Here is a 57,867-nt window from a genome sequence, read left to right as displayed (position 1 = left end):
AGAACGAAATTTCTCCATTGCATAAACTATTGCAAGTAACTCTTTTTCAGTTGTGGCATAATTAATTTGTGCCTCATTTAAAACCTTACTTGCATAGTGAATAGCATGAAAAATTTTGTCCTTACGTTGACCCAAGACCGCACCAACAGCATAATCACTTGCATCACACATTAATTCAAAATTTAAATCCCAATTAGGAGCAATGATTATTGGTGCGGTGGTCAACTTTTCTTTTAAAGATTCAAATGCATCAAGACATTCATTATCAAAAACAAAAGACTTATCTTTGTTGAGCAAGTTGCTCATAGGCTTTGCAATCTTTGAGAAGTCTTTGATGAACCTCCGGTAGAAACCGGCATGACCAAGAAAACTCCGCACACCTTTGACATTTACCGGTGGAGGAAGCTTTCCTATGACATCGACCTTTGCTTGGTCTACCTCAATACCCTTAGCAGAAATCTTATGACCAAGGACAATACCCTCGGTAACCATGAAGTGACATTTCTCCCAATTGAGCACCAAGCTAGTTTCAATACACCGCTTCAGCACGGTATCCAAGCTATTCAAACACGTATCAAATGACGAACCGAAAACCGAGAAATCATCCATGAACACCTCCATGCATTTTCCAATAAGTTTGGAGAAGATTGCTTGAACACACCGTTGAAAAGTTGCGGGTGCATTACACAAGCCAAATGGCATTCTTCGATAAGCAAAAATACCAAAAGGGCAAGTGAAAGCCGTCTTCTCGTGATCATCTGGATTCATGGCGATTTGATTGTAACCGGAGTAACCATCTAGGAAGCAATAAAAGGATTGACCGGAGAGTCTTTCAAGCATTTGATCCATGAAGGGCAAGGGAAAGTGATCCTTCCTTGTTGCTTGATTGAGTCTTCTATAATCTATACACATCCTCCATCCGGTGACGGTTCTAGTTGGGATCAACTCATCTTTATCATTAGTGATCACCGTCATTCCTCCTTTCTTGGGAACTACTTGAACCGGGCTTACCCAAGCACTATCCGAGATAGGATAGATCATGCCGGCTTCAAGCAACTTCACTACTTCCTTTCGCACCACCTCTTTCATGTTTGGATTCAAGCGGCGTTGCGGTTGTGCTACCGGTTTGAAGTTTTCTTCCATCATGATCTTGTGCATACAATAAGATGGACTTATCCCTTTCAAGTCGGATAGCTTCCACCCTATTGCTTCCTTGTTGGCCTTGAGAACCTCTACCAACTTTGTTTCTTCATCGATGGACAAGGAGCTACTAATGATCACCGGTTTTGTACCATCTTTCTCAAGAAAAACATATTTCAAATTAGATGGTAAAACTTTTAATTCTACCTTGGTGTCATCAACTTTGGCTTCTTCCTTGGATTCTTCTTTCAAATCTTCAAGTATGGCTTGATTAGGAAGAACCTCCTTCAAGGAATCTAGCTCCTTCAAACACTCTTCAATGGCACTTGCTTCGTCTTCATCAATAGCATTGAGTGCGTCCACCAAAGCACTCTCAAGGGGTGTTCTATTGTGCATTTGCTTCCGAGTAGTCAAGATGACTTCTTCGGTTGCATCCATTTTGAAACATGCACCCTTGTCTTTCGAGTACTTCAAAGCTTCTCGGATGTTGAAGGTAACCTCTTCATCATTTACCTTGACCTTCATGATATTATCATCAAGATCAATCATCATCCGAGCCGTTTGCATGAAATTCCTTCCCATTAAGATAGGCACATCCTCATCTTCTTCGACATCCATAACCACAAAATCAGCCGGAAAAATAAATTTGTCCACTTTTACAAGAACATCTTCGGCCATACCTAGTGGTTTTGCAAAGGATTTGTCGGCCAATTGCAACATCATCCTAGTCCGCTTTATACAAAGGTCACCAACTCTTTTGGCCACGGACAAAGGCATGAGATTGATGCTTGATCCAAGATCAAGTAGTGCTTTACCTACATGTGTTGTGCCAATAGCTACCGGTAGAGTGACTCTTCCCGGATCTTGCTCTTTCTTTGGCATTGTTCTTTGAATAATAGCACTACAATTGGCATCGATTTGGATCGTCTCTTCATCGTTGATTCTTCTTTTCTTGGAAAGGATATCTTTCATGAACTTTGCATAGACCGGCATTTGCTCCAAGGCTTCCGAGAATGGTATATCAATTTGCAACTTCTTGAAGAGTTCAAGAAACCTTGCGTATTGCCGCTCTTTGTCTTTCTTCGATGGAGCATGTGGGTATGGTAAGCGTTGAGCCACCACTTGCTTCTCAACTACTTGTTTCTTCCCTTTATCTTCCCCCACATCTTTATTCTTCCTCTCCATCTCCACTTGTACCTCTAGATCTCTTTTTTGATTTTTTTCTTTTTCAACTAATGCTTCTTTATTCTTTATATACACTTCCTCCTCTATCTCTACACTATCCTCCTCAAACAACTTTTTGTCCTCCTCAATGACAACTTCATCATCCTTCTCTTCAACAACAATATCATCACCTACCCCTATACCTACTACTCTCCCACTCCTTGTAGCTATAGCTTTTGACTGCTATGCCTTGTTGTGCTCCTTAGGATTTGGTTGAGTGTTAGCGGTGAAAGCTCCACCTTGCGGAGGACCTTGAGCCATTTGTTGAGCTAACTGACCAACTTGCGTTTCAAGGCCTTTGATGGACGCGTCGGTGTTTTTCTGGTTAGCCATGGACACTTGCATGAATTGTTTCAAGACCTCCTCGGTGCTTTGGGAATTATTCGGTTGTTGGGGGTTATTTGGTGGTGGATTTTGGTATTGATTATTGAATGGTTGTTGGTAAGGTTGTTGGTAGTAGTTTGATGGTGGATATTGATAGTTATTATTGTACGGTGTTCTCCAAGGTCTTTGTTGGTTTTGGTTGGCCGGATACCTTCCTTGGAAGTTGGAAGTACCCGGATTTTGTTGTGAGGTTCCGGCTTGTTGTGATTGGTTAGGCCTTTGTTGGTTTCCCACATAGTTGACCTCTTCCCCTTCAAAAGAACCGGGCTCGGGACAATAGCCGGTGGGATGATCCCCCGTACAAAGTCCACAAGTATAGACTTGAGCGGTTCCTCCTTCTTGCTTGAGAGATTCAAGAATTTGTTTAGGCATAGCTTTCATCTCCTTTTGCATAGCTTCTAATTGTTGAGTGAGAAGCTTATTTTGAGCTAAGACCGCATCATTTGCTTCAAGCTCAAGAATACCGGCTTTCCTTTGATTAGGATTCCGATTGTGAGAAGATTTTCTTGTGTTGAGCGCCATTTGGTTAATGATTCTGACAGCTTCAGCTGGGTTTTTCAAAGCAATAGAACCTCCAGCACTTGCATCTAGCATCGTCTTGGACATGTCTTGAAGCCCTTGACGAAAAAGATATAGTTGCATTTGGCTATCAAAACCATGCTTTGGACAATTCCTTAGCAATGATTTATAGCGCTCCCAAGCTTCACAAAGAGTCTCACTTTGGCCTTGAGCAAAAGTTGTAATTGAAGTTTTAGCCTCAAGATGCCTATCCTCCGGAAAGAACCTTTCTTGAAATGCTTTCTCTAGCTCACCCCAATTTTCCATCAACGAAGTTGGTTGATCAAGATACCACTCCTTAGCCTTCCCGATCAAAGAATGAGGAAACAATTGCACAAACACACCCTCTTCCTCATCTTCCTTCATACCAAGTGTACCGGCGGTAACATAGAAGTTGGTAAGATGTTTATATGGATCCTCATGATCCATACCGGTAAACTGGTTATGAGTTATCAAGTTTATCAACCCAGACTTCAGCTCAAAAGATTTGGCATTACGGTTGCCAAGATTAGCTAGCCTCCTCGGACTAACCCACATAGGTAGAGCATTCTCATCTTCATTAGCCATGACTACTTCTGGATCACTCCTCGGAGATGAATGTGCAGAAGAATGTGATGAAAAATCACCTAGTGATATAGTATGCACCGAACCTGACGGAGAAGGAATAAAAAGTAAAGATTCCGGCTGAGCCACCCTGGCTAATCTCCTAGCTTCCATTGCTTGCTTTCTAAGTAACCTAGCAGTTTTCTCAATTTCAGGATCAAATTGTAGGTCTTCTTTATCAACGGTACCTCGCATAAACAAAGTTCACCAAGACTATACCAGGTGGTTAGCATAAAAAAATAATGAATGATATATGTGTATAAGTATATGCATGAAAGAATTTTGTGCAAAATTGACTTAACATGACAAAATTGTTTCAATACTTATGATAAAAATTTCCGTTACTCCCCGGCAACGGCGCCATTTTGATGTAAGATTTTTCCTACACGTCATATAACTATGTACACGTGAGCATATATAGGATCGTTTCCACAGGGAGTTACGTTTAATCATAAGCATTTACACAATCGTTCACATTAAGGGTTTGGATATAATTTGTTTGTTTGTAACACTATATCCATATTTGACACTAAAGTAAAAACGAGAGGGGATCGAACTATTTCGCTTGCGGTATAAGATAACGAGCAAGCATAACAGCAGCAATCTCTCGATCGATTAACAGACTCTAGCTTTATAACCAATATTATTACAATCATTTCTACAATATCCTTCGTGTCCAAAGCGACATCGTTATTTCTAGGTTATCGTTTAAACATTCGTGTCCAAATTCCTTAAACGATAACAAAGTCGATCGGATGACTTAATCGACCGTGTCCAGCCTGATTAAATATCCGAAAGCATTAAAATCTTGATTAAAAGTAATTATCAAAGGTTTACAAACTTGTCAAGAATGATATAACATAAGATAGATTGTTATTCTAGGTCTAGATTCAAGGGTTTGTGTCCAAATCATCTTGAATCTCTTTGAAAGCATTAAAAGCAAGAATAACAACAATATTGAATCATATAGCTAGAACCATATATATTAAAAGATCAAAAGATTACATAATAGCTTGATTGTTACCTCAATACTACAAAGAAGGTTAGTTACATATAGACATGTAAACTAATGCAAGGAAGGAAGGAAAGATGAAGATTCCATGCCAAGATCCTTGATGTCTCAATGAATCTAGGGTTGAATCTACTCCTTAATCACTTGCTTTGTGTTTCTCTCTATGAAATAGCTCTAACCTCTCTCTAGAAATGTGTAAAATGTTTCAATGGAATAGTGAATAGTCCTAGAGAGAGGGAAAACTTGTATTTAAATGGGCTGAAAACGTGTAATCTCGCTTAAGCGAGATACATCTCGCTCAAGCGAGAATCATAAATATCCAACCATGGCCAATGAGATCCTGCCACGTAGCCCTGCTCCTTGATGAAGTTGCATCTCGCTCAAGCGAGTTAGACCTCGCGTAAGCGAGGTTGCTTGAAACTTAAACCGCCTTGGAATCCTGCTTAAGCGACTTGGAAGCGAGATGGGAGCGAGATTTACAATTGTTCCCTGGAGAAATCTCGCGTAAGCGAGATGATCTCGCGTAAGCGAGATGCCAAAATCCACAAGCGACCCTGGAAGCGAGATGCAAGCGAAGGTTGAGCTTCTCCCTGGAGGAATCTCGCTTAAGCGAGATGACCTCGCGTAAGCGAGATTTGCTTGGTTCACACAACTTGAGTTTTGGTCCTTGCTTGTCATTTCCTGCATAAATTGGGTAGAATTAGGCATATAAAGCATAAATGGTATAATTACAACAATTGGTTGCTTTTCCGTAGATAACTTGCATAACAAGTCACTAAAAATGCCTCTTTTAACACATGAAATATATTACTTTTGAGCACTTATCAACAGGCTTAACTCTTTTAAATTTCTACACCTATCAAAATCAATCTTATGTGGTGCGCGGAAACAATTAAGATTGTAACATAAATTCTCAAGACTCGAGGCATCAATAGAAACATAATTTATTCTTGTAACATCAACACTCTTGAGCTTTTGTAGACCACTAATGCTCAAAGACATCATACCCCTTGGGCCACCATCAGAACTTAACACCTTACAGGAGTCCATAGTTATGTATTCAATCAAAGGACAAAAAGAGATGAGGTGGTTAATTGCACGTTCATCTCCCAAAAGTACACGCCTTAGTGACAATTCCCTCAACGAGAAAAACTTGATTGAATAATTCATGAATATTGGATCAATCTTGATATTCCCTTTCAACACCAACTTCGTAAGTGATTTGGCTTCAATGACACTTATTGGCAAGACATGGTATTGCTCCTGACCTTCCAGTACCTGTTGGGAATACTTTATTTCCTCAACACCACATTCACAAGCCAATTTCAACCAAATATCAACATCCTTTGACATGTACCTAAGTACAAAACCATTCACACTAAGCTTAAATTTTTTGATAGCCAAACTTTGGTCACGAAACATTAGCATTCTTCTCTTCACATAAGCACCAAATTCTAAGATATATCTCTTCCTCACACTATCTTTCATTGGTTTTTCTCGAGGCATTCCTGGGATTTCCCTATCCCAGAAAGACAAGATAGGAAAAGTACACCATGTGTCTAACCAAGCCTTGGACAAAACACTTGTACTAGCACGATCTTCCTTTGACAACTTTGTCAAAATGTGATGAAGAATTATTTTTGGCATACTCGATAGTCGGTCTTCCTCAAGCTCCATTTATATTCTAAAATCTACAGCATAAAAAATTGAGAATGGGCTAATTGTGTTAAATAGGTCATAATTGACATCTTGAAAGGGCTACCTGCTGCGGTGAAAGCATATAAATTGAAAAAGTAACACCTACAACAGTGAGACTAATATCACACACACAGTCTCCTTAAATATTTTAAATTGATTATTTTAAAACTCAAGAAGGATTTTCAAATGAAAATAAAAAGCAAACTTAATTGTGAATTATTAAAATAAAGGGTTTATTAAGTAAATGGTTCCTATAAATATCCATTTTTAGGGACTAAAAACACGGAAATTATTTACAAGGATTAAAAATGTTGATGAAATTTTTTCTATGGACAAAATATTGACGGAAAACAGAACCATTTTGTAGGGGTTAAAAACAAAATTCTAGATAACTATAAATAGAACCATTTTTTTTTTTTTGGTGTTCGCACCGGTTTCCGATCCACCAATGGTAGACGACTAATCCGGCTCATACGCAGAGGCATGCACACAGGCCAAGCGTTGTCCCCCGAGAATCGAAACCTTACATAATTCCATTGTTTTAATAGTCTAGGAGTAGCAAATGCAAGCAGTGATCAAAATGGTTAATCTGAAATATTAAAGAAACTCATGGTTGTATTGATTAGGCCATGCATTTGTTATCATTAACCTGCATTATCAAACATATCTATCTACATTAAATCAATTGATAAGTGATCTCAGAATATTATTTGACCCATGGAGTGTGATCCAAATGCTGCCAAATTAAATACTATTCATCCCAACATACATATAAACATTATGTACCTAATTTAGATTACCAGGAAACATCACAAAAGGTACAGTTACTACTTATTAGTCAAAGGGATTTTAAAAAGTGAACAATGGTATTTGAGTGAGATGATAGGCTTCTTGCTTGCTAAATGATATGATAGTACACAACAATGAGATCGAGCTGAAATTTTATACTGAAAGAAATAGAGAGAAGTGTAATAGCTTGATATAGAACCGGCACTTATGATCCATGGTGTGTTTTGGTGTAAAACACATGTCAATGACCGACACCAACACGATGCGACACCCACACATGTGATTATATTTGTTTACTCAATTTTCTCAAAATTATACCGGTGTCAAAGTGTAAATGATCCCTCATTGATAATGATAGAATATATGTTAGTGAAAAAAAATTCAACAAATAAATATGAAAAATTATTTTAAATCCCGAAATCAGATAACAAAGAGTTTAAAACCCAAAATCAAAATTCAAAATTATGGTAATTTTAACAGTGCAATAACCAGTATATGAAGATACAACATGAGATTATATAATATGGTTTTGGTGAAATAAATAGTTTAATTTATACAGATTCAATACTAAGAAACATGAAGGTGCACAAGTTGCAAAATAAGAATAGAAAACGAATAGAGAAAGTGATTATAAAACGAAAGCTATGAACACAAATCAACAATGATGAGAAGTGATATTGTTACCTGCTGCAATCTGTGCTGGATCTGGAAAACCCTAACTTTTCACGTTTGTGCGGTTATTGAGAAGAGAAGTGAGAAACCCTTTTTGTTTCTCTCGTACGTATGAGCTGTAGATTAGGGTTTAGGAGAGCATGTCACGTAAAAAGTGTTTACCCCATTTTAATTTACAAATACATAAAGCTATGGGTAAATAGTCTTTTTTTTCTCTCAAAAAAAAAAAAAGTCTTTTTCTTCCTTTAAGCTGACTTTTTTTTGTCTTTTTAAAGCTTCATTTTAATTTTTCTTTTACCAATTTTACGCTTCATTTTTATTATTTTATTTATTATTTTATCCGGAAACAATATTATTTAAATGTTAAGCAAAAAATTATATCCCATTGAAAAAATGATTATCTCACTATAATACGAATAATATTATTTTTTGTGGTAGTGCTACGAATAATATTATTTAATACTATATATAAAGGAGATAGGGATTTTGAGCTATATTTTTTTATTATTTCAATTATACTCTGAAACAATAACTTTCTTATATTAATGTTATATTTGTGTTATTATAAAGTGTAAAAATTATATATTATATTTGTTAAATTATTGTTACAAAAAAAAAACACACACACTTAAAGTATTAGTTTTTTGGTGTCAACTCTTTGGTTACTAGGAGAAGGACCCCTCGTAATATCCGGAGTTTACCGTAAGTTAATAATTGTTCCATCAATAAAGAAACTTGGGATCAAGAAGAAAAAAAATTATTATCAAATCCATTTCAATCATCCATGTTTACATCGACTTTGATTGCGGAGGCGATTTATCTCATCTTTTTTTGATGATATCAACGTAGAGTCATCGTAAGTTCAACTCATCACATTTTGTTTTCGATCCCAGCAGCATTTCTACAATTGATGAGGCAACTTTCCTCACCGTGTTTCCTTCTAGATCGATGTTCGATGATTCGCCAGCAGCTTGCAGCAATTTGTTGACAGCAGCAATGAAATTGCACTTAAATTTGTTGAAGTTATGATGGAGAGAACTTTCTGTTACTTTGTTCATTGGAGATACTAGCTGGTGTTGAAAATTTAACCTGACTAGTGCGTTGAAAGACTTTTTTAATGTGCCAAAACAAGAATCAACTTTGACATAAAAGTAAAAAAACATACTAGTTTTTTAGTTTGATGATCTTGGACCTTGGTTTGTAGCAATGGTATCATAGCATCATCATACACATCCCAAAATATTGAAAGAAAAACATTCATCACCTATTAACACATTCGAGCACTACCTAACAAATCTTAGGCCTAAAGACAATAACACATGACAGATGACAAAATATTACGAGCCTCATGTAATCAGCTTCACTCAACTCCACGCCTTCTTGGTGGATGGCGACCTGAAAACCATGCAAGCACTAGTATATTTAGATGCCTGCCGGGGATCATAGCCAGCTGCTGCCATCAGTAGAAGCCCAATGTAATCAGCTTCATATTCAACCTGAAAATTGTGAATAATTTTTATTGAGAACAAGCACTAGTATATGTTCTATTAAGAAGACAACATTGACTAGCAGAAAGGACCAAAGGATTAGAGGATGAAACACATTATTTTATTTCCATGCTCTAAGTAAGGCGCAATTCAAAATAAACCAAAGAAGTCATGTCAAATCACGAAGCTATAAGGAAGAACAAGTAGTACAAATTAAACGTAAGAGCACATGACATTAATTAACAATTTAAATACAAATGACTACATGGTATCAGTCAATGGCGAAGCCAGGATTATTTTAAAGCCTGGGCAAAAAAAAAATTGCAACACATTTATAGGGATTTAAAAAAGAAATTGCAAGCAAATAATAAAAAATCTAAAGAAATTGCCAAATTTATAGGGGTTTATATAAGAAATTAAGGGGAATTTACATAAGAAATTGCAAAAAATTTGGGCCGGAGCTCGGGCTCGCCGGGCCTTAGAAATTAAGGGGAATTTACATAAGAAATTGCAAAAAATTTGTTGCTTAGACCAGTAATCATATTGCTATTGTTTCACATTTAATCAGCACTCTTCAATTTGTATATTATCTACGTTTCTCCAATTCGTAGAGTTGCGATGTTTGCAGCTTCATAAGATTGGAGTGCAGCCATCCATTGCTTCTTTGAGCACCATGATGTTGCATCCTTTCCCACATCAATCAGAAAACTCTCACCTGTCTAAATTGATTGGAAACAATAGACATAAATCCTTTTTGGTGCCATTGAGCTAGCAGAATTGATCAACTGAAAAACTCGAACTGATCCTAAATTATGTCAATAACTTTTGCATAACATGTTTTAAAGCATAACATAAACATACAACATTATCATTTCTTATTTTTACGTCAATATATTCATCAACTCATTGCCAACGTCACATAGATTCTAGATTTACTACTAATGCTGCATGCTGTGTTTAATGAAAAATGATTTGTCAATCTATTTACCCGTCTTCATTAAAATTACACATTTAGTTCTAGCACCTGTAAGATTCTTTATATTATGTCATCTAAGTTAGAATAGTTTTTTTAATTATCTTATTGTCTGTTTCGTTTGAAGTTAGAGAGACAGATGGGCGTTATATATGGTTTGATTAATCTTGGACAGCACCTGACATTCAGTGATGGATTGGGGCATATCTTATTACCATATGTGAACTTCTGTTAGCGGCAGACGCCAATTTTTGAGTCACCTGTAAAATATAATTTATTTGACAAGATTATAAGATCATGTAATTATGACTCATGAGAATTCTGATTATTTCATATAATAGTTTTTCAGCTCTTTAATACAGCTCTTTGCCTTCGTGTTCAATTATTTCATATCATTGTTGGATTGGATTCTTCATGTTATCTGTTGTTGAACCGATTATGCAGGTAGCGAGACACACCGAAGAGGTGAATTTTTTAAATTGTGTGGTTATCCTTCTAACTAAGTAAGTTAAAGGATAATGGAACTTTTTTGTCTTCAGTATTTTATTAAGGAGAGGTACTTGTTGGAAGAGTTTATTTAGACTTATCTTACGATTAAAGTGTTGGGACAATCACTGCTTCCGCACTCTTAATTAAGGAATGACATTTGAGTGAAGAGAGAAAGATCCAAAACTTGGCTTAGTTGTGTTTTGGCTGCTTAATGCAGAAGATGAGATACACACACTTATCAAATACAACATAACCTCCTCACTTAATTTAGATTGTTTCCCAACCCCCAGTAAACCTAACCGTGCTAAAAGAAAACAAGGACTGAAAAAGTACACCCACTCATCTTCCTCTATTTCTTTTTTCCATTTTTCTTTCTAACACTCATCCATCATGCTCAATGGTTTGTGGTCGTGCTTGTTACTTTTTATACTATTCTGTTTTGTTTTAGCTTTGTTCCTTGTCTCTGTCTGCGACTCTGTGTATTGTTTTTGTTGCTTTATTTACTAAAAAGTCAAACTGATGTCCAACTTGCTGAACTGATTGAACCACCGATTTTCGACCAGGTTTAATGGCTCTTGTTTAAACCATTTGGCGTCCAGTTCAATTAGAGGTAGTTTACTAGTAGGTCGTAAATCAGAAGATTTAAATTGATTGGTTATAACAATTTCTATTTATTCAATCATAATTAGAGGAGCACATATCACAGAAAGGAAGAGGTGAGAAGCAAAAAATGTAGAGTGGGAGAATAGAAGAAAACTTCTTTACATACTTGCTCATAAAATATTTAATTGAAACATACTGTATCAAAAAACGAAAATAATAATTGAAACAGGTTGTGGTACAAATTAAACTTACTGGAACAAAATACTTGGGAGATAGTGCAAAATGATAGTACTAGCTCCTTTGGGCACCATTCAACATTTTTCAACAAATAAAGGATCACCACTAGAAACTCCTTTTTAAGAGGTAATTACAGACTTCTAAGTAAGCCTGTCTATCTATCTATTGATCACAACGATATTAAAATTCCAGCCTAAAGCTTATACTTTCTTGAGGTGAAAAAGTTTGTACACAAGCTTGTAACGATTCCAAAATGGTCTTAAAATCAACATTCTCATCGTTCTTCACTGTGCTCGTGACTTTCACATCCTTCAAGTCATGCCACCAACACTTTGTATAATCAGAACTGCAAAAGCAGTCATTCTCTTTTTCTCTCATTAGCGTCTCATAGAAAAACTGTAGTTATCGACGATTAATAAAATAGAGTTAGAACTTAAAAAGGAAAACATGGCAAGACAAGTTTCCTTTCCGCCTTCTGTCATATAGGACAATCACAATATGTTATGAAAGAATTTCATGGCTCAAAGCACGACTTAAAGTTTAAGGAACATGGGTGACATACCTCAATGCACTACTACAAAATTGGGAAAATATAGCGCCTCATAAATAGCGCTTTTAACACTAAAGCGCTATAAATTAAAACACGGAGGTCTTAGCTAGCGCTTTTTTGAAAAAGCGCTATCTATCATTTTAAGTATATATAGCGCTTTGTATTGAATGCGTCAATATAGGTTAAATAAAAATAATAGTTATTTAAATAAAAAACATGATTAATCGTATATGACACTTTTTATGACAAGTGCTATATATAAATCAACCTTAAATAGCGCTTATAGGTTAAAAAAAGCGCTATTGTATGCTTGAGAAAGATAGCGCTTATAGGTTAAAAAAAGCGCCATTTTATTAACTGATTTAATGTACATTAACTAACAGGTCCCCTGTTCGATCCCCTGCATAGCATATTTCAAATATTTTTTGAATTTTTATGAAAAATGGATTGCATCTTTCAAAAAAAAAATGAAAAATGGATTGCAGTAACAAAGCACACCTTTTTTTTAAAAAAAATTTTGGTACAAACCTTTTTTAATTCTTTTATCATATATATATAACAAACCTTTGTTATGTATATTATATATAACAAACTAAATCTAAACTTTTAAAAAAAAAAAAAACAAATCTAAACTTTTTCCCAAAAAACAAATCCAAACTAAAAAAACAAATCAAATGTCCTGGTCCCACTAAATCCTACTTTTCCATAAATCCTACTTTGCACGTTGCGTTTTTTGTTTTTTTATTTATATTTGAAAAAAAAAAAACGCTTTATACACTAACAACAAAGCGTAACTTCTTTTTTTTATATACTTAAAAGTAACAAAGAATCCCAATTTTAATGGAAATCCCTATTTTAATGCATCCTAAAGATAAAATAAAAACTATAACATAATTTTCATGAAGTTTGCGTTTTTTGTTTTTTATTTATATTTGAAAAAAAATGCTTTTTTTTTGTTACACAAAAAAAAAAACGCTTTATACACTAACAACAAAGCGTAACTTCTTTTTGTTATATACTCAAAAGTAACAAAGAATCTCAATTTTAATGGAAATCCCTATTTTAATGCATCCTAAAGATAAAATAAAAACTATAACATAATTTTCATTAAACGTATTTTTTAAAGCAATTAATAACATAACCCAAAACTACTTTACTCAAAACTTTCATTAGATCGTGTGCAGGAAATTCAATTCAGAGCCACCACCTCTATTGATTCATTCATTCATCACCAACCACCTATATCTATCAATTCATTCATCACCATCACTCGCTTCCTTCGATCTATTCCAAAACCATAACCGTCTCTTTCGATTCATTCCAGAACAACCACCTCTATCTCACTCTTAATTGCGGTGCATCATATCGTCGCTGCCGTCGACCGGTTACAGCTTTTTCAATACTCAATTCTTCATCTCAGGTACCATCTTCATTCTTTCCTTACCTCAATTTAACTCAAATATTCTTTAATTTTTTCATATTTTCATCTGGATATTTTAGGTTTTCAAGGTTCAAACTAAATTTAAGACTTCACTGTTAGTGATTAGGATGAATTTGACAATCGAAAATTCAAAATTTTTGTTTGATGAATAATTGTTGAAATTTGACAATTGTTTATTAAAGATTTTGGGTTTAATTAAAATCTACACAACTAGTAAGATGAATAATTTTTCTTTTGGTTCAATTTTTTTTTATATATATAAACAATAACACTTTTTGTGTGTGACTAGAATTATTTTCTAATAAACTAACTGAATGATGTGATAATATGATATACACTATGCATATGCCTTTTGTATAACCTACTAATCAATTCCATAATCATCCATCGTGACTTCTACATGGCATACCAAATAAACTAACTTATACAGTTACTTATTATTTTATTTTTTGTAGTGTCCTTGCCAGAAAATGGTATAGATTGCGGGTACTTTGTGATGAGGTTTATGAAAGATATTCTCATTTCAAAACTAAATGAGATTCCAAAGTTGGTATGTTTTTTTATATTAAAGTATAATATCTATGTATGATTAAGTTTATTAAGTAACATGGTTATTTTTAATGTTATAATATATACAGTACATTGATCGTTTCAAGTGTGTGACATACTCAAAAGATAAACTAATAGAAATCTAAGAAGAATGGTGTCGGTTCATGATCAGCCTAAAAAGTTATATGATTTTTTTTTATAATAAGGTGAGTTTAATGTTTCTAAATATATTTGCTAGAAGTGGTACGTAGTTGTTTTAATTTATAATCTTTGTAACATCCCGCCTGACAGTGTCGGTATATTACCCGTTGACCGTGTCAGATGAATTTAATTTATAGGAAGTGAGTAATTGGAATATCTTATGAGATGTCAGCTTTTTACGGGAAAAGTATCGGAGTCGTTTAAACACGCTTAAGCCAAGGGCAATATGGTAATTTCACAAGGGAAAGGATATTTATTTGCTTTTGGGCAAAAATATATCATTATCCTCATCTCTTTTTCTCTCTAAGTTGGAGAAAATTTTCCCTCTCTCTTCTCTCCTCTCTCTCACGCCTCTTTCTCTCCTCCTCTCCATCAAACTATCTCAAATCTTCTTCTTCTCTAGCAAGATTTCATGCTTTGATTTATTATGTTGTCTCAAGTTGAGAAGCTTGGGGTTTTGATTGAATCTTTCCTTTCCTCTCATCTCTTAAGCCACCTTCTCTTTCTCTCTTCACCAATCTTTTATGAAACACTAACCTCCCATGGTAAGATCTCACCTTATGTTCCTTTATGTTCTTTAAAGCTTAAGGGAAACATATATTTTGTTGATTTCTCTACTTCTTCTCTTAAGAATGGATTCAAGAAGTTAGGGTTTGTTGGTGTTGAGTGAGGGTTATGTGGAAGCTTGAGCTAGTTTATGTATGGAATTAACAAGATCAAGGATGTAGCATGAGGTTGGAATGGATGATTTCACTACTCTTTCTAACAAAGAGTTTTCTTGAGGTTAAGGTTTGATTATGTGTGATTGAGGGTGATGTTTGGAGTATGGCCTTGAACATGAAATGGTGTCTTGGTTTGCAAGATAAGGACAACAAGATAGAGGAGGTTTGGGCAAAGGAAGCAAATGGACCAAAGCTAGGGTTTTGCAAGGAATTTGATTGATGCTTCAAGATTATTGTTAGGTGAGTTCCATAGCTAGTTCTCCTACCCTTTGGGGTTCATGTTTATGCCATGATTAGTTTATTATGAAAACTATGAAAAGTCTAGGATTATGTATTGTGATAGTTGCCCTTTTTATGTCATGCATGCAAAACATGCTTATACTTGCCAAATGAATGTTTTATAAGTTTCCAATGATCAAATATGTTCCAAAACACATAGAGACACTTGGTTTGAGGTTTTTGGGTCAAAAATACCATTTTTAAGTGTTCTGGACTGTCCTAACTCGCCACGGCGAGCTATAACTCGCCACGGCGAGCTAGAACTGCGAATGGGGGGTTCTGCTCGCCCCCAACTCGCCATGGCGAGCTACCACTCGCCTCCCCAGCAAATCTACTTGCCTAGGCGAGTAAGACAGTGAGAAATCTCACTGTTTTGCTTGCTTTAGGCAGGCATGGGGATTCGCGACGCGGTTTTCTCCGTGGTGACTTTTTACGAATGTAAACCCCTCAAACCAAGGTCCCAAATGATGATCAAGGAAAGCAAGATTCTTATGTTAAAGAGGCAAGTATTAAGTATGTTAGTAAGGCATGGCATATGAGAGAAACAAGTTATGAATCGGGTAGCAAGTATCCATTAAGCAAGGGAAAAACTAGAGCCTCGACATAGTCGTCGAGAACTAGCTAGTTAGCAAGAATTCCTAGATGTTAAGATGCGAAGTTTATTATCTTCGCCCAAGAGCAATAATAAGATAACATGTATGTTAAGGTGTGGTTTGATTAGTTAATCACTCCACCATGATTAAGAATGAACAAGTAAGACTTTACCATTAATCGGATCGATCAAGGTTCCGAGGTGAACACGTATGCATGATTAGGTTTATCCTAAATGAATGTTAAGACCATGATTAATGAATGTGTAGGTGCTATGTCTCTTGTAATCCATGAAGGTATGGATTCAAGGGGTTTCCGATTGGAAACGGGGAAGGCTCCGTAAGGGGATCACATGGTACTGAGTAATTAAGGATGTAGGTGTTCGTGTCTCTTGCAATCCATGAAGGTATGGATTCAAGGGGTTTCCGATTGGAAACGGGGAAAGCTCCGTAAGGGGATCGCACGACACTGAGGGAGTCCGATGTACGTACATCGGTTATGATGGGATTGTACTCGGGGTTACTCCACCCGGGACTTTCCGTAAAATGAATCAAGATATGAATGTATGTTCAACGCTAACCTAACGAATGAACTTATGTACGTTTATGTATGTTATGATTATGATTCTATGTACGGCTATGATTATGGTCACGTAAGAATCCATGCACGTCTATGTTTAAGAATAAGAGCACTAGATGCTACATGATAAGTATAAGGCATGGAATAAGAGCAAGTAAAGAACATGTTACCGATGACGATCTTAGGTTTCCCCTAATCGTCCGGTTAGAATCGTGCCATGATTATGATATGTTTAGGCCTTGATACGTAGAGCGTATTCCTGGCAATGCGGTTCTAGGTTCCCTCTCGACCGCCATGACACGTATAGGATGTGAAACCTATAACAAGTAAGATGGAAGTATGACGGCTCTAGTATGCACTACCGTCTAATTATGCAAGTCCCCACACACGTATAATCAACTGTCAGGTTGTAATGTAGACACGTGGTAACCGTAGGTTTCCCCTGAGGTTACCTATAGCCTAGGATTTAGGGGAACTCACTGAGACATTATGTCTCATCCCAATCCTTATTTGTTTCAGATATGCAAGTCGGTATGAAAGCTTAAGCCGGATGGATGTTTCAACAAGTGATCGTTCGTACCGCAGCAGGATGACAAGGATTTCAAGGATGTATTTACTATACTTTAGGAAAAGATGAGTTGTATATCTTTGCACGAACGCATGTTGTTGTAAATAATGTTCATTCGAAAATTTATGTTGTATATTTTTAATGTATCCAGTACTAAATTCAACGCACGTGCTAGACTTTCTAGATACGTCTAGTATGGGTGTTACATTTGGTATCAGAGCAGGTCGATTCAGACCGTGCCTTGGGTCATTAAATTACAACTAAGGTAGTGGGACCATTGGGTTCCGGGTAAATGTTCTAGTTGTTGTTGTTAAATGAGCCTGATCAACTCAATTTAACATTCGACGATTAGAATGGATGCCTGAGAGCTGAATAGGACCCAGGAGGAACGAAGTATGTGATGAAGAAGTTCGATCGTGCCAGAAGGTGGCCGGGGAACAAAGCAAGTAGAAGTGTGGATCCTCCGGGAATGTAAGATATGTTAAGAAGGAACGTTCCGACAATGATGGGTAAGATGTTAGTAATACTTCATGTACCCGTAAGTGAAGAAGTAGGATATACGTATCTAACCATGACTGAAATGCTCGGTAATAGTGATTGTTGGAACGGGTTTAAGATATTCCGGAATGTCAGTACAAGGTTACAAGATAGTTAGAAGTCGACATATGTTGATGGAATCAGCAGTCTCTCAGGAATAACATTTTATGAATGAAATTAAGGATTCAAGAGAAAGTTTTATGTTATCAGGATTAAGGCATTGATTTCCGACGTGCCAAGAATTGTATCGAAAAGGTTGAAATTGCCATGCGTACGTTATAGATTGTTTTACGATGCTAGGAATGAATGATGTGCATTGGTTACTTGAGAAATAAAATAATATAGATGGAGAAACTCACCAATAGCGAACTTGGAACGAAATTTTCTGTTTTTATGAAATTTACCCGTTCGTTCCAAAGGTTTGCAATGACTATTGGGGAGATGTCTTCACAAAAATCTTTTATGACGTTAAGTAACGAATGCATATCATATCCTAAGATTTTCAAGGAAAAGACATGGGCAACCATCAACGAAATCGATACGGTTTAAGGTAGCTTTGGAGGTTAATGTGTCAAGAGTCAAGAACAAGCCAAGATCGAGAGTGTAGAAGTTTCGGCGTTTAGAAGGAAAGTCACAGATGTTTATGTATGAGGTATGAAGTAAGAAGTTAAATGTGCAAGGTTATGAGGAATCACAGGGTTCTCGGATTATATGGAATTATGATGTATCTTTTGAATCTATGTTTTGCTTAATATACTTGCTAAGGCTCGATAAGCTATTGAGTTATAAGTTAAAAGAATTTTAGAAATGATTTACGCATATGGGTGATTGAAGTTGACATTTTTAAAATTCACGAGATTTTTCTAGGAACCGGGTTGCTACGACCCTTGTAGAACGAGCTAGACTCATTAGAGTCTAGAACTGATGACACGTATGTGTTATCAACTCGATCTATGATTTTATAGCAACGGCCGAGGCCTAAACTCAATATATTTATAAAGTAGAAAATCATCAACGTCAATGACCCGTATGCTAATTTACGAAGTTTTTCTAGAAGCAAAATTAACGAGTAAGCATTAGTATGATTAAGCAAAATATAGTATGCGAGGATGTAAAGGTTAAATGATTAAGGAAGATATGTTCAAGTGTAGATGAGTTGTTAAAGGAATTCAAGCTTGATCGGAATCAAGTTCAAGTATGTTATGTATACCTCCGTAGGTAAATGCAACCAGCAATAACGTAAGGTTTGCCCCCAAGTCAAGTATTATGAGTATAAGATAAGTTATCACGAGTTTTGAAATTTACAAGACAAGTGTAAGGTTATAATGTTGGTTGCAACATGGAAGATCTCAAGAAGTAAGTATTCAAGTGATAAGCAGAAATGTGAAGTCTTAATTGCTCTAACGGATTGGAGTAATGGTTTAAGCCAACCGGTGGGAATCAGAGTAGCGCCATGAAAGTTAATCGGTAATCATGAAATATGGAAAGTAAGTAAGATTCAGAAGGTTTGACTTGCGACTCAATTAAAGAATCAAAGTATCAAGAATGATGACCGGTTTCCGGAAAAGGTATTAACGTTCAAGCGATAGCCGAATAAGATAATATGGAGAATCAAGTTAATGCCCAGAGGTTTAAGGATTTTCTATGGCTATCGTAGTGTAATACGAATAAGTATATCGATTAAAAAGAGAATAACCCATCTTTGAAGTTAAGTATGTTATCATGAGAAAGAAGCAACTTTTGAGTGTTGTGCAATGAACTTCATGCCCTTGTATGCGATACTTGTTAAATGAAGACGATACTTGTTAAGAAATGTTATAGCATGATTTACAACTTTTAGGTTAAGATTGGTATCAAGGAACTTGGGAACAATGCATATTTTAAACCTGAAACTTTTCATTGTCAAAACTGAGGAAGTACGTCGCAAGCAAGTAAGTTTACATAAGACGAGCTGTGAAACCTTTTTCAAAATATAAAGACTCGTCTTGTGGTTAAGTAGTACCAGTATAGACTCAGTTTTGAAATGATAATTCTTTTTAGTCGAGTATTTATTCGTTCCAAGAATCCGCATACCAAAATTTAAGAAATTATATTAAGTAAGATGCTAGAACACATATCGTTATCATTTAACAAGAAGTGGCACTCAAGAGTATGTACATGTGGTGGATTTGTTATGAATGTTTGATGTATGTGCAAGTGGATTTGCTAGAAAGTTTCGAGAACATGTAAGCTACAAGATGGATTGATGAATGACATATGTATCGATATAGTTAATTTCACTTCTCCACGACGAATTATATGTTTACCCAATAAGATTATGCATGCATAAAAAGGTGTTTTAATGTTGCAAGTAAGCACTGCAGGGCAAACCTGGTCTCCGTAGGATCCCAGTTAAAAGGCAAATCCTGAGTGTTCATGTTATGATAAGAAACTTTTATGAATGATTTATGTTAAGCGGGTAAAGTACGAATACGAGACAATAAGTCTATGAGTAACAAGGAATGTTCTAAGTCCTGATGTAACCAGTTAATTCTAAATTTTAAGTGCTATTAAGATTAAGGAGGCTATGTTCAGTTGCATGTGAGTTAAGAAACAAGACGAAACACCAGCAATGATGAACTTCTTGAAAAATCTGTGTTCGAATATGTATGGCTTCGACCAAAGATGGTAGGATTTTGTCATGATGATCGGTATGTAATCTCTAAATTTCGAGGACGAAATTTTTTTTAAGGGGGGTAGAATGTAATATCCCGCCTGACAGTGTCGGTATATTACCCGTTGACCGTGTCAGATGAATTTAATTTATAGGAAGTGAGTAATTGGAATATCTTATGAGATGTCAGCTTTTTACGGGAAAAGTATCGGAGTCGTTTAAACACGCTTAAGCCAAGGGCAATATGGTAATTTCACAAGGGAAAGGATATTTATTTGCTTTTGGGCAAAAATATCTCATTATCCTCATCTCTTTTTCTCTCTAAGTTGGAGAAAATTTTCCCTCTCTCTTCTCTCCTCTCTCTCACGCCTCTTTCTCTCCTCCTCTCCATCAAACTATCTCAAATCTTCTTCTTCTCTAGCAAGATTTCATGCTTTGATTTATTATGTTGTCTCAAGTTGAGAAGCTTGGGGTTTTGATTGAATCTTTCCTTTCCTCTCATCTCTTAAGCCACCTTCTCTTTCTCTCTTCACCAATCTTTTATGAAACACTAACCTCCCATGGTAAGATCTCACCTTATGTTCCTTTATGTTCTTTAAAGCTTAAGGGAAACATATATTTTGTTGATTTCTCTACTTCTTCTCTTAAGAATGGATTCAAGAAGTTAGGGTTTGTTGGTGTTGAGTGAGGGTTATGTGGAAGCTTGAGCTAGTTTATGTATGGAATTAACAAGATCAAGGATGTAGCATGAGGTTGGAATGGATGATTTCACTACTCTTTCTAACAAAGAGTTTTCTTGAGGTTAAGGTTTGATTATGTGTGATTGAGGGTGATGTTTGGAGTATGGCCTTGAACATGAAATGGTGTCTTGGTTTGCAAGATAAGGACAACAAGATAGAGGAGGTTTGGGCAAAGGAAGCAAATGGACCAAAGCTAGGGTTTTGCAAGGAATTTGATTGATGCTTCAAGATTATTGTTAGGTGAGTTCCATAGCTAGTTCTCCTACCCTTTGGGGTTCATGTTTATGCCATGATTAGTTTATTATGAAAACTATGAAAAGTCTAGGATTATGTATTGTGATAGTTGCCCTTTTTATGTCATGCATGCAAAACATGCTTATACTTGCCAAATGAATGTTTTATAAGTTTCCAATGATCAAATATGTTCCAAAACACATAGAGACACTTGGTTTGAGGTTTTTGGGTCAAAAATACCATTTTTAAGTGTTCTGGACTGTCCTAACTCGCCACGGCGAGCTATAACTCGCCACGGCGAGCTAGAACTGCGAATGGGGGGTTCTGCTCGCCCCCAACTCGCCATGGCGAGCTACCACTCGCCTCCCCAGCAAATCTACTCGCCTAGGCGAGTAAGACAGTGAGAAATCTCACTGTTTTGCTTGCTTTAGGCAGGCATGGGGATTCGCGACGCGGTTTTCTCCGTGGTGACTTTTTACGAATGTAAACCCCTCAAACCAAGGTCCCAAATGATGATCAAGGAAAGCAAGATTCTTATGTTAAAGAGGCAAGTATTAAGTATGTTAGTAAGGCATGGCATATGAGAGAAACAAGTTATGAATCGGGTAGCAAGTATCCATTAAGCAAGGGAAAAACTAGAGCCTCGACATAGTCGTCGAGAACTAGCTAGTTAGCAAGAATTCCTAGATGTTAAGATGCGAAGTTTATTATCTTCGCCCAAGAGCAATAATAAGATAACATGTATGTTAAGGTGTGGTTTGATTAGTTAATCACTCCACCATGATTAAGAATGAACAAGTAAGACTTTACCATTAATCGGATCGATCAAGGTTCCGAGGTGAACACGTATGCATGATTAGGTTTATCCTAAATGAATGTTAAGACCATGATTAATGAATGTGTAGGTGCTATGTCTCTTGTAATCCATGAAGGTATGGATTCAAGGGGTTTCCGATTGGAAACTGGGAAGGCTCCGTAAGGGGATCACATGGTACTGAGTAATTAAGGATGTAGGTGTTCGTGTCTCTTGCAATCCATGAAGGTATGGATTCAAGGGGTTTCCGATTGGAAACGGGGAAAGCTCCGTAAGGGGATCGCACGACACTGAGGGAGTCCGATGTACGTACATCGGTTATGATGGGATTGTACTCGGGGTTACTCCACCCGGGACTTTCCGTAAAATGAATCAAGATATGAATGTATGTTCAACGCTAACCTAACGAATGAACTTATGTACGTTTATGTATGTTATGATTATGATTCTATGTACGGCTATGATTATGGTCACGTAAGAATCCATGCACGTCTATGTTTAAGAATAAGAGCACTAGATGCTACATGATAAGTATAAGGCATGGAATAAGAGCAAGTAAAGAACATGTTACCGATGACGATCTTAGGTTTCCCCTAATCGTCCGGTTAGAATCGTGCCATGATTATGATATGTTTAGGCCTTGATACGTAGAGCGTATTCCTGGCAATGCGGTTCTAGGTTCCCTCTCGACCGCCATGACACGTATAGGATGTGAAACCTATAACAAGTAAGATGGAAGTATGACGGCTCTAGTATGCACTACCGTCTAATTATGCAAGTCCCCACACACGTATAATCAACCGTCAGGTTGTAATGTAGACACGTGGTAACCGTAGGTTTCCCCTGAGGTTACCTATAGCCTAGGATTTAGGGGAACTCACTGGGACATTATGTCTCATCCCAATCCTTATTTGTTTCAGATATGCAAGTCGGTATGCAAGCTTGAAGCCGGATGGATGTTTCAACAAGTGATCGTTCGTACCGCAGCAGGATGACAAGGATTTCAAGGATGTATTTACTATACTTTAGGAAAAGATGAGTTGTATATCTTTGCACGAACGCATGTTGTTGTAAATAATGTTCATTCGAAAATTTATGTTGTATATTTTTAATGTATCCAGTACTAAATTCAACGCACGTGCTAGACTTTCTAGATACGTCTAGTATGGGTGTTACAATCTTGCTTTAATTTCTACTCATGATCAGTAGTACTTTGAATTTATCTCTAATATAATATAGCGTTATTGCTTAATGGCGTTTTCTGGTATATATTCAGGTGGAGGAGAGTGAACGAAATTTGGAAATGAATGATGATTTGCGTGCTTGTTTTGGATAAAAATGTTGAGAAGACCAAGAAGATAGATGAAGACTGCATGATACCATATAAGATTTTGATCTTTATGTCAACTAATCAGTTGTAACTCTTAGAGATATCCATGTTACCATATTAGAGGCTATACATTTCTGACTTTTATGCTATATATACATACATTTTTTATGATATGGTTATGTTTTATTCGATAAATAATAGTCTCAATTATAATGTGCCTAAATTATATACATTTCCCTTTAAATTTCAGACTTTATATATATATATATATATATATATATATATATATATATATATATATATATATATATTACTTTAAATTAATAAAAAAAACGCTATCTGGAAAAGAATTTTTTTGACAAAAATAAAATAAAATAAATGCTTTTCCTAGCGCTTTTTTTCCTTTATAAAGCGTTATCTAAACCTATTGTTACATAGCGCTTTTAAAACAAAAACGCTGTTTTTAAACTTGTCTTAGATGGCGTTTATTTTTGAAAGCGCTATCTAAGGATAACCTTTGCTAGCACTTTTTGACATAAAGCGCTATATAAACCCTGTTATAGCTAGCGCTTTATATAGAAAAAAAAGTGCTATATTACCTTTACCAGCGCCATTTACAATAGCGCTTCAAAAGCGCTACCTAAAGCCAAAAAAAAAGCGCTATATAAGCCCATTTTTGTAGTAGTGATGAATGCCTTCTTGCGCCAAAAAGAATAGAGCCTAAAAGAAATAGTTGCAGGACAGCAGCTTGAAAGTAAGATATTTACAAGAGACGAGAACAAATATTCATGATTAGGAACATCTTCTATATATGACCATGTTTTTGATGCTTGGTGGAGGAGATGAAACCTGCAAGACAACTAGGTCCAATGCATCATCCTACATAATCAAGGGCAAGTATATACAAAAAACAATAAGTAAATATGCAAATTGAATTAACCAATGAATCAAGTAGTTAATTCATACTCACCACATCTAACTCACTGTAGAATACTTTTGGTCATGAAACTTAAGCATTCTCCTTTTCACGTAATCACAAAATGCGAAGATCTTTCTCTTCTTCATTTTATCTTCCATTGGTTGTGCTAGAGACATTATTATGATTTTATCATCACAAAAAAGACAAGATGGGAAAAGTACACCATGTGTCTAACCAAGCCTTGGAATAAACACTTGTCCTGGCACGATCTTTCTCTGACAACCTTGACAAAATGTGATGAAGAATTATTTTTGGCAGGCTTGATAATCGATCTTCCTCAAGCTCCATTTATATTCTGAAACCAACAACATACAAAATTGTGTTAAATAAGTCATAATTCATATTCTCAATGTATGTGAATCAAAACGGTTTATTAAGGTTAGTTAGAAAGGGAAAAGGTGAAGCATTTTACTTTTACTTTGAAAGAATTTAGGATCGCTAAAAACTTTTCACACTTCACCACTAAGCACAAAGAGCACCAACTGAGAAACCCACTAACACATATTTAATCAAAATGGGATTGGAAACAAACATGTTTAACGAATAAACTATATTGTTTGCAGTAAAATCAATTATCAAGATAAGAAACACAAGTTTATAGTTTGAGAGAAGGGAAAATTGCATGATGAACGATAGTACTAAGAATCCCTCAAGGTTCACAAACCAAAACTTTCGACACATTGAAATAGGAAGAAAATATTGTTACCTGCAATTTGGAATGGAAGGGAATCTGCAACAAAAAAGAAAAAAGAAAAGGAAAACAAATAAAGAAAATTATTGAATTGTGAACACAAATAAAAGATCGAGAAGCGAGCAATGATGTGAAATGAAATTGTTATATGCAATGCAATCTGTGCTGGAACTCAAAAACCCTAACTTTCCAACTTCATCCCAAACGCATTTTGAATAAGGGGGTGTGAGTGTGACTCTCCCAGTTATAATCATTTTGACCATCTTAAGTAAATAAAAAAAATGTAATAAATTTCAAATTTAGAATGAGAAATTAATAATATTTTACTCCCTCCGTTTCAAAATGAGTGTCGTTTTAGGTGTTTACACACATATTAAGAAATGCAATGATTAAAAGAAAGAGAATGGTTATTTTACCAAATTATCCTTATTAACTATTGGTTAAGTTTAAAAGTAATACTTTGGAATTAGTGTGCAGAGTATTAATTGGAGGGTACAATTGAAAAGAAAAAGTTATTATTGCATTGGAAACTGAAAGTGACATTCATTTTGAAACAATTTTTTTTGGCTAAAGCGACACTCATTTTGAAACGGAGGGAGTATAAAATTGTTCTTCATTAATTATATAGGAAATATAAATTATAGATTTGAAAGAGAAAGAAAAAAAAAGAGTGAGTTAATTGGTCTGTTCAACCCATTTAATTTTTTTAGTTTATTTATTCTTTTTATTCAATTTGATATACTACCTTTGTCGTTATATATATATAAGACCATTTAGCCACAATCATGAGAATAAAGAAAATTGATATTTGTTTTAAAGTTGTTTGTAATTACTATTGTTGTTACAATTTTATCTTTTAAGAGATAATTAACATGTTAGTTATTGCTGATCTAAGAAAAAGATGTATAACAAATAGGGATATGAATGTAAATAAATAATTAATGTAGTTAAAAATAGTAAAGGAGTCTTATAAAATAGACAAAAATTCTCAAAATGGTCTTATAATTAAGGACGGAGGTAATATTAATTTTTTAGTTCTGGCCATTTTTACCAATTTACATATATTATATTATCATTATTATTATTATTAGGTAAATGCTAACAAGTACCACAAGACACCTGATAAGAAGTTTAAAGTTGAATTACATTTTAGAATGTGTGTATTTAACACATTGAAACATCAAAATACAATTTTTTCATATGAAAGTTATCAACTGTTTCTATTTTTAAATCTTTAACAATGTGGAACCAAACATACCATAAGTCTTCTCAAATTCACGGCAAAATACGACATTTTCAATGGCTAGTTTAATTGAAAACTTATAATGTTATATTTTATACATAAAAGATTAATTACACATGAATACGATATTTGTTCTGGACCGGCTAGATCGTCAATCCCTTACAGACACGTGGACAAAAAACTCCATATCAAGATACATTGTCTTGAGTGAGCATGCTAGTTCTGGTGCACACCACCGCACTAGAATGCGCCCCTACACTTCCTGCACCGTACACGTGGCATCCAACGTCCTCTTGATGATGCGCCGCATTTCACGGAAGTCGTTAGCGCCTCCTTCTCTTTTATAAGGGTGACTTAGCATCACCATCAATGTATGATTCACTTTACACACACTTAGACATATGCAATCTCATTCTCTCTACTAACTTGGGCGTTTGAGTGCTAACAAGTTCACATGCACCATTCGCTCCACCGCACAGATCTCTCCGCCGCAGCACCGAAGCACTGTACAACGTCGTTGCCTGTATTTGATTACTACCAGACAAATCAACATTGAAATACAGTTTTAAGGCTTTTGTGATTTTCAAACGTGGAACCAAAACAGGATTATTGTATCAGCTAGCAGCAACTCTAATGAGTAAGTTCCATTTTTATTCATCTTTGTTCACTTGACCCTCTAGAAAATAAAACTCTCTTTTAGTGTGTTTACTTACACTCCTTCCATGTGCCTATGGACTTTGTCAAATTTGTTGTTGATTTGTTATCAATCACCATCTACATTTGATCAACATTCTTCAAGTTGTATATCATTTAAAAGTGCTACACAAGCCCTAATGAGTAGAAATGTTCTCAGCTTCATAAGATGAGAGTGCAACCACCAGTTACCCTTCAAATTGTATACTTTTGCATATAATATGTTTTAAAGTGTAGCAACAACATACTTATTTATATACTAAGTTGTGCAATTGTTTGGAAAATTGCATATAATATGTTTTAAAGTGTAGCATATAATATGTTTAATTGGTTGGCACTAAGTTGTAGGCTTTATTTATATACTTTAACACATAACCGATTAAGTTCTAACATAAGATAAATACTAACTAACAATATGAAGTACTACAAAATGCAACAAAAAATACTTGTGCAATTGTTTGGAAAATTTCTGAAATTGGTTTCGAATACCGCTCATTTTAAATATTGAATTGATGAATGTTTACTCTCTAATTTCTCTCATTAACTAGTTGTTTAAAAGTGAACATTATTGGAATTTAGCTAAGTTAATTTCTATGTTGCTGTATCAAATTCACAATTGCAAAACTGACAACGTTTACAAAATGGAGAGAAAGTAAAAATAAAGATTATACATTGAAGATGAAAAAGAGAAACCAACTACAAATTAGTCACATGCACGTAATGGAAAAAGGATGTATCAAACATCCAAATTCTATTGATCACAACAACATTAAAATTCTATCATAAAGCTTATACTTTCTTGAGGTGCAAGAATTGGCAACGATTCTAGAATAGTCTTAAAATCAGCATTCTCATCAATCTTCAAAGAACTTGTGACTTTCACATCCTTCAAGTTATGCCACCAACACTTAGTATCATTAGAGCTGCAAAAGCATCCGCCCTCGTTTCTTCTCATTAACGTCTCATAGAAAAACTGTAGTTTTAGATGATTAACAAAATCGAGTTAGAACTTAGAAGCTTCGCATAACATTTATATTGATAATTGTATACACATTTTAAGCATTAATGGAATGTGTTTGACATAAAAGGAAAACATGGCAAGACAAGTTTTTTTTTTCGTTCTTCCTTTTGTCATACAATATGTAATGCAAGAATTTAACTTATCAAAGTACCACTTGAAATTTAAGGAATATGGGAGACAATGCCACACCTTAGTGAATGGTTTGCCGCAAAGAACATAATGGAACCTCAAAGAAATAGTTTCAGGACAGCAACTTGAAAGTATGATGTTTACAAGAGAAGAGAACAAATATTCTTTCAGAGGAACATAGTTTATGACCAAGTGTTTGATGCGAGGTGGAGAGGATGAAACCTGCAAGGCAATTAAGTCCAGTGCTTCCTGCATAATCCCTCAAACAATAATAAAATAAATATACAAACTGAGACGTTAACCAATCAAATAACTAAATCATACTCACCACATTTGACCGACGACCGATGGATACAGACAGTGAAGTCAAAACATTGTTAGGTTGTATGTTTTGCACGAATTCCCTCAAGTTGCAAAGATCCTCATAATCAAACACAATACGAATATTGACTTCCAATTGAGTAGAATTTCTCAAAAAAGATATAGTAGGTTTTGAAACACCAATACCATAATATCCAAAGCACAATAGATTTGGAGCATCAATATTAACCTCCTTCAAGTTAAAGCAACGCGAAAAATCCAACCTCTTAAGTCGAACACTTGAAATATCAATCCTCTCAGGAATTTCACAATTGTTTAATTTCAAACTCTCAAGAAAAGGGAATTTCGGAAACAATTCAAGAAACCACTTGTCTGTCAAAAAAGTACTCTCCACAGACCGCAAGTATAAATCTTTCAAATTTATGCACCTATCAAAATCAATTTTATTCTCAGGAGAATAACATAAATTCTCAAGACTCGAGGCATCAATAGAAACATATTTTGTTTCTGAAACATCAACGCTCTTGAGCTTTTGTAGACCACTAATTCTTATAGGCTTCATCAACTCCTGCATGCAACCACCAAAGCTTAACACATAACATGATTCCAAAGTTATATATTCAAGCAAAGGACAAAGAGAAATGAGGTGGTTAATTGCACGTTCATCTCCCAAAACTACACGCCTTAGTGACAATACCCTCAATGAGAGACACTTGATTGAATAATTCATGAATATTGGATCAATCTTGATAAACCCATCCAACACCAATTTTGTAAGTGATTTTGCTTCAATAATGACACTTATTGGCAAGACATGGTATTTCTTCTGACCTACCAGTACCTGTTGAGAATACTCTATTACCTCAACACCACATTCACAAGCCAATTTCAACCAAATATCAATATCCTTTGACATGTAGCTAAGTACAAAACTGTTCACATTGAGCTTAAATTTTTTGATAGCCAAACTTTGGTCACGAAACATTAGTATTCTTCTCTTCATATAATCACCAAATTCTAAGATATATCTCTTCCTTTCCATTGGTTGTGGAGACATTACTATAATTTCATTACCACTGAAAGACAATATAGGAAAAGTATACCATGTGTCAGACCAAGCCTTTGACAGAACACTTGTCCTAGCACCATCTTTCTCCGGCAACTTTGACAAAATGTGATGAAGAATTATTTTTGGCAGACTTGATAGTCGATCTTCCTCAAGCTCCATTAATATTCTAAAATCAACAACAATTTATTAATGAATAGGGTATAATTAATATGTTAATTGTGTTAGTGAGAAAGAGCTAATTGTGTCAAATAGGTCATACATAATTATAACATCTTGAATGTCTATGAATCAAAATGGTTTATTTGGGTTATTAAGAAAGGGTTAACTGCTGAGGTGAATGTTTTTACTTTTAAACGAGGTGAAAGCATTTATGAGACTATGATCACAATAAACCGACCAATATCACACACACAGTCTTCTTAAATATTTTAAACTGAACTTTTAAAACTCAAGAAGGATTTTCAAAGGAAAATAAAAAGCAAACTTCAATGTGAAGTATTAAAATAAAGAGTTAATTAAGAAAATGACTCCTATAAATTTTCAAAAATTTGTTGTTAATCCCTAAAAAGATCGTTTTTTTAGTTACAACAACATATTCCTTTGCATTCCGAAATTATTTACAAAGACTTAAAATGCTGATGGAAGATTTTATAGGGACTGAAAAGTGCGATTTTTTTTAGGGACTAAAATGCTGATGGAAAATCTTACGGGGATTAAAACTGTTGACGGAAAATCTTACCGAGACTAAAAAGTGCTATTTTTTTGTAGGGGCTAAAAACAAAATTCTATATAATTATAGACCATTTACTAATTAACCCTAAAATAAATCCATTGCTTTAATAGGCTAGAAGTAGCAAATGCAAGTAGTGATCAATGTTGTTAATCTGAAGTATTAATTAAAAGAAACTCATTGCTGTATTGACTGTAACGTGTTTGATAAGTAACTTTTAAAAGAGAGTAGCATATGCAGTACATGATCTCACAATATTATTTGACCCCATGGAATCTGATCCAAATTAAATACCATGCATCCCAACATGTAACCAATTTTAGATTACCAGGAAACATCACAAAAGATACAGTTATTACTTATTAGTCAAAGGGATTTTAAAAAGTGAACAACGATATTTGAGTGAGATGAAAGGCTTCTTGCTTGCTAAATGATATGAAAGGTACACAACAATGAGATCCAGCTGCAATTTTAAACTGAAAGAAATATGGTTTTGGTGAAATAAATAGTTTAATGAAGATACAACATGACATTATCTAATATGGTTTAAAATCAGATAACAAAGTTTAAAACCCAAAATCAAAATTCATGTTGTATATGAAGATACAACATGATATTATCTAATATGGTTTTGGTGAAATAAATAGTTTAATTTATACAGATTCAATACTAAAATATATTTTTCTTGAAGAAAAAAAAAGAAAAGATATCGCTATGTGTAATCTAGAATGGAAGTGAACATGCAAAATAAATCTGGAAAACAAATAGAGAAAATGATTAAAAAACGAAAGCTATGAACACAAATTAACAATGATGAGAAGTGATATTGTTACCTGCAATCTGTGCTGAAGCTGAAAACCCTAACTTTTCACTTTTGTGCGGTGATTGAGAAGAAAAGTGAGAAAACCGTTTTTGCTTCTCTCGTACAAGCGGGAGATTAGAGTTTAGGAGAGCATGCCACGTTGAAAGAGTGTACTTTAGAGCTTGTTATAGTTTTTTTTTTTTAAATCATCTTTTTTTTAAAAATAATCAATTTTAAAAGAGTGATGCTATATCTCGCGACAGAGATTATAGCGAAAATTTCACGAGAATTTTTTTAATACTCTTCTTAAAAATCTCAACCGCTTCCCTATACAAAATAATCAACCGCTTGTCAATAAAAAAAAATAAGAAACCTTTCTTAGTGATCAAACCTCTACCAATTTATTGTGCTCCAACCTCCACCGATTCACCACTCACTCTGTTTGTAGTTTTAATTTTGCTTTCTTAGAGTTTTCGAGACATGTTATAAAGGATTATGAATCAGATTGTGGAGCTTTGAAATTTGGATTTTTCGGCTATTGAGAACGTTGCTGGTGCCGGTAGTAATCTAAACTGGCGGGGACGGAGAACAGGAGGATGAAAGCTCTTCCCAAACAGAATAAGTTTCAAAACTGTTGAATGTGCTTTTTGTGCGGTGGGTAAGAACCCATTCGAAATCTCGGCGTGGAATTCAGAGATAACATGTAAGGAAGCTTCGGTAGCTAGTTTCCAGTAATGATTTTTTGAAATGTTACACAAGTTGAAGGTGTTATTGAATGTGGAGTTAGGTGAAACACGATGACGGCGTCAATTCAATGGACATTTGGGGGAGAAGAATTACGGATTGGATGTTTTTGAATTGGGAAAGATTTGATTAACTGATAACAAGATGCAGAGTTGTCTTTGTTGATGGGTGTTTTTCTTTGAGGTGGAAGAGGAAAGCAGATGTGAGAGAAGAGAGAAATTGAATTAAAAGCGGGAGACATAGCATTTTCCATTTTAAAAATATTGCATTTGCTTGTTACAACTTTTTAACAAAATCAGAATCTAAAAAAAAATGTAAAAACAGTTTAAAATGAGAAGCTATTACGAGAAGCTTCGAGAAAATATGGATCTAAGGATTGAACTAATTTTGTAACAAAAAATCGCATTTATATAGCTGATTCCAAACAAACCAAATTATTTTTTCAAATAAAATGATTTTTATTACGGTAAACAAACGCAAAATAGATTCTGATTTCTCATAAAATTTATACTATATATAAAGAAAACAAACCTTTCAACTCTTTTGGACTGACTTTCCCTCAAAAAAAAAAAAAAACTCTTTTGGACTGACTTTTTCTCTTTTCAAATTTGCCCTTAATTTTCAATACAAATAACACATGTAACCAATAGATAAGAATAGATTTAAATATTAAAAAAATGTGTGTGTATATATATATATATATATATATATATATATATATATATATATATTGTATGATTTTTTTCACTTTATCATTTAAAAAGTGTAACAAACTAGATGAGTATATTTATACTTACTTTTTCATTATCCCAATTATACCCTTAATCAAATTTTTCTATAATAAAAATTGTTGTTGGTGTCATTGAAATAGATAATCACGGTAAGTTTAGTTTGTTATAACTTAAAAGTAACGAGTATATTTATACTTACTTTTTCATTATCCCAATTATACCCTTAATCAAATTTTTCTATAATAAAAATTGTTGTTGGTGTCATTGAAATAGATAATCACGGTAAGTTTAGTTTGTTATAACTTAAAAGTAACAAACATCTATATTTTTAATTTTAATCAAAACCAAAAGTTCATAAAAAAACACTTCTCATAATTTTCAAACGTTAGCGCAATATTTATAAAAAAAAGGGTTAATTATGTTCCTAGTCCCTATAAAATAGCGACCTTGTAAGTTTAGTCCCTACTTAATTTTAATAGCATTTTTAGTCCCTAATTTTGTTTTTTGCACTGAGTATTAGTCCCTACTCAATTCAAATTTGTTTAATTTATGCTTAAACTCTTAAATTTTTGAACAATTTTTTGCAGACATGTTTAGAACATTACTAAAAGTTCGTCCGCAAAAAATTATCGCAAAATTTGATTTCTACATCCAGATTTTATTACTTTTTATCTTTAACTTTTGTCGTTTTAAAAAATTCATATTTAATTCATTTCATGTCAGAAAATTCTAAATTTTAGTAAACGAACCTTCATAGTGTTCTAATCTTGTCTCAAAAAAATCGTTCAAAAATTTAAGAGTTTAAGGATAATTAATCGAACTTTGTTTTAGCAGGGACTAAAATTATAAGTAAACTTTTTTTATAGGGACTTAAAATGCTATTAAAATTAAGTAGGGACTAAACTTACAAAGTCGCTATTTTATAGGGACTAGAAACATAATTAACCCCAAAAAAAAAAAGTTAGCGCAATAAAAAGAGTGGAAAGACGGGCACGTGTTTCCGTCTTTTCACTAGTCTCTATAAAATAATCTCTAAATTATTTTATGGCAAAATCACTTTTATTTTAATCGCTAACAAACATATCCTTATTTGAGGGATTTTATATGGAAGAATGCTTATCACACCGGTCTCAATTTGGTTAGTTTGACAAAGTTGCTTGACCCAAGGCATATGTGGCCTCAAACATTAGAGTGACTAGATACTCTAATCGCTATTATTTTCCCACCCTATCTTATTATGCGTGCCCTATTCTTTTTATAGGTTTAATTGCAATTTTAGATACTCTAATCGCTACTCCCTCCGTTTCAAAATACATGTCCAATTTTTGCAATGTGCACTATTCACTTGACTTACTTTGACTATACTTTTTAACTAATGTATAAATACAAATATTAGCATGTAAGATGTTGTTTGATTTGTCTCGACAAATATTTTTAAAATATTAAATTTTTATAATTTTTTACTTTAGATAATTAAAGATATTAACGGTCAAAATTGTGCATTGGCATGTGTAAAGTGGTTGACTTGGACATGTATTTTGAAACGGAGGGAGTATTATTTTCCCACCCTATCTTATTATGCGTGCCCTATTCTTTTTATAGGTTTAATTGCAATTTTTGCCCCTAAGTATCACAATCTTGCAATTTTGGTTTCCTATAAAAAACAATAAAAAATCACTCCCCTAAGTTTACCCCTTTTGCACTTTTGGCCCCCCAGACATTTTGACTGGATCAATGCATACGTGGCACCCACATCACTTTATTTATTAGGCCTCATAAGTATCACAATCTTGTGATTTTAGCTCCTAAAAAAATAGAAAGTCACATGTGACACTTCACTTTTAGTGATGTGGATGCCTCACATGCACTTGGCCAAAAACAAAACACGGTACAAAACAAGATTTCAAGATAACCCACTTTGAATAATTCGTATCTATACCAATTGGAGTTATTAGTAGTACCAATTAGATTGTGGTTTTTCTAGTTTGTTTCTCGGTTTTAGGAATTCTTATATATTGGTTCTGTTACTTTAATCTTGTAATGAAGTTGTATCTTGTTCTAGATAATACACGAATCAACAAACTATTGTAAAATTAATTAAGTTGTCAAAGTTTCAAATTAGATTGTGTTGACATATTAAGGTATGCTAACTCATGTGTTTTGAACTCAATAAATGATGTGACAATATATTGAATGCATGTGTCAAACTTTTTTACAGCAACAATGTATAGGGGCTTCAAGTAAATTTTTGTATCCCAACATCCAACAAATCAATCACTTCCTCCTTCCATCTAAGACATAGAAAAGACGAGACACCGTAGTATTAAAACTTATCCAAGTATGGTAAATTGCATTTGATGCTGGCATTGTTCGACTTTTAGTAGTCTTGCGAAAGTCAAGCTTAAACCTATATGATCAGAAACCAATTGAATATAGGAGAGCAAACAAAAAAAGGACTCGACCACACAATGGTTTGTCAGCGTGTAGATATCATGAGCAATGTCACAAACAACACTAAATCCGATGGAGGAAGAACATTATCATGAACCAATAATCCTTTGATTTGTGTGGCACTCAAATTTCAACATACCTATGAATCGAACTAAGGTGGTTGGTTTGGATGGGGCGGTACAACCAACGAAAATGACGCAACTAATATAAAAGAATATGGGAAAGACGAGTTCTCATGACAGTGTAGCATAAAGGATTGAGGATTTTCATATTCACGGCCAAATTAGACATGACAACAAAAACCGTTCCCATGGGTACCCGCCTAAACCAACCCCGATTTGACGGGTTTTCCCCGATTTGACTGGGTTTGGGTATGGGTTTGGGTTTTCCCCGATTTCAAAATACGGGTACGGGACGGGTAACAGGGGTACATGTACCCACCCCGAACCCATACCCAAACCCTACCAAATGTAGAAAGGTCATTTTTTTTTGTTTTTGTTGAGGGGGTTGATAATGATATGTCTTGTTATTTGGTTTTGATAATTGTCATGATATAAGAACTTTCATTGATAGTTAAAGGAGCAACCGAATTATTCGGTAAGGAAATGCTTAAATGAGCGTAAATTGTTGAATAATGCATTACAACATTACCATTGAAGCTTAAAAAAACTCTTTTTTTATTAAAAAAAATTGATTCGCTGCGGGGATGGGGATGGGTGCGGGAATACCCGAACCCATTGGGGACGGGGATGTAATTTAATTTCTCATCCTCGTTGGGTATGGGTAGGGTAACGGGTAAGTATATGGAAGTAGGTGATGGGGATGGGGAAGGCAAAACCAGTCCCAACCCCGCCCCATTGCCATGCCTAGGCCAAATGTGTGCTAGGTGATTTGACTTGGCTTGCAACGATAAATACCATTTTGATCCTTTGAATGTGAGACGTTGCCATCATTATCGAAATTGCAAACACATCCACAAATGTATCTTTTATTAGTCATTTCAATTGGTCCTCGAATCTGGCATATAATAGTTAATTTAGTTCTTGAATATGTTCTTAGTTGATCAATTAATTGTCTATAAAATTACGAACAAAAGAGACATTAAGGATGTGATTACAAGTTCGATTTTAGTGGCTATATATAGTGACAACACCTCGCATATTTAGGGACCAAAATGGTTGTTGCCAGCATCAATTAGTAAATCATCGGTTAGCTCCCTAAAATTACAAGGGTCAAACATTTACCCCTTTGAAATTTGCAAATAGGCACAATTTTGTTCTACTGTTAACTTGTAAGGAATGATTTGTTAGTAAATGATATAATTTAGGAACTAATTTACTAGTAAGTAATATACGCCAGAAACTAATTTGAAAATAAATTAGATACAAGTTAACGGAAATACTTAGTTGCTTACTTAAGAAAGAAAAAAACAAAAAAACAAAAGAAATACTAAGTTGATCAACATAATTTAAAAATACTGTCTTTTAATTTTAGCTTATTTGCAAATTTTGAGGGGATAAATGTCCAATCCCTACTAAGAGTTTAAAACCCAATTTCCCTACAAAGCCAACTGCTCATGATACAATGAAATTCAATGAAGAATTACTATAGGATTACAAAAGTTCATTAACAATTTTGATTCTCTATTGAAACAAGAATCTAGAGTTCATTTTACTTTTAGATAAATAAATTACTTACTTTATTAAGAAAAACCATCTAGCATCGCATAAACAGATAACATAAAATGCTGCCATGATAACTTCTGATAAATAATTGAAAGAAAAATACTTATCACCTAATAACACACAAGAGACAAAACGACGAGCGCAAAAAGACAATAACACATGACAGATGCAAAAATATCAACACCAACTACGCTGCAGCCAGCAAACTGCATTGGACCAGCAGAAGGAAAAATCCCGTATAAACTAAAAACACACCGAACAGCAACACAAAGCGCGTAAAAATAGTACAACAGGTACAAAAACAGAACTCGGCAGACCTGCATTATCTACATTGAAACCTGGATATTCTGTTGCCATCCATCTGTTATCCTAGTTTACTAACGAGTCGGTTATTTGATGAGCGTAAAAATAGCCCACATCGCTCAAGAATCTCAGATTAAATGGACACTGATCACTACACCCCACCCAATGTTATGCATTTTAATGTCCAATTCTATACTTATCTTACAACCTTTCAACCAATAGTTTTTGTTGAAAGGACAACTAGACTGCAAAAACAATTGCCTTACACTCAGATTCATTTGAGTCTTTTAAACCAATTGATGTTGCAAACATCGGCTTCATCTCTCACAATGAATTCCTCAGCACACCACCTATACGCGCAGCTCCCAGCTTCCCTTTCGAAGATGCATCCACATTCCATTTCCAAACATTTTGTGGAGGGGAACACCGTACTGCTGACAATCTACTGCCAACAATTTCTTTCCATGTTTTAATCTCTTGAATTTTATACAAATAGACCGCGTGATACACATACATATTCTATGAAGGGTTTCAGACTTGAGAGACCACCCAATCCCCAACACCACATCACATTGGCAACAAGCTGCCATCACAACTTCTGATAAACCACTCATCACCTAATAACACACCAGAACACTACCAATAACAAATCTTAGGCCTAAAAACACTCATCACCTAGTAATTCTAACATAGCTAAGCTACCTATAAGAGTTTGATAAAAGCTGGTTCCAATCCATTTGTACTCAATATGCAACAACATTAATATCCTAAGTACTCAATATGCCATACATCAACAAATCTAAATACAAGTATAATAATCATATACTCACTACAGAGCAGTTATCACTTTATCACATTTTCTTAACCACATACTCATTAGAGAGCAAGTAAACAAAATCTTAGAAACCATATACATCCACAATGCAATAAAGAAGGCACATTACTGTATTTTATAAGTGTTGGAACAAAATACTTGGGAGTTGGAACAAAATAATAGTACCTCTTTTCAACATTTTTCAAGAGGTAATATCAAACTTCTAAACAGCATTAAAATTCTAGCCTGAAGGTAATATTTGTTTGATGTGCAAATTCTGGTGCATAAGCTGGCGATGAATCTAAAATTGTGTTAAAACAAACATTCTCATTAATCTTCGTAGAGCTTATGACTTTCACATCCTTCAAGCCATGCCACCAACACTTAATTTCAGCAGAAATGCAAAAGCAATCGTTCTCTTTTTTTCCCATTAGCGTCTCATAGAAAAACTGTAGTTTTAGATGATAAACAAAATAGAGTTAGAACTCACAAGCCAAGCATAACATTAATTATAAACATTTTGGAGTTAATTGCACTTTTGCCCCTTTTTATTTGAGCGATTACCGGTTTACGCTTTGTAAAAAAAAAATTGGATTCCAACACTGTAATTTAGAGATTATTTGGTTTTTAGACCCACGAGACATTTGACTATACAAAACAAATGATGTGACATGGTGTAAACCGAAATTCACCAAAATGACAAGGGGAGAAAATACCTTTAATTATGTAAATTTATGCCATGAAGGTCTAAAAGAGAAGAATCTTTAAATTATAAGGTTGGAATCCCAAAAAATAAACTTAAGTGGGGTAAACCAAATATCTCACAAATGGCAGGGAGCAAAATTGCATTTAATTCCCAATATTTTAAGCATAAATGCAATAAGTTTGACATAAGAGGAAAACATGGCAAGACAAGTTTTCTATTATTTCTGTCATATAGGACAATCACATTAGGTTATTATAGCATTTGACTGCTCATAGGACGACTTAAAATTTGAGCATGAGACAATGACATACCTCAATGAATGATTTGCTGAACTTAAATAAATCGAACCTAAAAGAAATAGTTTCAGGACAGCAGCTTGAAAGTAAGATATTTACAAGAGACGAGAATAAATATTTATCCCTAGGAACATTATTCATGACCAAGTTTTTGATGCTTGGTGGAGGAGATGAAACCTTCAAGACAACTTGGTTCAATGCATCCTACATATTTGGGGGCAAGTATACACAAAAATTAATAAGTAAACACACAAATTGAATTAACCAATGAATCAAGTACTTAATTCATACTAACCACATTTCTTCTATATGACTCCGGCCTGATGGCTAGAGATAGTGATGTCAAAACATTGTTAGGTTTAATGTTTTGCACGAATTCCCTCAAGTTGCAAAGTATTACAGACTGAAGAGAATGATTAGTTTTATGATGAGAATGATTAAGTTTAGACAATAACTTGCTGCGCAAGTAATAGAAGCTAGGGCTTGGTTATGATATTGCATGCACATACTATGATATGATGCACCTTAGTTTGTCTATATAAACCTATTGTAATCATTCAATGATCAATGAGAATTCACTTTCATTCATTTTATCTTGCTTCCTGATATGGTATCACGCGCCTTTTCTCAATAGGAGAAAGGTTGTTACGATCCATAACGGTTTTGTAACCGTTTTCTCCGCTGCACTTTCTTCTTCTCCGATCATCATTTTGATAGTTGATTCTTGCTTTTCCGGTGTTGATTCTTGTTTATCCACCGTGATTCTTACTTCTTGTGGTTGTTTCAACCTTGCTACGCCATTGTTTTTCACTATTTCACCTTTTCTTCATCTTCTTCCTTGAAGATTTTCATACTCTGTTTTTCTGAATCTTGAAGCTCTCTCTGCATTTCCATGGCGCCTCGTAATTCCTCTCCAGATACTGAGTCTGTATACTTTGTTCATCCTAGTGAGAATCCTAATTCTCTTTCTATTACTCCCAAACTCACTGGTTCCAACTATATTGCATGGAGTCGCACAGTTGAACGTTCTTTGGGAACAAAGAACAAGCTAGGGTTTATCAATGGATCTATCCCTATGCCTGATGAAGATGACCTGAACCGTGCAGCTTGGGAGCGTTGTAATCATTTGGTGCAATCTTGGCTCATCAATTCAGTTTCAGAATCAATTGCACCAACTGTTGTTTTTTGTGACACAGCTCTTGAGGTTTGGCTTGACTTGAAAGAACGTTTTTCCAAAATAGATCGTATTCGAATTGCAAATTTGCGTTCATCTATTAACACTTTGAAACAAGGTGATAAAAGTGTTTTGGATTACTTCACTGAAATGAAATCCCTTTGGGAAGAACTTTCTTCACACAGACCTATACCAAACTGTATATGTGTTCATCAATGTCGTTGCATTGCTTCTAGAACTGCAAAGATTCATAGGAATGAAGATCAAATCATGCAGTTCCTTACTGGCTTGAATGATCAATTCTCAGTTGTTAGAACTCAAGTGTTGCTTCTTGATCCTCTTCCTTCTTTGAACAAGGTTTATTCTTTAGTTGTTCAAGAGGAGAGTAATCATGCATCTATTCCTTCTCTGAGTGTTACTGATGATACATCTATTCAAGTTAATGCTTCTGATACTAGAAGACCTCAAGGGCGTGGCAAGAGTTATTCACAAAGCAAACCTTCTAGATTTTGTACCTTTTGCAATCGTACAAATCACACTGTTGATTTCTGCTATATGAAGCATGGATATCCCAATGTTAATAGGGGGCAACCTCGTGCCAATGCTGCTTCTCATGAGGATTCAAATGCTGGTGCTTCTTCTTCAACTGGTTCTAGTGCTTCTTCAAGTTCCAATCTCAGTTTTTCTCAGGAACAGTTGTCTCAACTTGTATCTCTGCTGCAACAATCAAACTTAGTTGTCTCTGCATCACCCACCCCTCAAGCAACTTCTAACCACATTGCAGCCAATCCTACTCTTTCTACCAGCATCTCTGCTACTGAATCATCTGCAGGTATACCTGTATCTATCCCTCTTTCCTCTTCATTGAAACCTTCCTTTTGGCTTGTTGATTCAGGTGCTAATGAGCACATATGTTGTGATTCCACTAGTTTTACTTCATTCTATAAAATTAAGCCTGTCCATGTTTCTTTGCCCAATGGTAATATTGTTCTTGTTCATTATGCTGGAACTGTTGAATTTAACTCTAAGTTTTACCTTAACCATGTTCTCTATTCACCACATTTCTTACTCAATCTCATTTCTGTTGCCAAGTTGTGTGAATCCTTGACTTGTTTCTTTCACTTTTCCATTGACAAATGTCTTATACAGGACCAACAATCTTTGAAGATGATTGGTTTAGCTAAGCAAATGGATGGCCTCTACAAATTTTATCCTTCTAGCAAAGACTGCAATTTAGAATTGTCTAGTTCCAAAAACATTTCTTGTAATGTTGTATTACCTCCTCATTGTAATAAATCCCATACCTATGTTCCCAATAATGCCTTATGGCACTTCAGATTAGGGCATTTGTCTTCTCAAAGACAACAAACTATGTCTCTTTTGTATCCCTCTATCAAAGCTATAAATAACAAAGATGCTTGTGATTTGTGTCATTTTGCAAAACATAAACATTTACCTTTTAGTACCAGTACTTCTCATGCTTCAAATTGTTTTGATCTCATTCACCTTGACATTTGGGGACCTATATCTACTGCATCTGTTCATGGACACAGATATTTCTTAACTATTCTTGATGATCACAATAGATTTCTTTGGATCATTCTTCTTAAAACCAAATCTGAAGTATCATCTCATGTTAAAAACTTCATTACTATGATTCAGAACCATTTTCACATTACTCCTAAAGTTTTGAGAACTGATAATGGTCCTGAATTCATGTTGTCTTCCTTTTACTCTTCTCATGGTATTATTCATCAAAGGTCATGTGTAGAAACTCCACAACAAAATGGTCGTGTTGAAAGAAAACATCAACACATTCTCAATGTTGGTAGAGCATTGCTTTATCAATCCAAATTACCTCCTTCATATTGGTCTTATGCTTTACAACATGTTGTCTTCCTCATTAATAGAGTTCCACTACAAAAAAACGCGCCTATTGCGGCGGTTTTAAGCATAGTTTGCGGCGGTTAAAAACCTCCGCTAGTTATTTTGCGGAGGAATATATATCATCATAACAAAATATAGAGTTAGTATCTCTTCTTCTACCATTATATATAATCTAAAAACATCAGATGTTGCTTCCACCACATGATCCTCTTGCGTTCAAAGGCGAATTAGGCTCACTTGGAAGATCTGTTGACTGAAATTAAAAAAGAAAACACTTCGTTAGTTAAAATATTTGATGAAGCTTCCACAAAATTACCGAAAAAAATTAAAACACCACACTAAACTGATCGTGCTCTATACCAATCTAAGAAAAACACTAAGCTAGCATAACAATCGTTATTGGCCTACAATTGCATCAGAACTTCATAACAAGCAAAACTTTAATGATTTATTTAAACTTAAAATGCTATTTTCATCTATCATTTTCGACAGGAACTTATTAACTCTCTTCTCTAGAATTATCATAAATTAAAAAATCAAATAACAAGAGTTTCTTCAACACATCATTGTACAATACAACAATCAGTTCCATTTATACCATTACAATTAAACAATCATCTAAAAGAAGCTAACTACTTCATCAGGAATCCTTCAATCAGTTCACATGATGTATTATTTAGTTAAAGAAAGGAAAAAAAATCCTTCAATCAGTTCACATGATGTATTATTTAGTCAAAGAAAGGAAAAAAGAAGGATCATAACAGAACTTACATTTGGACCAAAGAAGCTAGCTACTTCATCAGGAATCCTTCCTTCTTTCATTATAATGTAAGCTTTAAATGCTGATTCCAAGCTTGTAAACTTTGCTTTCCAATCGGTATCAGATGATGTAGAAGCAGTAGCTGAAATATTACTCAATTTTGAAAGTCGAACTCCTTTATTTCTAAATGTATTAGAAGGAACTGCTCCCATACCCATGGACCGCACTCTTCCAGAGTGCTCAGGCCCAAACACTCTTCCGATAACATCATCCGGAGAAATTTCAGATTCATCAACACTACTTTGAGTCAAACCCGTTTGAATTTGTTTCTGTTAGTATGCAAGTGATCACCAAGTCTTCCGATAACATCATCCGGAGAAATTTCAGATTCATCAACACTACTTTGAGTCAAACCCGTTTGAATTTGTTTCTGTTAGTATGCAAGTGATCACCAAGTCAAAAACCAATATTTTATTCCAATTTAACTTACAATTGTAGCCATTGCTGCATCATTTGCAGATGACTCTTTATCTGGTGGATGGGTTTCAAGGTATATTTCTCCACGATTTGGTTGTCGTCCCATTTCCAAGAACTAGAATAGAAAGATGTTAGAATAAATAGTAAATTGTATTAAATAGCAAAACATATGAAGTTAATTACTAAAACTACCATCTCATGTCTTTTTCTCGAAAGAGCTTTAGAACCACCCCTATGAGGAATCACTTGCTTGCGTCGATTTTCTTCATTTTTTTTACAACGTGCCTATTAAAAAACAAATACAAATACATTTATTAATCATATAATTAACAGCAATAAATGTGTCAAACTGATCCAATTTTACCTGTGTTTCTGGTTTCAAACGATAGTTTACAACGTGCCTATTAAAAAACAAATACAAATACATTTATTAATCATATAATTAACAGCAATAAATGTGTCAAACTGATCCAATTTTACCTGTGTTTCTGGTTTCAAACGATAGTTCACAAAACGAGCCCATTGAATTCGGTCTACACCATCAGGAACGCTGCTTATAAGTTCAGCCCTGGTTTTGGATCGATTATATATTTCTTTCCACATAGTTTGTCTATGCGCAGCCCACTTCTTTGAAATGTTAAGATTTCAATATCTCTTTGCTAGGTCTTCAGTGGTCATAAATTGGAATCGAGGCTTCAAAAAAGATATAACAATCACATTTTAAGCATTTGAATGATTATTTTAAATTAATATATAAATGAAAATCTATAAATGTATAATAATACCTTTAAGTCTGTTGCAAAGCAATTATCCTTGTATGATTTTGGCATGCCCGTTTCTCCATTCCACCTTTCAAAATTAATCGGAAATAATTGGTGATTTGTTGCTAAAATTCCACAATATCCTGCAAGCAAGGCTTGTGCTTCACCATATGGAGCATTTTGTTCATCAAATGGGACAATCACACGTTCTCCAATAGGTAAGTTAACGACATCCCAAATCTGGAGTTTTATCCTTTTAGTAGCTCCTTGTGGGTCTTTTGCAATAAATACAAACATAAAAAGCTTCAGCAAAGTTACAACAGACACACACACAACAAGAACACCAAGAACAACACAACATCATTCAGCAGTTTACATTTTTAAATTTGCATTCCAGAGGCCAGAAAGTGTAGTTAAATATTTAAATTTCGTAGTCCTACGTTGCACAACACAGCAGGAATAAGTAAGATCGAGTTTTTTGATGGTTTTCTTTGCCTCGTAAAATGAATGAGGTAACTTCGCTTGTTGAAATGCGTCTCTCAACAACTCTAATATCATAGTCATTGCTTTGTCACTTAATCGACACAAGACCTTTATATGATATAATTTGACTATGAATTCAAGTTTTGTGAAATTGCTTCCTTCTTGCAATATCTGATTTCCATCATTGAGAAACTCAAGAAAATCACTACAATGACCCCTCGTCCCTTCATTTAATATTTCATTTGTGGCTACCGGGTCTGGTTCATCTAAACTAGCAGCATCTTGCCTATAGTTACCAAACGCATCATTGAGCATTGTTTCCATCGGATTTTCAGGATGAAATGTCTCTCGCACAGAGTCTTCATTTATCGATGACTCTGGAACTTTTCTCTCCCCATGAAGGGTCCATATGACATAGTTTTTAGGGAATGGTTTGCATAGTAAGTGATCCCTAACTACATCTCTAATCTGCGGTTTCGTAAACCTACAGTTGGGGCATGGACATTGTATTCTATTTCCAACAGAAACATTCGTAAAAGCAAAATCTAGGAATTTTTCTAATCCAACTCTATATTCAAGTGTATTATGTAGCTTAGCAATCCAAGATTTATCAATAGTCATGATACCTAAACATGTTTGCAATGATAATTCATAAAATCAAACTTCATACATTCAAATACAAGTAACGTGGGTAAAACAAATCTTTATTTAAACCATATACAGTATATCCTAAAAACATATATATAGTATATCTCAAATATAATCCTATTTTCTCTACAAAGTAATCCATAAATTAAGTAAAAGTAGTGATAGAGATATGATCATGATCAGGTACTAAATGAACAAAATATAGTCTCCACTTATGATGCCACATTAAAAGTATATAACAAAATATATAGAAAAGTAAATGAACAAACAGCTAGTAGTACACACTATAAATTGGACTAGTAACTAACTGAATTTTTTTTTTGAAACCTAGTAGATTGTAATATACTAACTGAATCTTTATTTACATTCAACCTCAACATAAAAACTAGGCCAAAATGCAAAATTGGTATGGTTTCCATCCTATGTCATTGCTGCCAGCATTATCAATTCACCATTAAGCAACAAACAATGTAACCTGTGTAAATAATTTTTCTATATATATGTAAACTAATAACTAACTAAGCAAACCAAATCTAACTAGCCAACTAGCACAAATGTAAAGAACTACTACAGCGACGGTGATCAAGTGATGTGCATGACAACATGAGTGTACTATGTGTGTGTGCTCCTAAAAGCCTAGGCATCAGTACAGAAGCCAAAGTGATAAAAAGTGGAGTAGGCTGAAAGAGGAAAATTCAGTTAAAAAAACAAACATCTTAATACAAAAGAACTTGTGCCTAATTAGTTCTGACTTAAAAAGATTGTAATATATGCTACGCATAATCATAATTCAATACCCATCAATTACTAACTGAATTTTTTTTTGAAACCTAGTAGAAATAAGTTTGTTTAAAGTACACAACACTACACCTTACAAAACTTACAATTTTAAGGTGCAGTACACACTTTAAACAATTGTAGTGATGTGTACTTTATACCTACTACAATTGATGCACTACAAACTTATTGATGCACTACACCTCATAGAAATAAGTCAGAAACAATTGACGCACAACACTATAAACTTATCAGCACTACAATTGATGCGCAGAACACTACAAACTTATTGATGCACTACACCTGATAGAAATAAGTCAGAAACAATTGTTTAAAGTCAAAAAAAAAACTTATCAGAAGTAGAAATAAGTTTGTTTAAAGTACAAAGCACTACATCTTACAATTGATGCACTAGATATAACAAAGTCAGAAACAATTTTCCTATGTATTCATGAAAAAAACAAACATCTTAATACAAAAGAACTTATGCCTAATTAGTTCTGACTTAAAAAGATTGTAATATATGCTACGCACAATCATAATTCAATACCCATCAATTCTGAACTTAAAAAAAAAACAAATATCTTAATCCAATCATAGTTCTGACTTAAAAAAAACAAACATCTTAATACAATCATAGTTCTGACTATTTAATCCTGACATTGAAATTTTCATGAAAACCTAATTTCTCAATCATAATTCAATACCCATCAAATCTGAACTTCAAATTTAATTTCTATCTAAAAGGATTCAAGCCTAGAAGATAGAACTCACCTCTAGATTCCACTTGACAGCAAAGTTCCAAAATCTTCAAGATTAGTTTCAAGCTTCTAGTTTTCCTTCAATCCTTCAAATTCAGCAAATGGCTCAAAATCAACTTTTACTCTCAAAATCAGAACTTAACAGTAAATAAATGGTGAAAATTACAATCCAAATCCCCAAAATTAAAATCTAAAATTACAATCAGCAAATGGCTCAAAATCAGAACCAACAATGAAACCCTAATCCCCAAAATCCCCAAAATTACATGGCATGAGAACTGAAAAAGGAGAAAATACCTTTGAATAGAGAGAAGCAGAAGGCAACCTTGAAGGAGGAGCGGAAATTTCTTCAGCAGATGAGAGAGAGATGGTCGCGTGAACTGCCGGCGAGAGATGTTCTTCGTGAGAGAGGGAAGGGGCTTGTGAAAAAAGAAGTTCTTTGTTTATGGAGTTTGTTTTATGCAGAAGGGCTTTGTGAAACTTTGTTTTATTTTCTGCGTGAGAAAAGGAAAAAAGAGATAAATTATTTGTTTTATGGAGAAATAATATTTGGATGAAAAAAAAAGAGGGAAAAGGAAATAAATAATGAAATATTTAAAATCAGAGCGGGCATGTGAAAACAAGGTCGCGGGAGAGTGAAATTGGAAAAAGGGGCTTTAATTTGTGGGGGTTATTAAACTTAATTTGTGGGGGTTATTAAACTGCCGTAGAATAAGAACCATATGTTGTCTCAATTCCCTTTTTTATTAATTTGCGGGGGTTTTTTATAACCTCCCTTAAATAACCGCCGCAATTGAGCGCGTTTTTTGTAGTGTTCCTACACCTATTCTTCAAAATCAATCCCCATATTTTGTTCTTCATCACAAAATCCCTGATATTTCTTTGTTCAAAGTGTTTGGCTGTTTATGTTATGCTTCCACTTTACATTCTCACAGAACCAAACTAAACCCTAGAGCCAGGAAATCTGTCTTCATTGGCTATCAGTCAGGTTACAAGGGTTTTACACTCTATGACCTCAATTCTAGAGAAATTTTTATCTCTAGACATGTTACCTTTCATGAAAACTTTCTTCCATATCCTCATACTTCTTCTTCCACCTCTCCTTCTTGGCAATACTTCTCTCATTTTCATTCTTCACCTGCATCTCCTGATTTACATTCTCCACCTATTATTGATGACATTATAAGTGATTTGGCTTCAATGACACTTGTTGGCAAGACATGGTATTGCTCCTGACCTTCCAGTACCTGTTGGGAATACTTTATTACCTCAACACCACATTCACAAGCCAATTTCAACCAAATATCAACATCCTTTGACATGTAACCATTCAAATAGAGCTTAAATTTTTTGATAGCCAAACTTTGGTCACGAAATATTAGCATTCTTCTCTTCACATAATCACCGAATTCTAAGATATTTCTCTTCCTCACACTATCTTCCATTGGTTGTCGAGACATTCCTATCATTAGATTACAACGGAAAGACAATATGGGAAAAGTATACCATGTGTCTAACCAAGCCTTTGACAAAACACTTGTCCTAGTACGATCTTTCTCTGGCAACTTTGACAGAATTTGATGAAGCATTATTTTTGGCAGACTCGATAGTCGATCTTCCTCAAGCTCCATTTATATATTCTAATATCAACAACATAAAGAAAATGTATTGAATAGGGTATAATTCATATGTCAATTAAAAAGTAAAGCCTACATCATTGAGACTATGACCACAATAAACCGACTAATATCACACACAGTCTTCTTCAATATTTTAAACTGATTATTTTGAAACTCAAGAAGGATTTTCAAATGAAAATAAAAAGCAAAGTTAAATCTGAAGCATTAAAATAAAGGGTTAATTAAGTAAACGGTTACTATAAATATCCAGAATTTTGTTGTTAGTCTCTATAACATTTTTCTTTCCATTTTTAGGGACTAAAAATGCTAATGGATGTTATTTACAAGGACTAAAAATGATGATGAAATTTTATCCTGGGACAAAATATAGATGGAAAATTTCACAGGCACTAAAATGTACGATTTTTTTTTTTTGTAGGGGCTAAAAACAAAGTTCTAGATAACTATAAATATTGACCATTTACTTAATTCATCCTAAATATATCCATTGCTTTAATAGGCTATAGAAGTAGCAAATGTAAGTAGTGAAGTATTAAAGAAACTCATTGCTGTATTAATAGGGCATGCATTTGTTATCATTCACCTGCATAATCAAACATATCTATCTACATTTAGTCAATTGATAAGTTACTTTTAAAAAAGAGATCCAAATGTAATGTGATCCAAATGCTGCCAAATTAAATACTATGCATCCCAACATATATACATATAAACAACACGTGCTCAATTTTAGATTACTTATTAGTCAAAGGGATTTAAAAAGTGAACAATGGAATTTGAGTGAGATGAAATGAAAGGCTTGTTGCTTATTAAATGATGTGATAGGCACACAACAATGAGATCCAGCTGCAATTTTAAACCCAAAAAAATAGAAGTGTAATAGCTTAATATAGAACCGGTACTTATGATCCATGGTGTGTTCTGGTGAACGACACATGTTAATGTCCTGACACCTACCCAATATGACACCGATACATGTGATTATATTTGTTCATGTAATTTTAGTGTTTGTGTGCCTTTGGGAGAGGGACTAGATTGATTTAAGGAAACACATTTAAGGGAACAAAACGAAACTTTTATTAATTAAGGGACCAAAACGAAACCTGAAAATTAATTAAGAGACCAAATGTGTAATTAAGCCTAAAATATATGTTAGTAAAAAAAATTAAAAAAATAAATATGCAAAATTATTTCAATTCCAGCAATCAGATAACAAAGAGTTTAAACCCCAAAATCAAAATTATCGTAATTTTAACGGCGCAATAACCAGTATATGAAGATACAACATGAGATTATATAAATGGTTTTAGAATGGAAAACAAATAGAGAAAATGATTATAAAACGAAAGTGATGAGAATTGATATTGTTACCTGCTGCAATATGTGCTGGATCTGAATAACCCTAACTTTTTCACTTTTGTTCGGTGATTGAGAAGAGAAGTGAGGAAACCCTTTTCATTTCTCTCGTATTAGCTGGAGATTAGGTTTTAGGAGAGCATGTCACGTAAAAAGTGTACTTTTTTATTTTTATTTTTTGGAGATGAGAAAAACTGTACGTAATTGTAGGATTTTATATAGAAAAATGCTAATCACACCGGCCTAAATTTGATAAGTTTGACAAAAATTGTTAGATACTCGAATTTGGAAACTTGTTTGAGTTTTTCTCCAAAGGACCAACAGGCTTTGGTTAAACAACCTTCCTCACAAGTACATCTAAGGTGCTCGTATCCTTAAAATTTTATTATTAATAAGGACCTCCATTGACCCTTTTATGGACATTAATGACATGGCTCTCAAAACAAATGAAGTATGTACCTGTACCACTCTTAATTTTGAAAACCTCTATACCCAGCTACCTCAAACCATCATAGACGAAATTATTAACCTTTGTCCAGATTTCAATCCAGCTAGAGAAAATGTTTTATATTTGGCCAAACAATTCCAACCTGTTCGACACAACCAATGTCGGTTTTACTTGACTTTTGACATAGTAGTGTGCCAATACCACCACCATCTCTTGATCTCAAATTTGGTGCCTTCTTCGGGAAAAAAATTCTTGTGTGGATGCCTAAAATAATTATGCACATACCATGTTTCCTATGAACCATCGAAACCTTAGTCCTACTAGCCTATGTTCTCAGTGCTCTTTCTTCGAGGAAACCTTTCTCCAATGCATTAAAGTTTACTGATGAAATGATATTTGCATTTGATTATCAAAACCATTTTTCGGACAATTCCTCAATAAGGATTTGTAACGTTCCCATACATCACAAAGTGATTCACTAGAACCTTGAATGAATGTTGTGATTGACGTTTTTGCTTCTAGATGTCTATCTTCTGGAAAGAACCTCTCTTGAAAAGCTTTCTCCAATTCGTTCCAGTTTTTCATCAAGTCAGTTGGTTGATCCAAGTGCCATTCTTTAGCTTTCCCAATCAATGAATGAGGAAACAGTCTTGTGAACATAACCTCATCTTCATCTTCCTTCAATCCAAGTGTACCGGCTATGCCATAAAAAGTTGTAAGATGTTTGTATGAATCTTCATGATCAAGACCTGTAAAAGGGTTTTGAGTCACCAAGTGAATCGTTGACGCTTTCATCTCAACTTGTTTATTGTTTGGGTTTCCAAGACGAGCAAGCCTCCTTGGACTAACCCAGCTTGGTAATGCACTTTTAGGTTCTTCATCTTGATGTTCCATGTCTACCATTGTTTCACTTTTCGGAGAAGGTGGTGGAGATTCACCAGAAGATTCTGAATGAACTGAACCAGAAGGACTTGGAATAGAACAAGAGGTTCCTTCTTGAGCCAGCCTAGCTAGTCTTTTTCTTTCCCTTGCTAGTGCGTTGTTTCTACGAGCTGTCTTTTCAATTTCTGGATCGAACTGTAGTTGTTCTTTAGCAACTCTACCTCGCATAAACAAAGTTCAAAAGAAGACTATACCAAGTGATTAGCATCAAAAAAAGAATAATGAATGATATATGCTGAACTTCATAAGAAAATTGCTATTAGCGTAAAATTTCGCTATTAGCGAAATTCTTTTAGAATCTGGGAATTTTCGCTATTAGCGTGATTTTCGCTGTTAGCGAATTTCTTTGAATTAATAAAAATTATTATGATAAAAAAGGATAATATGATAATCTAATATGGTGGCAATACTTGTTAATTTATATCAAAAGGTTCTTAGACTACTGGATGAAGTGGAATCTATATTCACAAAGCACTTCGCAAACAAAGATAGGAATAACTCTTAGTTATAAACAATACTTGGTAAATATAATGCTTCTTCCCTTATCTAAGAAGAAATTGAATGGAATATGTAAAAAAAATTCGTAAGAAAGTCGCTACTAGCGTATTTGTCTCTATTGGCGAAATTTATCCAAAATTCTAGACAATTTCGCTATTAGCTACTATTTTGCTAAAAGCGAAATTCTTCGAACAAAAAATAAATAAATAAAAGAATTGATTTTTATTGAAATATATACAATAAAGAATTTTGTGCAAAATTGCTCAAAATGACAAAATTGTTTTAATACTCATGATATAATTACACCATCCCCGGCAACAGCGCCATTTTGATGAAATGATATTTGCATCGTCTTTTTATAACTATTTTACACGTGAGTATAATATAGGATCGTCTCCACATGGATGTGTATTTATCTTAAGCATTATTACAGTATTTGTCATGTTAAGGATCTTAATATAATTGTTTGTTTATGTGTAACCAATTAAACTAATTAGCATAAAAATAATGTGAGAAGAGATTAGAGTCATTTCACTTCAGGTCAGAGACATCAACCAAGCATAACAACTGTAATCTCTCGATCAATTAATAGGTTCTAGTATATTAAACAATATTATCACAATCATTTCTACAATATCCTTCGTGTCCAAAGTGATATCATTATTTCTAAGTTATCGTTTTAAACATCGATTTCCCAAACACTTAAAAGATAACAAAGTCGATCGGATAACTTAATCGACGATTTCCCAACCGACTAAATGTCCGAAAGCATTAAGTTCTTGATTTAATGTGATTATCAAAGATTAGTCAAACGTGTCAAGAGTGATAATTTAAGATAGATTGTTATTCCAGTTCTAGATTTAAGAGTTCGTGTCCAAATCATCTTGAATCTCAATGAAAATATTAAAGACGAGAATAACAACAATATTGAATAAATAAATTAGAACCATATATTAAATGATCAAGAAATTACATAATAGCTAGGTTGAATACCTTAGAACCACAAGGTTTAGAAGCAGCTGCATATGTCTATGACAGCTTTGCAGAGGATGGAAGAAGATGAAGATTGCATAGCAAGACTCATGATGTCTCAATGAATCAAGTATTAAACCTACTTCTAACTACCTTGCTTTGTGTTTCTCTCTTAGAAAAGAACTAACTCCTCTCTTACAAAACGTAAAACTATCTAAGAATCTGAAAGTATTGAGTAAAAATTGAATGAATTGGAAGAGAGGAGAGCATTGTCTTTATAGGACAGAAACTTTCGCTATTAGCGAATATTTCGCTAATAGCGAAATTATTTAGTGACGTGCCCAACAAGATCTTTTGAGTGGCATGATTTACGAAGTGGGCATTATCTTCTGAGTGGCGTAAACAGTTTTTGACCTAACTTATTTCGCCATTGGCGTGCATGTCGCTGATAGCGACTTTCTTCAAAGTTGGCTTCTGGCTTCGCTAATGGTTACGCTATCAGCGTAACTCTTTGGACTTTTTTAGCTATTAGCGAAATATTCGCTAATAGCGACCATGTTTTGTTCTTTTGCCACTTCCTGCTTTTTGCTTGCATATTCCTGCATAAATTTGAGTAGAGTGAAGCATGTAAAACATAAATGGAGAATTTACAATTATTGAATGTTTTTCCTTAAATAACTTGCATAATAAGTTACAAAAAATGCTTCTTTCAACACATAAAAAGTATTACTTTTGAGTACTTATCATTTACACGACATCTAGTCTTTTATGTTGCTCTCTGAGATTTTGTTCTACTGATTCTTTCTCTTATCTTGATGCTCGCAACTGGCTCTGGGAAGAGCTAACTTCTCGTAAGGCAAACATCTTTGTCGATGTAGTATGGTGGTCATGGAGAAGCAGAAGCTCTAATTGCTTGTCAAATCTCATGAACCCTATTTACCATCTTGCCCTAGAGGCTCGCATATTGTCTGACACTCTCCATTCTTGCTTCTCTACATATCTGACAACAAAACTTGAGGAAATATGATGGGTTTAATGGAACTCTCTAATCATATATAGTTGCACCATTCTTAATGTCAATGGTAGCTATTTAGGCCACCCCATCAAAAGTATTGGTGTCCAACGCATATCAGATATTGATAGACATCTATATCATAATTTCAGATACGTACTTTAGTATCCAATAAGTTTTTTAATTCATTTTGAAAAGATTTCCACCGATACTTTTTGCAAATATAGACTAGCTCATTAATAGAAATGTGTGATACATCTTTGTTACTTCATATATACTAACTACAGGCACAAAAATAGAAATGTGTGAATTATAGCCTCCAAATGCAATTTTTTTTTCAAATATATGTGTGTGTGTGTGTGTGTGTGTTTGTACAAATGCAAAATCCAGAACTCAAACCATGTTTCTCTTTCTTCATGCAAAACAAGAATGTTAACCACGTGACCAATTTCAATTCCTTTAAATATTGCTTATAAATAAAATAGTTTATTATATTTTTTGAAAGAAAATAGTTTATTGTATTAATACATTCTTCTTTTTTTTTCCTTGCATAAAATTATGTGAGGCTCAACCACCTACAGATACATAAATGAGTTGTAACATCTTATTATATTCATCAATAACTTTTTCCAATTGTTTTCGATAAATAGAAATTTCATTAATAAAAGTTCAAATTTATCATCATAGTGGAAAATGTCTACCCATCATCACATTTTTACGGCTATATCTTTTGGGTAACTTGTACAAGATTGTGAAGAACTTGATGATCTTTCAATTGAGCCTGAATTATCAATCAGTTGTAGTTTCATCTTGTGTTTTGAACAATAGCTAGGAATCTTGAACCTTGGTTTGTAATATCAATGCTTGGATTCTAAGCCAAGTGCTTATGATACAACTAATTCAATGCTTGTAATATCAGTTCTTTGAACAGATAGCATCATCACACACATACACTCTTCACCACCAGAGCAAAATCCCCGGCACACTAAAAACACACCCAACAGCAACATGAAGCGCGCAAAAATAGCACGACAGGTACAAAAACAGAACTCGGCAGACTTGCATTATTTACATCAAAACCTGGATATTCTATTGCCATCCATCTGTGATCATGCTTTTCCTAACAAGTCGGCTATTTGATTCGCTTCCTTGTTTATATTAACAAAGCCCACATCGCTCAAGAATCTCAGATTAAATGGACACCCATCACTACGCCCCACCCAATGTTAAGCATTTTCATGTCCAATTCTATACTTTACTAATAACCTTTCAACCAATATTTTCATCTGAGTCTTTTAAACCAATTGATGTTCCAAACATCGGCTTCATCTCACACAATGAATTCCTCAGCATTCCCCTGCACACTAAAAACACTACCTATAACAAATCTTAGTCTTAAAAACATTCATAACCTAGTAATACTAACATGACTACCTATAAGGATATCAATGACTCCATCATCTGATCCAAAACCCCATTCTAAGTTTGATAAAAATAACTCCAAAACTCCAAAACAACAACAATATCCTAAGTACTCAATAGAGAGCACTTATCACTTCATCACATTTTCTTAACCACATACTCATCATTAGAGAGCAAGTAAAAAAATTCTTAGAAATCATATTCATCTACAATGCAATAAAGAAGGCACATTGCTGAATTTTATAAGTGTTGGAAGTTGGAACAAAATACTTGGGAGTTGGAACAAAATAATAATACCTCTTTTCAACATATTTCAACAAAAAAAGAATGCACCTCTTTTCAAGAGGTAATATCAAACTTCTAAACAGCATTAAAATTCTAGCCTGAAGGTAATATTTGTTTGATGTGCAAATTCTGGTGCATAAGCTGGCGATGAATCTAAAATTGTGTTAAAACAAACATTCTCATCAATCTTCTTAGAGCTTATGACTTTCACATCCTTCAAGCCATGCCACCAACACTTAGTTTCAGCAGAAATACAAAAGCAATCGTTCTCTTTTTTTCCCATTAGCGTCTCATAGAAAAACTGTAGTTTTAGATGATAAACAAAATAGAGTTAGAACTCACAAACCACACATCGCAAGAAATATGTTATTAAAGAATTTCATTGCTCAAAGCACAACTTAAAATTTGACCATGGGAGACAATGACATACCTCAATGAATGATTTGCTGAACTTAAATAAACTGAACCTAAAAGAAATAGTTTCAGGACAGCAGCTTGAAAGTAAGATATTTACAATAGACGAGAATAAATGTCTTTCATATTCGAGGCCAAGTATGACCAAGTTTTTGATGTTTGGTGGAGGAGATGAAACAACTAGTTCCAATGCATCCTACATATTCCGGGGCAAGTATACACAAAAATTAATAAGTAAACATACAAATTGAATTAACCAATGAATCATGTAATTAATTCATACTCACCACATTTGACTCCCCGATGCCAAGAGATAGTGATGTCAAAACATTGTTAGGTTTAATGTTTTGCACGAATTCCCTCAAGTTGCAAAGATCCTTACAATCAACCGCAATATGAATATATACTTCCAGTTGACTAGAATTTTTCAAGAAAGATATGGTAGGTTCTGAAGCACCTTTACCGCTATATCCAAATGATAATAGATTTGGAGAATCAATATTAACCTCCTTCAAGTTAGAGGATTGCGAAAACTCCAACCTCTTAAGTTGAACGCTTGAAATATCAATCTTCTTAGGCATTTTACAAAAATCAAATTTCAAACTCTCAAGAAAAGGGAATTTTGGAAACAATTCAAGAAACCACTTGTTTGTTGAAGTACTCGCCACAGACCACAAGTATAGCTCTTTCAAATTTCTACACCTATCAAAAACAATCTTAGATGGTGCACCGTAAATAGGATTGTAACATAAATTCTCAAGGCTCGAGGCATCAATAGAAACATATTTTATTCCTGAAACATCAACGCTCTTGAGCTTTTGTAGACCACTAATGCTCAAAGACTTCATATCCCTTGTGCCACCACCAGAACTTAACACCTTACAGGAGTCCAAAGTTATATATTCAATCAAATGACAAAAAGAGATGAGGTAGTTAATTGCATGTTCATCTCCCAAAAGTACACGCCATAGTGACAATACCCTCAATGTGAAAAACTTGATTGAATAATTCATGAATATTGGATCAATCTTGATATGCCCGTGCAACACCAACTTTGTAAGTGATTTGGCTTCAATGACACTTATTGGCAAGACATGGTATTGCTCCTGACCTTCCAGTACCGGTTGGTAATATTCTATTACCTCAACACCACATTCACAAGCCAATTTCAACCAAATATCAACATCCTTTGACATGTACTTAAGTACAAAACCGTTTAAATTTAGCTTAAATTCTTTGATAGCCAAACTTTGGTCACGAAACATTAGCATTCTTCTCTTCACATAATCACCGAATTCTAAGATCTTTCTCTTCCTCACACTATCTTCCATTGGTTGTCGAGACATTCCTATCATTAGATTACAACGGAAAGACAATATGGGAAAAGTATACCATGTGTCTAACCAAGCCTTTGACAAAACACTTGTCCTAGTACGATCTTTCTCGGGCAACTTTGACAAAATTTGATGAAGAATTATTTTTGGCAGACTCGATAGTCGATCTTCCTCAAGCTCCATTTATATATTCTAATATCCACAACATAAAAAATTGTATTGAATAGGGTATAATTCATATGTCAATTAATATACGTGAATGAAAACAATTTATTAGGGTAACGTTAGTGAGAATGAGCTAATTGTGCTAAATAGGTCATAATTAACATCTTGAATGTCTATGAATCAAAATGGTTTATTTGGGTTATTGAGAGAGGGCTAACTGCTGAGCCGAAAGCATTTATGAGATTACTATGACCACAATGAACCGACTAATATCACACACACAATCTTCTTAAAATATTTTAAACGGATTATTTTAAAACTCAAGAAGGATTTCCAAATGAAAATAAAGAGCAAACTTCAATGTGAAGTATTAAAATAAATGGTTAATTAAGTAAATGGTTCCTATAAATATTCATAATTTTGTTGTTAGTCCCTAATACATCTTTCTTCCCATTTTTATGGACTAAACGTTGACATAAGTTATTTACAAAGACTTAAAATGTCGATGAAAATTTTTCCATGGACAAAATAATGACGAAAAATTTCACAAGGACAAAAATGTGCAATATTTTTGTTTTTGGTAGGG

General features: G+C 34.3%; 3 protein-coding genes and 1 long non-coding RNA gene across 5 annotated transcripts; 1 reads left to right on the top strand and 3 right to left on the bottom strand.

Annotated features, from left to right (window-relative positions):
* Positions 1 to 13,645: 13,645 nt before the first annotated feature.
* LOC146911988 (uncharacterized) lies at positions 13,646 to 23,828 on the top strand. The gene is made up of 2 exons (XR_015015115.1): positions 13,646 to 13,839; positions 23,604 to 23,828. It is a non-coding gene; the product is annotated as an uncharacterized LOC146911988 (long non-coding RNA).
* A 4,197-nt stretch (positions 23,829 to 28,025) lies between these two features.
* LOC146911987 (F-box/LRR-repeat protein 13-like) lies at positions 28,026 to 29,962 on the bottom strand. The gene is made up of 3 exons (XM_085718598.1): positions 28,742 to 29,962; positions 28,474 to 28,662; positions 28,026 to 28,236 (listed from the first exon to the last, which is right to left on the bottom strand). Exons 1-3 carry the CDS (start codon positions 29,960 to 29,962, stop codon positions 28,033 to 28,035), a joined length of 1,614 nt encoding a protein of 537 aa, XP_085574724.1. The 3' UTR covers positions 28,026 to 28,032.
* A 12,297-nt stretch (positions 29,963 to 42,259) lies between these two features.
* Positions 42,260 to 47,254, bottom strand: LOC146911986 (uncharacterized). 2 transcript variants are annotated; one of them, XM_085718596.1, is made up of 8 exons: positions 47,091 to 47,254; positions 46,807 to 46,879; positions 44,149 to 44,399; positions 43,844 to 44,056; positions 43,556 to 43,648; positions 43,377 to 43,478; positions 42,898 to 43,215; positions 42,260 to 42,379 (listed from the first exon to the last, which is right to left on the bottom strand). In XM_085718596.1, exons 4-8 carry the CDS (start codon positions 43,964 to 43,966, stop codon positions 42,308 to 42,310), a joined length of 708 nt encoding a protein of 235 aa, XP_085574722.1. In that variant the 5' UTR covers positions 43,967 to 44,056; positions 44,149 to 44,399; positions 46,807 to 46,879; positions 47,091 to 47,254; the 3' UTR covers positions 42,260 to 42,307. The 2 variants fall into 2 exon arrangements, with proteins under 2 accessions (XP_085574722.1, XP_085574723.1); XM_085718597.1 differs by having other exon boundaries at positions 42,260 to 42,372.
* An 8,067-nt stretch (positions 47,255 to 55,321) lies between these two features.
* Positions 55,322 to 57,299, bottom strand: LOC146911985 (putative FBD-associated F-box protein At5g44940). Its single transcript, XM_085718617.1, has 3 exons — positions 56,070 to 57,299; positions 55,799 to 55,978; positions 55,322 to 55,669 (listed from the first exon to the last, which is right to left on the bottom strand). The coding sequence occupies exons 1-3, from the start codon at positions 57,297 to 57,299 to the stop codon at positions 55,454 to 55,456; spliced, it is 1,626 nt and encodes a 541-aa protein (XP_085574743.1). The 3' UTR covers positions 55,322 to 55,453.
* Between the last annotated feature and the right edge of the window lie 568 nt (positions 57,300 to 57,867).

This window comes from Medicago sativa, chromosome 6 (assembly GCF_051527215.1).
Source record: "Medicago sativa cultivar Bolivia chromosome 6, Bolivia_mono, whole genome shotgun sequence".
Classification (NCBI taxonomy): Eukaryota; Viridiplantae; Streptophyta; class Magnoliopsida; order Fabales; family Fabaceae; genus Medicago; species Medicago sativa.
Note: the sequence above shows the minus strand (reverse complement) of the source record. Positions and strands in the feature narration are given on the sequence as shown.

Coding starts and splice junctions, on each gene's coding strand:
- LOC146911987 (XM_085718598.1), bottom strand. CDS start 29,962: ATGGAGCTTGAGGAAGATCGACTATCAAGTCTGCCAAAAATAATTCTT. Junction 28,663..28,741: donor TCGGTCGTCGGTCAAATGTG/GTGAGTATGATT, acceptor GGGATTATGCAG/GAAGCACTGGACTTAATTGC. Junction 28,237..28,473: donor GCGGCAAACCATTCACTAAG/GTGTGGCATTGT, acceptor CTAAAACTACAG/TTTTTCTATGAGACGTTAAT.
- LOC146911986 (XM_085718596.1), bottom strand. CDS start 43,966: ATGTGGAAAGAAATATATAATCGATCCAAAACCAGGGCTGAACTTATA. Junction 43,649..43,843: donor GTTTGAAACCAGAAACACAG/GTAAAATTGGAT, acceptor GTTTTTTAATAG/GCACGTTGTAAAAAAAATGA. Junction 42,380..42,897: donor CTAGCTTCTTTGGTCCAAAT/GTAAGTTCTGTT, acceptor TTTTAATTTCAG/TCAACAGATCTTCCAAGTGA.
- LOC146911985 (XM_085718617.1), bottom strand. CDS start 57,299: ATGGAGCTTGAGGAAGATCGACTATCGAGTCTGCCAAAAATAATTCTT. Junction 55,979..56,069: donor GCATCGGGGAGTCAAATGTG/GTGAGTATGAAT, acceptor CGGAATATGTAG/GATGCATTGGAACTAGTTGT. Junction 55,670..55,798: donor TCAGCAAATCATTCATTGAG/GTATGTCATTGT, acceptor CTAAAACTACAG/TTTTTCTATGAGACGCTAAT.